Source organism: Triticum urartu, chromosome 6A, assembly GCF_056163025.1.
Source record: "Triticum urartu cultivar PI428250 chromosome 6A, HENAU_Tu73, whole genome shotgun sequence".
Lineage (NCBI taxonomy): Eukaryota > Viridiplantae > Streptophyta > Magnoliopsida > Poales > Poaceae > Triticum > Triticum urartu.
In genome coordinates, this window is record NC_141878.1 from 56,136,878 (window position 1) to 56,207,835 (window position 70,958).

General features: G+C 47.3%; 5 protein-coding genes and 1 pseudogene across 21 annotated transcripts; 3 read left to right on the top strand and 3 right to left on the bottom strand.

Annotated features, from left to right (window-relative positions):
- Positions 1–2,352: 2,352 nt before the first annotated feature.
- LOC147963890 (uncharacterized) lies at positions 2,353–3,922 on the bottom strand (annotated as a pseudogene).
- Positions 3,923–4,074: 152 nt separating this feature from the next.
- Positions 4,075–14,978, bottom strand: LOC147963891 (putative F-box/kelch-repeat protein At1g15680). 2 transcript variants are annotated; one of them, XM_087531304.1, is made up of 3 exons: positions 13,819–14,978; positions 12,641–12,759; positions 4,075–4,324 (listed from the first exon to the last, which is right to left on the bottom strand). In XM_087531304.1, the coding sequence occupies exons 1-2, from the start codon at positions 14,906–14,908 to the stop codon at positions 12,671–12,673; spliced, it is 1,179 nt and encodes a 392-aa protein (XP_087387430.1). In that variant the 5' UTR covers positions 14,909–14,978; the 3' UTR covers positions 4,075–4,324; positions 12,641–12,670. The 2 variants fall into 2 exon arrangements, with proteins under 2 accessions (XP_087387430.1, XP_087387431.1); XM_087531305.1 differs by lacking the exon at positions 4,075–4,324 and adding an exon at positions 4,331–5,451.
- On the top strand, positions 8,502–9,602 carry LOC147963892 (uncharacterized). The gene has a single exon (XM_087529746.1). It carries the CDS (start codon positions 8,502–8,504, stop codon positions 9,600–9,602), a length of 1,101 nt encoding a protein of 366 aa, XP_087385872.1.
- A 17,273-nt stretch (positions 14,979–32,251) lies between the features above and the next one.
- LOC125516529 (histone H4) lies at positions 32,252–32,809 on the top strand. Its single transcript, XM_048681945.2, has one exon. It carries the CDS (start codon positions 32,343–32,345, stop codon positions 32,652–32,654), a length of 312 nt encoding a protein of 103 aa, XP_048537902.2. The 5' UTR covers positions 32,252–32,342; the 3' UTR covers positions 32,655–32,809.
- Positions 32,810–35,727: 2,918 nt separating this feature from the next.
- On the bottom strand, positions 35,728–36,387 carry LOC125514023 (defensin-like protein CAL1). Its single transcript, XM_048679270.2, has 2 exons — positions 36,239–36,387; positions 35,728–36,153 (listed from the first exon to the last, which is right to left on the bottom strand). The coding sequence occupies exons 1-2, from the start codon at positions 36,300–36,302 to the stop codon at positions 35,969–35,971; spliced, it is 249 nt and encodes an 82-aa protein (XP_048535227.1). The 5' UTR covers positions 36,303–36,387; the 3' UTR covers positions 35,728–35,968.
- A 1,508-nt stretch (positions 36,388–37,895) lies between these two features.
- On the top strand, positions 37,896–42,755 carry LOC125516528 (uncharacterized). 16 transcript variants are annotated; one of them, XR_015609546.1, is made up of 8 exons: positions 37,897–38,368; positions 38,594–38,875; positions 39,501–39,609; positions 40,014–40,092; positions 40,167–40,228; positions 40,330–40,452; positions 40,551–40,963; positions 42,359–42,755. XR_015609546.1 is itself a non-coding variant. In XM_087531307.1 (8 exons), exons 4-8 carry the CDS (start codon positions 39,993–39,995, stop codon positions 42,377–42,379), a joined length of 495 nt encoding a protein of 164 aa, XP_087387433.1. In that variant the 5' UTR covers positions 37,898–38,368; positions 38,594–38,875; positions 39,501–39,609; positions 39,934–39,992; the 3' UTR covers positions 42,380–42,755. The 16 variants fall into 16 exon arrangements, 6 of the variants coding, with proteins under 6 accessions (XP_087387432.1, XP_087387433.1, XP_087387435.1 ...); XR_015609538.1 differs by having other exon boundaries at positions 37,898–38,368; positions 39,501–40,092; positions 40,551–40,601; positions 40,775–40,963; XR_015609539.1 differs by having other exon boundaries at positions 37,898–38,368; positions 39,501–40,092; positions 40,551–40,601; positions 40,822–40,963.
- The last annotated feature ends 28,203 nt before the right edge of the window (positions 42,756–70,958 follow it).

Sequence of the window (70,958 nt, forward strand, 5' to 3'; positions counted from 1 at the left end):
TGCGGTGGAGTTCTGCCCGGGCTGTGTCCCTGCCATGAAGACTCCGGCCCATTTCGGCGGCTCAAGGGGGTCCGGAATACTGCTGCCATCAAAACAGCCCCCGAGCATGCCGTCTTGCAGTTGGTACAACGAGTTCGTCTCACCTGTTGATGATGCAGTATCAGAGCAGATGGCCGTCTCCCCGCCTTCCATTGATCCTTCGGATTATTCACCGCCATGGATGCAGCCTACGAAGGCATGCTTCATGACAGATTGAACACGGGCGGACCCGGCGCGCTAAGCCGTTTCGATGAGGTCGGTGTGGACATCCGGCTCAGGGCCTGACTCGCCGATCCGGCCGATGAAAACGTGAATTCCACCGAAGGGGATCCGGTACCCGTACTTGATTGAGCCGGCCTCGGGGCCCCAGCCTTCGTCGTCGATGTAGATCTTTCCGCGACGACTCTTGGTCATCCGGCCCACAGCGTATCCCTTGAGCCCTTCGAAGTTGCCCTTCAAGAACTCAAATCCACCGTGCGCTGGCCCCACGGTGGGCGCCAACTGTCGTGGAGTTGACACGGCAGATGTCCTAGAGCAAGGACTTAGTCGTAGGGCCATCGCACTAGGAAGCTTAAAGGGGTTAATCGGGACAAAGGACACGAGAGAGTTTTATACTAGTTCGGTCCCTTACGGTGAAGGTAAAAGCCTACGTCTAGTTGTGATTGGTATTGCTGAGGTTTCGACTTCCAAGAGGCTCAACTCGCCGGCTTAGTTATCGACTTGGTCGTTTTCCTCTCTAAACCGCCACCGGGTCGTCCCCTTATACACGGGTTGACGCCTGGTGGCTTACAGAGTCCCGGCCGGCTCATAATCGTGTCCGGCTCGGTGACTTCCTTTACATGCCTTTCTTTACAAGTCTTTCCGCCCATATGGCGGTTTACAATGACGGGCCTTAAGCCGGCCCGAGGCCTTTGGGCTTTCTATATATACTAATAAACTATCATCTTGACTGTCTATTGGGCTTCTTATGTAACCCGCCATTAAGTCTGACCCGGCCCCTCCTGGGCGGGTCTCAACTGATAGTAATATCCCCAACACTACCGGATCCACGACCTTGTGCAGTCTCCTTACTAATGTCTATCCTCTTCTGTTTCACAATTCGAAATGTTGTATCACTTTAAATCTAGCAAAGGACCTATTTTCCTTAAGATTATCCAAGGCTTGCCACATGCAAAACTCTCTTTGTAATATTATATTTTCGCTATGATTTTAATCATGAACGGCCCTAACAGCCACATGACACCAACGTCTTTCAACGATATGCTAAACCAATGGCTTAAGTCCTACTTTTTTGGTGGCTTCGTAGCAATGCATGGGCATTGTGCTAGTTTACTGTTATTCCCATAACAGCATATACTCATTAATATCGTAAAAATGAAGAACATGGGCAATCATACTGTTAACTGGTCAGAATGGACAAGTTATCTAGAGGGACATAGCTTCGGTGCCTTAAAGGCACCTGCCTTTGGGTCACTGACATGTGGGCCAGCCACCTATTGGGCCCACACGTCATAGACACAAAGGTAGGCGCCTTAAGGCACCGAAGCATCGTCCTATCTAGAGCTATCCTAAAGCTCATTCTACGCTATATCGGAAAATAAATCTCATACTAATAAATCTTGGTAACATGTTGGATCATGATTTAAATCATCTTTAAGTAAATTTTAGCACGAAAAGATGAAAATGAACTCCACTTATTAGTGTTTCCTGGTACAAATAGACTTGCCACATGGAGGGAAATCCTACAAATGATAAATGAATAATTACTCATAATTTCAAATGAAGTGGTTATTTTTTATTTGAACTCTGTTAGAAATATCAGCGGAGGTCACATACAGAACAAAATAAATATAACTAAGCTTAAGCTTCAAAAGGGTTCAAGTCAGTTTTCATGTAATCAACTTCCAGCTGTTGTGTATCTCCTCTTCAGAAAAAAAAAATATGGCATGTGAGATATGGACTAACACTAACATTAGAGAATTATATCATCCTTCAATAGGCAGGAAACAATAAAATGGTTAAATTATTCTAGAAAGGATTTGCCAATCTTGTTAATCATTGTTTATTTTCTGGAACACATACACATGTAAGAATTGTTTTATTGTATGGATGTTCATATAGTAAACCGATGATGAAAGTTTGCTAGTTCTAACTTAAACCACAAAAAATAAATAGAAGAGGCTAACCAATTGCAGCCAGTGCCTGGCTACAGAACATAAAGAAAATGAAATACCACAAACATATTTTTGTTAGTCAATCATAATCATTACATAAAAGCCACCACATACACATCAGAACAGAACATGGCAGAACATCATCGATGTACATGAGGGCATGAAGCAGCAAAGAAACAAATGATATGATAGTAATTCAAATTATTGGCTAACACGGAATGACGTGAGCATAATTTCATCAACCAATTGTTGAATAATAATTTGCTTTTGGTATTGACAATGTAATCCATGCTATTACCTGCAGTGTAGACACTTTCGAATGGATGATAGTGAGGACGGGTTATGGTGTTTTCGGCAAGCTTCTTCAAATTCAATGAGTCAAGGTGGATCATGAGGATGCCATTAATTGTCCAAATGATCACGGCATTATTCTGCTCAGCAAACCCTAGTATCGATAGGGCTATGGGGTTTTTATCCTCCTAGTTCAGAGAAAGTAGCTTGTCCAGTTTAATAGTTCTTCCAAGCTCCCATGAAGCAACACCATTACAATCTGTCTTCCTCTTCCATAATTGGGCGGTGTAGTCTGACACTGACATCAAGAGGAAACCCAGCCCGCCGCCCTTGGCCCTCATAACCTGGAAGTAGTTGCCCTTGCCATACATATCCACTGGAACTCATATCATAGCTAAGCTCTGCTTCTCCAAATCAAACTCAACAATTCCGTCAACATTCCCAGAAAGCATCCAGTAAAGGGAATCTCCAACCAGCACATCATCAGGTTCATAAAGCAGGGTGGAATAACTGCTCCTATGAGCGTGGTATGGAAGCACTATTGAGATAAGATCTCCCCATAAGCCGGTCTTTGAGGAGTAAACACAGACAAGCGCTCGTGTGTGTTGCTCGTCGTCCTTATCCCAAACTGTCACCGCCAAGACCACCTGGAAGTTGGACCTCTCCGGCAATGCGAAGCACCGCCCCGTGTGTCCTCAGGAAATCCGAAGGGACGGCAATGCGATGAAGGTCGCCGGTGACGGGGTCCTACAGCAGGACCTGCAAAGGCTTCGTAGATCGAAAGAGTAGGAGACCATGACGGCATCCAAGGGAAAAGCAGTAATCGTTGACGCCGAACGGCAAGGAGAAGCGCCCAGGAGGGACACGATTGGGGGCCTCTAGAGTAGATAGGTCCAGAGTAGATAGGAAGTTGAGAAACTCGTCGAAGGAACCGAGGAGAGGAGGGTTGCGGCGGTGGCGGAGGAGGAAGCGGTGACGGAATCAGGGGTCAGATACGAGTTGGCGCCGGCGCTTGCAGACGATGGATGCGCGTGGGAGTGACGAGGGCTGCGGGGGGAGGCGGAGCGGGATCTCAGGGAGCAGGTCGTCATCGTCCAGCGGCACGGCTGCCGGCGAGAGGTCTTGGCGGCGGCGGCGCATCTCCTCTGGGCAGTGACCGTGGACTCGAAGCAGCACGCAAGATGTTGGTACAGTGACGAGACGGGTTGCAGCTCATTTTGTTCTGATTGTTCGAGAGCCCATGGCCCATGGCCCATGGCCTATGCCTACACAAACATTGAGGCCCACGATATGTGATATTTTTTTCTAGTATCTGGCAGCTTTATCTCAAACAAAAAAAATCTGGCAGCTGTCCCTCTTGAGGCCCTGAAGGAAGAGAAGGGAAGAAGGATCAAATCAAGACAAGCAGATTAACCAACATGGTGAGGTTAGTGGTTCTTGTTCCTGATACACCAGGCACGACAAGGTCAGCGTCCAGCCTGATGCCGACGGTGGACGAAGCAGCGGCGACCATCCTCCGAGCACGGCCTGGACCGGGCAGAGATTGAGAAAACACAAGGAGAGGTAGACAGACAACAACAGGTAAAGCAATCTTACTATTCACCATACATATTCCACAGATATTTGCATACACATTTACAATTCAACCAATCCTAATACACCTATCACTTTCATAGGTACAACAATACTAATATACTAACACTTGCAAAGTGGTAAGATATGATGTAAAAAAAAAAAGCAAAGTGGTAAGATACACATACAAATGAACTTTTAACAAGTACAAAGTGGTTATCGCACGCACCAAGCCTCATCCCGCTGACCTGAAAAGGAGGCGGCGAGTGGTAAGGTGAAAGGGTTGTTGACCGTAAAAATTATGAATTTCTCACTACTCCAAAGTTATTTCCCCTCACGGAATCATAAACATGTTGAAAACTGATTAGAAGTATATATAACCGAGCCATGATTACATATATGGGTGAAATCATCCACACACAGGGGTCCGCTTTGAACAAAGACAACACTGAGGTTTTCACTCTCCAACCCCAACGAACAAACTGACAGAAAGTAATTCAGAGAACAAGGAGGTAACCAAACATATGCTACTGGCATATACTTTCACCCAAACACAGAGAGAACAGGGGGAGCCAAAATACCTGTATACATCAAAACAGCTTCATGTGTATATACAGCTAGTAGTGTGTGGTGAAAATGGTACATCTTGAATCAACTAATAATCGTGCTAATCGGACTATACCAAAAAGAACGAGAGAGAAAACACTGACTTATTATATAATATATAACTTAATCAACACAAACATAGGCCATCAGAAGTTAGATACAGGAGGATATGGCATCCAAGGGCACAACCAAAATTTGATTCTCCACCGAAGACTACAGACAGTACAGACATTGTTCGTCCACAGATGTTCACTAATGCCAAGGAAAAAAAGGCTTACTGATCTATCAACTATTCAAGTTTCAGTGCATGTTGGTGATACAGCTTATTACGCATTTCTCTACTCAAGATTTGTTTAGCTAGACTCCGTCACCAAACAAATTTCAGGGGGGAAATGAATTTACAGTCACCAAACCAATTTCAGGGGGAAAATGAATTTACCATCACCAAACAAGTTTCGAGGGGTAGGGGAAATGAATAATAATGCTAGTAGGAGCAGGACATGAATTAGTATTTAGGCCCCATTCGGCAACACTCCAGCTCCCAACTCCGTGGAGCTGAAATGGTGGAGCGGAGCGGGGCATAGTTCATTTTTGAGGAGCAGCTATTCTGTCGCTCCTCGTTTCCAGCATCGAGCGGAGCGGAGCGGAGGGAGTGGTCCGTTTCCGAACGGGGCCTTAGTCATGCAGCATTTCCTTTGTTGTACTTCAAACAGTAATTATCAGTTTGCTGGCAGATATGGCAACTGACCTTTTTAGATCTTCAGTCAAGCTGCATTTATAGCTCATTAGGCATTTTTTTCAAGAACAATTGCTAAGCTAGATGTATTTATATCATATTAAAAACCTGAATGAAGTGTGAATCGATGAGAGAAGATGATAAGGAATGCAAATATATGGTCCATGGATTATTTTTTCCTTATGACAGTTGGAAACGATGCCCCGCTCCCGCTCCGCTCGCTCCCCCTCCCCCCTTGCCTAGCCCCACCAACCCTGCCGCCGACGAGCCCACGCCGGTAGCCCTCCTCCCTCAGCTCCCCCTACCCCCACCCCCCCAGCCCCTCCCCTCCGCCCATGGCGCCCCCGTCCGACTCCGCCGGCGACCTCGACCTCAGCCCCGCTAGCGCGCGCCGCTGGATGGAGTCCGAGGGCGAGTCCAGCCGGTCCTACAGCGACGTCGCCAGAAGCTCCCCTGCTCCACCAAGCCCGGCGCCCCCCGCGTCGCGCCTCCACCCTGCGGCTGCGCGTGAGTGCGCCGCAGCCCCCCGACGCGCCGCGGCCGCATCTCGCCTGGGCCCTCGCTCCGAGGTCCACCGCGTCCAGGGTGGTGCGGAGGTCGACGCTGACGGCTTCCAGCTCCCCCGGCGCAGGAACCGCCGCCGCCGCGCGCGCCCTGAGGCTGCCCCCCCCCCCACCCCCCGCGCGCCCAGCAACCGCCGCGCCGTCGCAGCCCGTCCCCGGAGGAAAGCGCCGGCCTCTGCTTCCGCTGCCTCGACCCCGGTCACCCTGTCCGGGACTGCACAAACGACGTTCGCTGTCGACGTTGCCTCTACTCCGGCCACAGCTCCCGGGACTGCCACAAGTTCTGCCGCGGCGTTCTCCATGCACCTCCCCGCGCCACCACCCCCCCCCCCCCCAGCCGCGGCGCCGCGCGCGCCACCGCTCCTGCATGCCCCGCCTGCTGCTGACCCCTCCGCCAGCGAGCCAACCCAGCCCTCCACTCCGGTGCGCGTGGTCATGTCCCGCTCCGTTGAGATGGAGGAGGCCGAGCTCGTTCTGCGGCGCGGGATGGTGGTTTCCATCACAGGAGCCAGGCCGGCGGTCACCCCGCGGGAGGTCGAGGACGTCCTGCACTCCTCCCTTTGCCTCCAGCCCGGCGACTTCTCCATCCACGTGCACGCACCGGAGGATTTCCTCATCATCTTCTCCACCAACGAGATCATGGCGCGGCTCGCGGGCGACCACTTCATCAACGGCCCCGGCTTCACTCTGTCGCTCCGCCCTTGGAACAAGCTAGCGCACGCCGACGTGAGCTCCTTCGAGCACACGGTCCAGGTGGAGCTCCGTGGCGTCCCTGCGCAGGCTTGGCACCTCTCCACCGCTGAACACCTTCTCGGTTCCAGCTGCTGGATCGAGCGACTGCACCCGAGCACGCGCTCGCGCGCCGACCTCGCCGTATTCTGGTTGACGGCGCGCACGCACGAGCCGGCCAGCATCCGCCGCGCGGCCGTCCTGGAGATCGTGGAATCCGTCCCCGCCGCCAGACGCGGCTCGCCGCCGACCATCCGCACACTGAGCTACCCCGTGTCTATCATGGTCACCGATGGCGCCGTTGCGCTTGCCGCCTCGACTGCTGTCGGCAACGGCGGCCCTAGTGATGATGCGTCGGGTGGCGAAGCCGGTGAGGAGACACGCCGAGATGGGTCTGGTCGTGGCCGAGGCCGAGGCCGCCACCGTAGCCGCAAGCGACGGCGCACGTCTGACGCCCGCGACGGCCGCGCGGACGGCATGGCGATCGACTCCATCGGTTGGCGCGCCGATGGGATCGCCGTCGGCACCCGATGGCCCGCCCCACGTCGTCGTACGGACACAGCCAGGCCGCTGCATGCCCGTACCCAAGGAAGGACGATGGAGCCCTGGCCCACAGCAGGCGGCCAGCTACGCTCTCGTCGGCTTTCCAAAAGAGGGAGACGCGGTGGAAAGAAAAAGCGTGCTGCTAATGCGGCAAGGATCGCCAAGGCTGCACCGCTGCCCGCTGGCCCGTCCTCTGATCCTGTGCTGCTGGGCCCGACGACGTCTGATGGCCAGCCACCATTGGCTGAGAGCCATGCACCGCTGCTGTCGCCCCACGAGCAGGACCGGTGCCTTGCAAAAGCTCTGCCGGCCCAGGCCAATCCTGACAGTCCCGCAGGCCAGGACTGCCCCACAGGCCACTTGTCGCTGGACAGCGAGGTGCCCGATTCGCCCATCCCCACCCCCGAGGATGATCCTTTGTCGGGGCAAAGTGGTGTTTCGCCCCCGTCAGCGCCCGCAGCGGTGCTGTCCCACGATGACCGGTCCACGGACCCTGCTCCACTAGCGCATACTGGCCACCGGCCCAAGCCACGGAGCAGGCCCCGCCATTCGACCACGAGGAAGGGCTTCTGGAGTCTCCCGCGGCCGCGCCATGCGCGCCAAGCATGGACCCCTCCCCTGCGGCCCCACGCGAGGGAGAGGCTGCGCTGACAACGCATCCACGCCGCAGCCACCCCTGGACAGCCCACCTGCCCACCCGGCCCAGACTGCATGCACCCACCCGGCCCAAGCTGCATGCCCCGCTATGGAGAGAACTCCAACGCGCTTCGCCTCGCCCCCGGTGACCTTGCGCCGTACACGTCCACGCGCTGGTGCAACTACAACGACAACCTGGACCCTTGGCGACTTCCTCGCTGCTGCCACCAAGCAGCTCGACGCCGCACTTCCAACTCCCGGGAAACGTCAGCGGCGATGCCCGCCCAACTTTGCCCCGCGACGTGGAAGATCTGCCTCGGCTTCGACATGCAAGGCGGCTGCTCCACCTACCGCCGAAAGACGTGCGCAAATCCACGTCATGCACACCCTTGGGATTGTTGGGCTGGACCAGAAGATCACGGCCACGGAGATGAAGACTTACGAGGGGCTCTTTGCGACGCCTCTCCCTATGGCTGTCCTCTCGGCCATGGCCGCGTTGATAGGCCGAGAGCTCCCCTCCAGCCCCGCCGTTGCGCCGATCACCACGGTGGTCGCTGGCAGCCCGATCGGGGCCTAGCTACGCCAGCGCGCCTGCTCGTCGATCTCTGCTCCATGGATCACGCCCCCAAGGTCCTGGCTTGGAACGTGCGCGGCCTCAACGCGCGCGCTCGCCGCACCGCCATTCGGTCGCTTGTTGTAACCACCAATGCATCGATCGCCTGCTTCCAAGAAACTAAGATGCAGTTAGTTTGCTCGTCGGTTGTCCTTGAGACTCTTGGCTCGGATTTTGACGACTATGTGTACTTGCCCACGGATGGGACCCGTGGCGGCATCCTGTTGGCATGGAAGAGTAGAGAGGTGGCCATCACCGATCCTCTTTTCACTACCAACGCCTTGTCTGCTAAGGTCTCCACCGCGTCTGGATTTGGCACTCCAGGGTGGCTCACCGTTGTCTACGGGCCCCAACTTGACGACGACAAAGTTGCGTTCATGCAAGAGCTCCACGACATTCACGACGAGTGCCCCGGACCGTGGATGTTGTGCGGGGACTTCAACCTCATATATCGCGACGAGGACAAAAACAACGGGAACGTCAACCGCCGCATGATGGGTCGCTTTCGACGCGTGCTCAACGACCTATCTCTCAAAGAAGTGTACCTCAACGGGAGACGCTACACTTGGTCGAATGAGCAGTCGCCTCCGACCCTTGTCCACCTCGACCGGGTGCTTTGCACCACGGACTGGGAGGAGCTTCATAGCGCGTGCTTCCTACGCTGCCTCGCCTCCGTCGTCTCCGACCACAGCCCCCTGCTCCTGGACTGCTCTCCGATAGCGCCTCCACACCGGCGCTTCCACTTCGAGGATTTCTGGATTCGCCTCGACGGATTCCACGATGTCGTCGCGGCTGCATGGCACTCCGTCCACGTGGCAGACCCATTCCGGCGATTCATGTTGCGCATGCAGGCCACCGCGCGCCAGCTCACTAGCTGGAGCTCGCGGACCGTGGGCAATGTGCGCCTCAGGCTGGCAATCTCCCGCGAGCTTCTTCTCAGGCTTGACACTGCCTTGGAGAGTAGAGCTTTGTCCCCGCACGAAGGCACAAAGACTGGCTGCATCGCTGGAGCGATCCATCGCTCGCCAACGTGCCCGCCTTGCGAACCTCAAAGACGGCGATGCCAACACATCCTTCTACCACCGGCAATGCTCATATAGGCGGCAAAAGAACACGGTGCACAGCCTGATGGTTGACGAGGAAATCATCACGGACCAGGGGGACATGGCCGCGGCAGCTTATGCGCACTTTGACGCTCTGCTTGGCACCGCCGCGCCCCGGGAGTGCACTCTGGACCTCCCCGCCCTCATCACGCCTGCCAACCTCGACGACCTTGATGCACCTTTTGACGCCGAGGAGATTTGGCAGGCCATCAAGCGCTTGCCCGCATGCAAAGCTCCCGGCCCCGACGGCTTCACTGCTGACTTCCTGCGCGCATGCTGGCCCATCGTCAAGCAGGACCTCATCGACATGTTCCAGCAGCTCTACGCGCTCCCGGGCCGTGGTTTCAGCTGCCTTAACCAGGCACTCCTCATGCTGCTGCCCAAGCGCGCGGACGCTCGCTGTCTCGGAGACTACAGGCCGATAAGCCTCATCCACCTCGTCGCCAAGATCTTCGCGAAGGTCCTCTCGCTGCGTCTCGCGCCCAAGCTCAATGCCCTCGTCAGCGCGAACCAGAACGCGTTCATCCCCGGACGCTCGTTGCATGACAACTTCGTCCTCGTCCGGCAGTCCGCGCGCCTCCTCCATCAGCTCAAGGCCCCCCGCTTGCTGCTGAAGCTCGACTTGGCACGGGCCTTCAACTCGATCAGCTGGCCGTTCCTCTTCGAGGTATTGCGCCAATACGGATTCGGCAACCGCTTCCTGGACTGGCTGGCCATTCTGCTTTCGTCGGCCAGCACCAAGGTGCTCCTGAATGGCAAGCCCGGCCCGACCATTTGGCATCGCTGCGGGTTTCGACAGGGCGATCCCCTCTCGCCCCAGCTATTTGTCCTCGCGGTCGACACGCTTAGCCGTCTCCTTCGCCGAGCCACCGAGACGGGCATCTTGCAGCAGCTTCACCCGCGGCGCCCGATCCCGGCCGTCTCACTATATGCGGACGATGTGATCCTATTTTGCCACCCCACCCAGGGCGACACCATGGCAGTGAAAGGAGTCCTGCAGCTCTTCGGACGCGCGTCGGGCCTCCAGGTGAACTTCTTGAAGAGCTCTGCCACACTCATCTACTGCGACGCCGACGATGTGGCGCCCATCATCGACGCACTTGGCTGCCCCATCGTGGACCTGCCTATCACATATCTTGGCATCCCGCTCGCGATCAAGCGCCCATCCGCTGCCCTGCTCCAACCCGTGGTTGACAAAACTGCTGGCATGCTGCCTACCTGGAAGGCGCGCCTCATGAACAAGGCTGGCCGCCTTGCTTTTGTCAAGGCCGTACTCAGCGCCATCCCCATCCACCAGCTGCTGGCGCTAGCACCACCGAAGCGGATCATCAAGGCGCTGGAGAAGATACAGAGGGGGGTTCCTTTGGGCCGGACGCGCCGAAGCCAACGGCGGCTCAACTGGCGGCGCGTCGCACGGCCGATCTCGCTTGGAGGACTTGGTGTCCACGACCTCGAGCGCACAGGCCTCGCCCTCCGCACACGTTGGCTGTGGCTAAGCCGCACCGACAGCGCCAGGGCTTGGAGCGGTCTTGACCTGCAGTTCTCCGCCGACGAGCGCGCCTTTTTCTTTGCCTCGACCACCATGCAGATAGGCAACGGCCAGCTCGCCTTGTTCTGGGAAGACCGCTGGATTGACGGACGCTCCGTCAGCGAGATCGCGCCGGCGTTATACTCTTGCATCCCCAAGAGACGCCACAAGCTGCGGACGGTGGCGGATGGCCTTCAGGCCAACAGTTGGGGGCGCGACATACAGGGCACCATTGGGATTCAAGAGATCGGCGAGTACCTGCAACTATGGCACATGATTGAGCACACAACGCTCTCCGCCGAGCCAGATCATCTACTCTGGAAGTGGAGCTCCAATGGCACCTACTCCCCGCAGTCCGCCTACCTTGCCACGTTCCACGGATCCACCGCATGTGATGCTTGGAAGCTAACTTGGAAATGCTGGGCGCCGCCACGGGTACGCTTCTTCCATTGGCTCGCCCACTTAGACCGGTGTTGGACCGCTGACCGCCTCGCCCGTCGCGGCTTGCAGCACCCCGCGTGCTGCCCACTCTGTGACCAGGCGCCGGAGACCCTCCAACATCTCCTCGCCTGCCCGTTCTCCCGGCAGGTATGGTATGAAATCCTGAGCTGGCTAAGGGTTCCTTGCAATCCACCTGATGGCGAGCCATCAACCAACACCTGGTGGCTCTCCGTGCGGCAGCACACGCCCAAGCCTATGCGCAAGGGCCTCGCCTCGGCGACCCTACTCATTCCTTTGATGTTGTGGAAGCATCGGAACGACTGCGTCTTCGACAGAGCCAGCCCTTCTATAGCTACGCTACTGGATAAAATCAAGGAGGAGGCGACCCTTTGGGCCAGAGCCGGCGCGCTGGGCCTGTGTGCCCTCATTCCCCAAACCTGGGATGTACATTAATTGCAGCACCCTCACTCTGTATAATTGCCTCCTAGGAGGATGTAACTGAACCCCCTTCCTTTTCAATGCAACGAAGCGCAAACCTTCTGCGTTTTCTCGAAAAAGACAATAGAAATTTCAATACAGAGGATACTATTTGGTCCATTTAGAAATTTGAACCAAGGGAACATGAAGATACTCATTAGACCCGGTGATTTCACTCCGGTAATCAGATCACGTTCACTCAGATCCTAATTGTCACTCGAAACAATCGCAACTGCACCATCTACCAGCACCCAATTACAAGAACCGCCAACGAGGAAAGAGTATTCAAGTTTCTCACTGAGCACAAGGAGGAAGTATTTCATTCTGCTACCCGCTTAACGTGACAGACTCCTCATCTATAAGAAGGCAAGGAAGCTGGGCCAGGAGAAAACATCAAGGAGGCCTCGATCCATGAAAGCATGATGGGAGGCTGTTAGGTGGGCAATAGTTGAGCAAAGGGTTGTAGAGAGACTCGTAGAGTATGCTCTTGCAGTTTGGTACTTGAGAAATAGTAATAATGAGAAAAGCAATACATATTCGTAAAAGAACAGCTCAGATAACTCAACTTGCATGTGCAAGATAAGCTTACCTGCTCGACCAGTACATCACAATATCATATCTAACTGAATAATCGCCGTATGTATTGTCTACACCGTGTCCACCACAAATGCCTCACAACTTCCGCTCCCTTGTGTCCACCACCAATGCCTGTTATAAGCATAATAAGTCAAACGGCACATTACAAAGAAACGGTCAAATAGGTATGAGGAGGCATAAACAAGATACTTAGATAAACTTGCAGCTGTAATTTGAAAAGATGAAATTAACTCAAGTAATTGATTTTTTTATGCTATAAACGAACACTTGCAATAGGGGTCTACTACAAGTGATAAATGAACAATTATTTTGTAAATTTCAAACCAAGTAAAGATTGTGGATTTAAGATGATTAGCAAACTCAGCGGAGATAACATACTGAAATAAAGAAATACAAATACTGAAATATAAGATGTTCTAACTTTTTATCAATCGGATGTATATAGACATGTTTTAGTGTGTTTGTTCACTCATTTCAGTCCGTATGTAGTCCATATTGAAATATCCAAAACATTTTATATTTGTGAACGGATGGACTAGCTTTTAAGCTTCCAAATGCAAGGCTACCTGTTCGACATTATAGTTTGTTCAAGCTAATTATTCTTATAGTTTTTCGCGACTTCAAACTGCTATGCACCTCATCTTGAAACACAAACTGCACTGCGGCTATGCGCTAACACTACCATTATACAACCCTTGCATATTTCAATAGGCAGGCCGCAGGCCACTGTGATTCAGGTTAATCGTTATACAAAGAACTAGCCAACCTCGATGTTGATTGTTTTAGTGCAGACTTTTTATATAACTTATATATCCTAGATAGCTGATCTGTGCTTGATCCATGTCATGGAAAAGGATTATCCGTTTGATTATTTGACAACTGCATAGCCACCAGACCAGATAGTTCCCTCTCAGGGTATGCCTATAATTAACTTCATATAGTAGTTTTTATGTTTCTTTCCATAGCTCTGACTTGAAGCAGATAGTGCAAAGTTTGGTAATAAAATAACAATATTAGGAGCAACATTGTGCAGGTTCAGAAGAGATGTGTTGAAAAGGTCACCAAGCAGCAAAAGAAACAAGTGATATTACACTACTTACTAAAGCGGCATTTAATCAGCCACTTAACGAAAAATAACTCTGTTTTGTTATATCCTCAGTGAAAAGGTACCTGGAGTGTAGACAATTTCGAATGGATAGTAACGATAAGCGATGCCGGTCACAGGAAGTTTCTTGAGCTGCAACGACTCAAGGTGGACCATGAAGACACCAACAACTGTCCAGAAGAACGCCACATTATTTTCCTCTGCATAACCTATCATATTCGGTGGCTCTTTCTCTGAATTTGGGGGAAGTAACTTGTCCAGTTCAATAGTTCTCCAACTGCTCCAAGAAACATCGCCATGACAGTCTGTCTCCCTCTTCCATAATTGGGCGATGAAGTCTGACACGACGATGAGACCCATCCCACCACCCTCTGTCCGCATAACCACGACATGGCGATTGCGGCTGGTAAGCACCTGCGCTGGCAACAATGTCACAGCTAGGGTCTGCCTATCCAAATCAAACTCGATGATATTGGATGCTGAAACCAACCAATAAATGCAATCCCCCGCCAGTACAGCGGGCTCGCCTATATGAACCATAGACACCAATGGAACCGGGCATGAGATGGTATCGCCCCATACGCCGGTCTCCGACGAGTAAACGCGGCCGAGCGCTCTTCTAGGCTGCTTCCCGTCGCTGCTTACCAAGACCACCTGGAAGTGGTCGATTTCTCCGGCGGCGCGGAGCACCGTCCCGTTGATGGGGTTCTCCAACGGGTGGAACCCGAACCCCGGGGGCACGGCCAGGCGGTGCTGGACGCCGGCGACGGGGTCCCACACGACGACCTGGAGCGGGATCGGGAGGAAGAAGAGCGCGAGGCCGTGGCGCCATCCGAGGGTCATGTAGCGGTCGTGGAGGTCGAGGGAGAAGTGGCCGCGGGGGAGGCGGTCGGGGGCGTCCAGGGCTGGCTGGAAGGTGATGCCCTGGTTCGCGTCGATGAAGCCGAGGAGCGGAGGGCTGCGGCGGTGGTGGATGCGGAAGCGGCGGCGGAAGGCGGGGTCGGAGAGGAGGCTGCGCCAGCGCCTGCAGACGAGGGAGGCGCGTGGGAGGGAGGACGGCTGCGGGGGGAGGCGGAGCAGGATCTCGGAGAGCAGGTCGTCGTCGTCCAGCGGCGGCGCCGCCGCGGAACGGGGGAGGAAGCTGGTCGTCGTCATCTCGCTCACAGGTCGTGCAGGGTGTGCGGTCAGTCAAGCCCAGGTCCAAAGTGACGCTGAAGAGACTAGACAGACCGACCGCTGCTGGCCAGAGCCCATGAGACCGTAGCTGGCTAGAGCCCATAAGGCCATGACTAGACAGACAAACGTCAAAGCCCATGATACTCTGCATATATTGTTCTAGAAAAATGAGACTTCGAGGTTGGCGCTCTGCATTGTCCAAACGGTGCTCTGTTTTTATTTTCCTTTTTTCAAGCATAGCTCGGGTAAAAATCAGCACCGTTGGTTAGGGGCAGGGATGTAAATGGTGCCCTAAACCGCGGCACAAAGCCCTTTTTTTGTTAGCTTGATAGTTTATTTTCTTAGAAAAGGAAAACTTTTTTGAACGGTTAGATTGATAAGTGGGCTTAAACGGTGCGCCGCTTGCATCCCTAGTTAGGGCATCTCCAACACGTTCTGCCGGTCTTTCGCCCGCCTTTCGGCCCCTCCCGCATGTAAAAAAACAATGAAAAAAATCACTCGGGAAAACCCACCGCACATTTCGCGATCTCCAACTAGACGACCTCCACCAATGACGCGACGGTCGTGGCCTCCCCACACGCCATAGCCTTCCCTCAAGATCCGGCCGCTATCAACGCCATATCCATCTGTCTGCCCACATGGGCTTTCATGCCATGCATGGATGGAGGCAGGGCGTCTATAGAAATCTAGGGGCCCAGGACAAGACGCAAAATAAACACTATATTTTAAAAGGAACCGTATGGGAAAAAAGAAGAAGACCATACCTTGAAGACCGTACCTTGAAATTCAAACAATTATCATCAAATCTTTGATGAGTTAGCAACTATGTGCGAAAATAGTTTAATCCTTGTAAAGTTTGAACCTCTGACAACAAAGCATAAAGCAATTTATTATCAATCTATCTGAAGTACAATGGTCAGTGATGCAACGTATTATTTCTTAGTGTTATCATTTTTTGCAGGAATAATTAGTAAACAAATAGCATATATATGATGGTGTTAAAAGGAGTGTCATGTTGGTTTTTTAGGATCAGAAGATGCACAACTAATTCTATTTGCTATCCATAAAAAAGTGGATATAGTAAACGTGTTTCCCTGCAACCCAAGATTTCAAGTTTATAGGAAAAACAAGTATTAGTCTATTTTTTTCTGTAAACACCATTAGCATACACTCGACCGTAATGTTTTTCTATGCCCCGCACGCTCCTGGCTCCCTAGCTTTTTACTGCTTGTGGGTGGATGTGACTGGCTTCATGGCCAACAGTAAGCACTTTCCCGAGCTCCGCTGCCTGCGTTGCTCCGTATGAAGCATGTACATGCAACACCGACATGCGACAACCAACTCTAGCAGCTGCGCTTTGGGCCAATGAAAGAAGGAAGGCGCAGGGACCTCAGCGTTGAGGGAGGTGGCTGCAGGCATACACGTGTGCAGAGTTGTGGTAGCTTGAGTGGAGGCGCGCAATGGCGTATATGAGCCGAGGATGGAGGAGGAGAGAGTAAACATGGGGAGAACAAAGCAAAGCAAATATATGAGATGGGGTGGAGGTGGAGGGAGGGCAATCCGCGGGAGAAGTGTTGGTGGCGGCAAGAGGTAGCGACAATAAGGAATCAAAGATTCAGAGTTGCAATAGGGAGCTTCATCCGACTAGATTTGGGAATGTCAGCCATGTTGGGAAGGTACAACCGTACAAAAGAGGGGAATATGAATATCGTATTTATATTTACATAAAGGAAAAAGGATGATTCAACGTCTAATCAGACAATGACAAGGCTGTTTTAGAAAAATTCTAACCCGAGCATTATTTTCCACAACTGGTTGCTCATGAAAAAAAAATACTAAGACTGATTTTGCTAAAAGTTGGCTCAAAACTAGTTTTGTATAAACTCGTCACCACAAACCATTAGTAGAAAAAGGGTCAAACGTGAAGCACATTAGTGCCGATTTGAATTTGAGTCGGCACTAATGTGTGCATTAGTGCCGGTTTCAATGGCTAGCCGGCCGCTCTCATTAGTACTGGTTCGTGGCGAACCTTTAGCACCGGTTCGTGCCACGAACCGGTACTAAAGTGAGTGGTGGCAGGATGTTGTCAGTCCGGGGCACCTCCAGCACCTTTAGTACCGGATCGTATCACGAACCGGTACAAAAGGTCGTCCTACATAGACCCTTCGTCCACCCGAACTCGCTCTGTTCTTCCCCTTTCCCCTCTCCTCTCTGTTCTTTTCCCTCTTCCTCTTAAGCTCATCACACATTTTGCCCAAAATTTGTCAAGATTTGAAGGCCCCCATCCATTCAAATGATCACAAAGGTTAGCAACTTTTTCCTTTCATCTCTCATTGCTAGATTAGCTCGTGCAATGCTTTATATAGTGATTGATTTTTGAGTTTAGTAATTTGGGAGAAATTATATATATGTGCTAGTATTTGATTTATATGCAATTTGAGGTCAAAAATAACACTTAGTTTGCATATGTAGGTGTGGTTTACTTAGTACCTTCTAAATCTCCGTCGTAACCACCGTCGATCGCTCGCAACGTCCCGTCGCCGGCACCACCTTGTGGTGAGCCTCTTGTTCATGAAGTTTTATATAAAAAATTGATGTTTGTGTGATTTGGATATATAGTTACTCGTATAATTATCTTACCCATATGTTGTTTGTTATACATAGTGACATGGTTTTGATATCCGTCCCCGTCGGCCCTCGTCCGGGTTATGATCAGACGTGGTATATTCTCTTTTAAAACTATTCATTGCATTTCGTATTTATGACAAATTATGCCCATCAAGTTGACATAGATATTTGTATGTAGGAGGTAGTTGAACCGGAAATTCCAACCGACCCTATTGTCGAGAGGTTAAATTTAGTTGAAAGAGAAAACAAGGATTTGAAGGAAAAATTGAAAAGAATTAAGGGAAAGAAGATGGAATTGGAGTTGCATGTTGCCGATGTCGTCGATGATCACAAGATTAAGATGAAGAAAATGCGCTTGAAGATTAGAAAGATTAGAAAATATGCCATTCATAGTGAGGCTTGGTATCATTATGTTGTTGGATCAATTGTTACCTTAGTTGCGATCTTGATCGCATTTGTTGTTGCATTTAAATTCTTTAGCTAGAGAGTTATTTGTTTGTTGCATTTAAGTGTTGTATGATCTTTATGTATGAACTTTATGTATTGTATTAATTTGATGTTTTCGGTGTTGTGTATTGAAGATGAGCCGGCAATGGATGTACAATGACCGATGCTCTCCCGAGTTCATTAATGGCGTGCGTACTTTTCTGCTTGCGGCTGAGGCAAAACAAGCGAGCGGATGGTTTTATGCCTTGTTCATGTGCTGGCTGTAAGAATTGTCACAATTACTCTACATCAAGAACCATTCACGTCCACCTGTTTGAGTCCGATTTCATGCCCCACTATAATGTTTGGACCAAGCATGGAGAAAGAGGGGTTATGATGGAAGACAATGAAGAAGAAGAGGATGACGACAGCTATCCTGGCCATGGGTTCTCTGAATACGATGATACAACAATGAGGGAAGAAGCTGAGCCGGTAATGCGGGAAGAAACTGAGCCGGCAATGCGGGAAGCAGCTGAAGAAGAGGCATCGGATGAGCCCGTTGATGATCTAGGTCGGGCCATTGCCGATGCAAAGAGAAACTGCGCAAGTGATTTGGAGAAAAAGAAGTTGCAGCGCATGTTAGAGGATCACAAAAAATTGTTGTACCCGAATTGCGTAGGTGACAAGAAAAAGCTGAGCACCACACTGGAATTGCTGCAATGGAAGACAGAGAATGGTGTATCTGACAAGGGATTTGGAAAGTTGCTAGTAATGATAAAGGATATGCTTCCAAAGAACAACGAATTGCCCGAGAGTACGTACGAAGCAAAGAAGGTTGTCTGCCCTCTAGGGTTAGAGGTGAAGAAGATAGATGCATGCCCTAACGATTGCATCCTCTACCGCGGTGAGTACGAGGATTTGAACGCTTGCCTGGTATGCGGTGCATTGCGCTATAAGATCAGCCGCGATGACCTTGGTGATGTCGAGGGCGAGCGCCCCAGGAAAAAGATTCCTGCCAAGGTGATGTGGTATGCTCCTATAATACCACGGTTGAAACGTTTGTTCCAAAACAAAGAGCATGCCAAGGCGATGCGATGGCACAAAGAAGACCGTAAGAAAGACGGAAAGTTGAGAGTACCCGCTGACGGGTCGTAGTGAAGAAAAATCGAAAGAAAGTACGGGAAGGAGTTTGCAGATGACACAAGGAACGTATGGTTTGGTCTAAGCGCAGATGGCATTAATACTTTTGGGGAGCAGAGCAGCAACCATAGCACCTGGCCTGTGACTCTATGTTTGTATAACCTTCCTCCTTGGTTGTGCATGAAGCGGAAGTTCATTATGATGCCAGTGCTCATCCAAGGCCCTAAGCAATCCGGCAACGACATCGATGTGTACCTAAGGCCTAACTGTGGAATGGAACAGGTGTACGTGCGTGGGATGAGCACATGGGGGAAGAATTTGACCTAAAGGCGTTGTTGTTCGTGACCATCAATGATTGGCCTGCTCTCAGTAACCTTTCAGGACAGACAAACAAGGGATACCGCGCATGCACGCACTGTTTGGACGATACCGACAATATATATTTGGCTAATTGTAAGAAGAATGTGTACCTGGGACATCGTCGATTTCTTCCGAGCAGGCATCCCATAAGAAAGAAAGGCAAGCATTTCAAAGGTGAGGCGGATCACCGGACGAAGCCTCGCCACCGTACTGGTGCTGATGTACATGATATGGTCAAGGATTTGAAGGTGGTCTTTGGAAAGGGTCCTGGTGGACAACCAGTTCCGAATGACGCTGACAGACGCGCACCCATGTGGAAGAAGAAATCTATATTTTGGGACCTGCCCTATTGGAAAGACCTAGAGGTCCGCTCCGCAATCGACGTGATGCACGTGACGAAAAATCTTTGTGTGACCCTGCTTGGCTTCTTAGGCGTGTATGGGAAGATAAAAGATACACCTGAGGCACGGGAGGACCAGCAACGTATGCACGGAAAAGACGGCATACATCAGGGTCATGCAAGCTACGCTCTTACCAAAGAAGAGAAGGAAATCTTCTTTGAATGCCTGCTCAGTATTAAGGTACCGTCTGGCTTCTCATCGAATATAAAGGGAATAATAAACATGGCAGAGAAAAATTTTCAGAATCTAAAGTCTCATGACGGCCACGTAATTATGACGCAACTGCTTTCGGTTGCATTGAGGGGGCTTCTACCGGAAAACGTTCGATTAGCCATTGTGAAGCTATGTGCATTTCTCAATGCAATCTCTCAGAAGGTAATCAATCCAGAAATCATACCAAGGTTAGAGAATGATTTGGTGCAATGTCTTGTCAGTTTCGAGTTGGTGTTCCCACCATCCTTCTTCAACATCATGACGCACGTCCTAGTTCACCTATGCGAAGAGATTAACGTTTTGGGTCCTGTATTTCTACACAATATGTTCCCCTTTGAGAGGTTTATAGGAGTCTTAAAGAAATATGTTCATAACCGTGCTAGGCCAGAAGGAAGCATCTCCAAGGGCCATGAAAATGAAGAGGTCATTGAGTTTTCTATTGACTTTATTCCTGACCTTAAGCCGATTGGTGTTCCTGAATCGTGGCATAAGGGCAGAATGGATGGAAAAGGCACGCTAGGAGGGGAACAAATAATATGTATGGACGGACATTCTCTCACTGAAGCACACTACACAGTTCTACAGAATTCCGCCTTGGTGGCTCCGTATATGGATGAACACAAGAATTTGCTACCCTCCAAACACCCGGAGCAGTCTGATGACTGGATTACACGTGAACAAACCAGGAGTTTCGCCAGCTGGTTGCAGACACGTACCATGCATGACACCTCTATTGAAGATGACTTGTACTTGCTATCCCAGTTATCATCTTCGAATATAATGACTTTCAAAGGGTACGAGATAAATGGTAATACATTTTACACGATCGCCCAAGATAAGAAGAGCACCAACCAAAACAGTGGTGTTCGCTTTAATGCAGAAACCAAGACGGGAAAGGAAACATATTTATGGTTATATACATGACATATGGGAACTTGACTATCGACGTGGTTTGAAGGTCCCTTTATTTCGGTGCAAATGGGTCAATATGACACGAGGCGGGGGTAATGGAAGACCCGCAGTACGGAATGACAACAGTGGATCTCAACAATCTTGCGTATGCAGACGAACCATTCGTCCTAGCCAATGATGTGGCACAGGTTTTCTATGTGAAGGACATGTCTACCAAGCCAAGAAAAAGAAAAGATAAGGAAGCGAATGCATCGTACGATGAGCCAAAGCGGCACATAGTTCTTTCTGGGAAGAGAAACATCGTGGGAGTGGATGACAAGACAGACATGTCAGAAAATTATGAAAAGTTTGATGAAATTGCTCCATTCACAGTGAATATTGACCCGAACATCCCGTTAAATGATGAAGATTTTCTATGGTTACGGCGCAAAGGGACACACGCGAAGAAAAGGTTTCACACGCAAAGATCTGGGTGTGATCGGCTTCACTATCATCACTTTCTTTTGTGTTTCACACCCAGGAGGGAATCTCTGTAATAGTTAGGGTAGTTATGTGTTTTGGCATTTGAAATGCGAAGAAATTTTATGTGCAAACAAATTCTTTCATGCCTTTACTGATTTTTAAAGTTAAGTTATTCACAAACTAGTGATTCACACTAATTTCAAATAATTCAAAATTTAAACTATTCAAATTTGAAAACTACGGGCACTAACAGAAAGTTTGTAATTTTTTGTACCTAAAGCAAAAATATTCATAAAGAAACTCTAAATACACAAAAAAACAACTCAAAAATAAATAAAGCAAAAAAAATAAAAAAGCCCGCCTACTGGGCCAGAGCGGCCTGCATACGACTAGAAACCCAACCTGTTGTTGGGCCAGGATGCAGGCCCGCAAAGGCCCAGTAGGCCCACAGGGCAGCACAGAACATGTAGGCCCAGTAGGCCTGCTTTGGAGAGGAGCTCGAGAGAGCTACCGCACGGGGGGTTATAAACCAGTGCGGACGCCCCTCGGCTAGCGAGGTGGGACTAAACTTGCCGCACCGCACCTGCGCCAGCGCACCCCCTTTAGTACTGGGTGGTGGCACCAACCGGTACTAAGGGGGGGCCTTTAGTACCGGTTGGAGCCACCAACCGGTACTAAAGGGGGTGCGCTTCCCGCCGCTTGGCCTGGCCAAAACAGGCCTTTAGTACCGGTTGGTGGCTCCAACCGGTACTAAAGGTCCATCGTATATAACTAAACACTTCAAAAATTTCAGTTTCTCATCTGCTTCTTTTCCTCTGCCCCGTCGCCCGTCGCCCCCGTCTCCATATCCCTCGTCGCCGCCCCGTCCCCGTCGTCGCCGCCCCGTCGTCCCCGTCCCCGTCGTCACCGCCGCCCCGTCCCGGCCCGTCCCGCGTCGTCCCCGTCCCCGTCATCGCCGCCCCGTCCCCGTCGTCGCCGCCCCGGCCCGTACGTCCCCGTCCCCGTCGTCGCCGCCCCGTCCCTATCCCCGTCGTCGCCATCCCCGTCGTCGCCGCGCCCGTCGCCGTCCCCGTCGCCGCCCCCCGTCGCCTCTCGCCTCGCCGGTGAGCACACACACACACATACATTTTTTTTAGTTTTTTAGTTATAGAAATAGTTATAAAAATGTTAGAATTTTTTTTAGTTATAGAAATAGTTAGTTATATGGCATTGTTAGAAATGTTAGAATTGTTAGAAATTTTTCTGTTTTTTAGTTATAGAAATAGTTATAAAAAAGTTAGAAATTTTTCTTTTTTTTAGTTATAGAAATATTAGAAATGTTATAATTTTTTTTTGTTTTTTAGTTATAGAAATATTAGAAATGTTAGTTATATAGCATTGTTAGAAATGTTATAGGAATGTTAGTTATATAGAAATGTTAGAAATTTTAGTTATCAAAATCCAATCATTAAAAAATGTTACTTTTTGCGGGCATATAGCTAGTATTTGTTCTCGACGATGCCCGGCCCGCATCCTCGCCGTCGACCCGTCCGCGACGACGTCCGGCTGACCCATGTCCGGGACTGGGCTCCGCCGGGCTGGCACTGGGAGGTGCTGCTTGGAGGGGCGCCCCACTTGATGAGGAACCCGGCCCCGGGTCCCATCGTCGACCCTGATCTCGTTTGGTGGCGTTCGCGTGGGCCAATTTCGGTGCGGAGGGAGCCGGCCCCGCCGGAGGTGGTACGTCGCCGTGTCAGGGAGGAGGACAAGCACGTCCATCGCTACATGGTTGCGTTAGAGGGCGGCAGGTTCTCCAATACCTGGCAGTTTCTTCAGGGATCTCACTTCAGCTATGATCCTGTGAGGGTTCCTTCTCTTTGGGTGTCCACCGCCCGCGCCGCAGGAACCGCGAGTGTCCTAGATTCTTCTGTAGTATTCGATCTTTATTAGCTACCTAGCCAGTGATGTATTCGATATATAATATTCGAGACGATGTATTCGAGATTATATATTATTCGAGACGATGTATTCGAGATTATATCTATTATTCGAGACGATGTATTTGAGATTATATCTATTATTCGAGACGATGTATTCGAGATTATATCTATTATTCGAGACGATGTATTCGAGATTATATCTATTATTCGAGATGATGCAATTTGAATACTAAATTGTTTTATATTTCTTTTGGATTAGTTAAACAAAACCTATGGCGGACAATACCGGCAGAGAGGGAGAAGAGGCCCTGTTCAATATCATATGCAATCCTCACGGGCCAGATGATGATCAGAATGAAGAAGATTATGACGGCTCCGAATATCTAAACAACACCGGGGAGGATGATATGATATTCGATCGCGACGGCCGAATTGATGAAGTCATGAACTATGAACATGACGAAGAAAATGTTGATCTTGAAACAACAAAGACCGGCGAGGTATATATATTTATATAAGCAGGCATCTGGTGATCATCACATGTTTTAAATGACTTGAAGATATATTAACAAATCGATCTTTCTTCTTTCAGCCATCCGGATCGAGCAAATCTTCAGACAACAGGAAACGTGGCCCGAACAAAAAGTTGAAGGAGGGTGTAAAGTACAATATCGAGGCCATCAGACCTAATGGCGAACCATTAGCGCCTAAGAAGATTGCGGACAAGTTCATTCGTCAGTGCGGAGTTCTTGTGAAGGACCAACTCCCGGTCTCCCTTCAAGAATGGAGAGAGCTAGCAAAGCCACGTCCAGGAGTTACTTTTGTCGACGACAGACAAAAACTTCTGCTTTGGGAAACGCTCATGAAACATTTCACCCTACCAGATCATTTCACAGATGCAGATGTGGAGAAAGTCAAGGACGCTGCTCTTAGGAAGATGGCGGTTGTATTCAAGAACCACAAGATTCGTGAATGGGCCAAGTACGTCAATGGAGGAAGGAAGACTCCAGTATTCGAGGGAACACTAAAGAAGCAAAGTGCTCATTGGGAAGATTTCGTGAAATTGAAGGATTCGGAATTATCTAAGGAACGATCGAGAATAAACAAGGCCAATGCTGCAAAAAAGGATAAGTTCCATAAGCTGGGGCCAGGTGGCTATGCGGTGGGAATGCCTAAGTGGGATAAGTTTGAGAAAGAGATGCTGGATGCAGGTGTCACTCCAGAAACATTGAGCTGCCCCCCCAGGTGCAGGACTTGGTTCTATGCGCATGGGGGGGAGTTGGACCCGAAGACAGGCAAAGTTTCGAAGAAGGCATGTCTGGACGGAGCCGAAGATAAGCTACTTGTTGCAATAGAAGAGGCTCGCTCGGGGTTGTTCGAGCCCAACAGAGAGAACGACGAGCTTACGCGTGCCCTGGGAAATCCTGAACACCCGGGAAGAACACGAGGCATGGGCGCTATTCCGTGGTATGAGGGGTTTTCGGACTGGAACACCGACTACAGAACCCGTGCGAGAAAGAAGATTGCGGAGGAGAAGAAGAGGAAGATGGAGGAGGAGCAGAGGAAGCTAGACTATGAATGCCTTCAAGGCCTAGAATCAGCGCACGCGGACTTGGCAGTCAAATTCCAGCGGCAGCAGGAGCAGATCGACTCACTTAGCCAGCAAAGGGGGTCTCAGCAGCTAGCGGATGATCCACCATTGGATAGCACCGTCCCATCCATGCCGAGAAGCAGCGTGGGTTCCGCCCCAGGCGACACATTGCTGGATAGCTACCCAGTGGATGACATCATGGAGAACACTAACTGCGAGCTACACTTCAAAATGAAGAACATATCCATGAAGGTGGCGGACGCCCTTGCTTTTACAAATCCCCCCGAGGCAACCTTCCATTGCAACCCGATTCCAGCGGGCTATGCTCGTGTCTTGGTTGATGAGGTGGTGGACCAATATTCGGGGCTAGAACTTGACATTCTTGGAGGTGACAATGAGCACACACTAGGAGAGGCCAACCATCGTATCATCCTATGGAGAAAGGATTGCATCATCTTTCGAAGGCCACCGACGCCGCGTCATCTGACTCCTCGTCGCAGTCCGCCACCGAGTCAGCAGACTCCCGCTCCTCCAAGTCCACCAACGCGTCAGGCCACTCCTCCTCCAAGTCCGGCACAGCTTCAGGCCACTCCTCCTCCTCCAAGTCTGGCAAAGCATCAGGCCACTCCTCCTCCAAGTCTGGCACAGCTTCAGGCCACTCCTCCTCCAAGTCCGGCACAGCTTCAGGCCACTCCTCCTCCAAGTCCAGCACAGCTTCAGGCCACTCCTCCTCCTCCAACTCAGCCACGTCAGACGTCTTCGCCGCCTCAGCAATCACGGAAGAGAGCCGCCTCAGCTATGGTGCGTGGCGGTACAAGTCGAGGTAGTACTGAAGGTACAGGCGGAGGCAAGCGATTTCAATATGGTCCAAGCCTCGCGCCTCTTCCGCAGAGGCCTTATGACAAGCCCGAGGAGGAAAACGTAGCCATATCGAAGGTCGAGGTGGAAGCCCATTTTGCACCGAAACCGCCACCGCCGCCAAGGGAGAAAGTGCCTGTGGAAAAGATTGACCACTTCATTCGTATGGCTACATCACCAGCTCCCAAGCCTGTTGACACAGACTATGAGCGCCACATCAAGAAGTTAAATCGAGCACGTCTACAGAAAGAGGCGAGCTCGAGCTCGAGCAAATCAGCTGGCAAAAGGAGCGGTAAAACCGTTCTCCAGCTGGGAGAACAGGCGGCGCAATCAATCCCCCCGCTTGTTGTGCCAACAACACATGAGAGTAGGCACGCCCAATATTATTGTGGGCAAACTGTTAACGTTCCCGGGGTGGGCGATGTGGTAATAACCGAGGAGCATATTGCGCAGGCTGAATCGATCGGGATCACTGTTGGACAACTCCTCGATATCGAGCCCATGTCTCCGACTAGAGAGGAGGAAATAAAATGGAAATATGCCCGGGGCCAACCTTTGGTCGAGCCAGAGGAGGTCCATAAGCTCCCAACGAGAATGTATGAATTGCATCAATGGTACATGGACATTACCAAGATTTCCAATCGAGAGTCCCTCATGGTGAATGTCAACAAGGATCATTATTACCATGAGAAAGCTGTGACCGTTGAGTATTCAGAACTATTTCAGCTATACAATCAAGATGCACTCGACAAATCTATCGTCAGTTGCTATTGTCTGTAAGTGATTTCTTTCTGTAATTTAAGTCTCAAGATAGCTGTAGTGATCATTTTGATCAATCATTACCTGTAATTATCCTCACTATATTCTTTTCTGTGGTATTATGCAGGATGAAGATTTATGAAATGAAAAAAGGTGGACGCTATGGCATTGGGTTCGTTGACCCAAATACCATTAATGAATACACATGGAAAATAGATCCATATCACGAAAAAAGTGTAGAGGAAAGCATGCTACAGTTCTTCAAGGAACTCAAATACAATGAAGATATACTACTTCCTTACAACTTCTAGTGAGTCACACTGTCTTGTACTACAAATTCTGTTTTTCCCTACTAGCTAGCTACATGTTTTTCTTACATATGCCCGCTTAATTAAGACATGCAAACGTGTGTGCATGCAGATTTCACTGGATCTTGTTAATCATTAAAGTTGATGAATGAACAGTTGAAGTACTAGACTCACTACTTAAGAAAGCAAGTGACTACACCATCGTGAAGGGGATAGTTAACAGGTAATTTCAATCATTATTAACTATATCTCGGCCTATTTAATTAGTTCGTCATTTCCTGATAACAACTATTTAATAACCCATTTATTCATTTTCTTTGTCAGCGGGCAGGGCTTGGGCAAAGTTCATCAGGGCCACTCTAGGCCCATGGAAACAAAATCTGAAATGGTATCGACCCAAGGTAAGTAATTAAGTAGTACTAGCTAGCTGCCATCTCTTTAATTATCATGCTTGATTAATTATTATCTGATCAAATTCCATTCTTGTAAAGGCCCTAAAGCAGGTGCCGGGGAATGATCTATGTGCATACTACGTTTGCGAGAACATTCGCATGATTGCGTCCGAAAGGAGCAAATCTCAAAGACAGGAGTGGGTATGATATCGATTGTCAGAACACTATTCACAATTTTTACACCATTATCGATATCTAGTCACACAACTAATACATATGCATATTGATCTCCTTCTTAACAGTTCAACGAGGTGCGGGACAAGCTCCTAGCACATGACCGCATAGAAGCAATTCAAGAGGAAATAGCGAGATTTTTGCTCGACCAGGTCATAGATCTCAAAGGAGAATACTATTACCCGCTACCACCCCCATGAACCACTTCCAATTATTATCGTGCTCCGAAGGCACCAATTAGCTAGGCTAATGCCACTGGCTCCGAAGGCACCAATTAGGAGTCTATTATGATAACACCCTTAAGAGTCTTATTCTGATAACACTTTCGCTTATTCTGCTAACACCCCACGCTGCATCCACCTACGAACCGAACCGCCCCAACAAAAACAAAATCCACCCCACCCCCATGTCCAGACCTTATCCGTTTGCACCTCCCCCACCCCATCCCGACTACCTTCTTCCTCACCCACGACCCACTCCCCCGACGCCGCCAACTACTACGGAGCTCCGACCACCACGACGCCCCGACCACCCCATCCTCCCAGGCGACGCGGCTCCAATCCACGCCACCTTCTCCTCCGACGGCGCTCTGGTGAAGGATCCAGGCGGCCCTGGTCAAACCGTGCCGCCATGCCCCCGCAGGCGCCATCCCGGGCACCCGCACCCCCCCTCCTGCGCGCCTGTACCTCACGACGAGGTAGGCCACCCCGACCTCGCCATGGGCGGCAAAGCGCCCCTGATGCCCACCTTTCTCTTCCCTATGGTACCTCGCCCCGCTCCACCTTCATCGCGCAGCAAGAGCACCCCAGCTCCAACTTCCTCCTCCCTCCGCCGCCCAGGACCCACCCTGCCCCAGCAGTCACTTCCTGCCCGACGCCTCAGCACCCCATCCTCTCATCCCCACCCCCATCGAGCCGCTACGATCCACGCCAAAGAGACCGGATGCACATCGCCTGCCTCCGGATCCAAATCAGGTGCTCCCACCCACTCCGCCATCGCCTCCCCCCAGCAGGGCCAGTCACCCCCGCGGCTCACTCCTCCCCTACCTGTAGTTCATGGCAGTCACCCCCACAGCTAACTCCTCCCCTACCTGCAGTTCACCGAATACCGCGCCAGTTGGCAGCCTCATCCCCACGCCACTAGATCACATCAAGGGGTGCTCCACTGGGCTTCTGCCGGTGAGGTGGTGGTAGGAGGTCCATCCACATCTGACGACCCTCCGACGACGGATCCAGGCGTCCTGAGGGATCTCGAACGGCCACACCCTCCCCCACGCGGCTCCATCTCGCCACAAGATCGCTGGCTAGGCATCAACGACCTCTAGAAAGAGACGACGAGGCCCCCGCTACGTGTCTACCTACAGTTCCTCTCACCCTCTCCATGCAGTGCACCCCGGGCGACCGCGCAGTTCATCAACATGGTACGTGCAGCTCCCTGACACCGATGAGAGCAAACCCCACCCCTATACATAACGGTCATGCACTACGCTCGTCGTGGCCGTGCAGTTCACCGGTGACTCCCGATGGAAGAGCAGCGACACCACCCCTCCACAGCGGCGGCATCATGGCCACATGCCTGAGCTCGGATTCAGAGCTTGGATCTATGGCCGTGCACTTTGGAGTTTTTACCCATTCCAGATATGTAGTGCAGTTTGGAGTTTTCTGTGTGTTAAGAAACTTCAGAAATTAAACTCTGACTAAGTTTCTCGAGTGCAAGTAATGTTATTACATTCAGCTTTGGTTATGCATTGGCAGTGCAGTTTATAGCTCATGGTGCTTCAGTGCTGAATTGGGCGTAGTGGACGGCAATGTATGTGTGTGTGTGAGTGTGTACCTATATGCCTGTATGGTGTCATTTTTTATAGATTTTTCTCCGTCACAGACATGTATGCCTGTATGTAATGCGCAGAGTACCAGGTCAACGGCAGATGTAGCCCATGCAGTTCGTATGGTTGTGTGCTGCGGTGAAAATATTTTTCTACTGCCTGATTTTTTTGTATGATTTTTTATCGAAGAGGTTCACTTTTGTCCCACGAAGAGGTTTTCTTTTATCAGTGCAGTGCACTACTCCCATGGTTCAGAGCAGACGACAATGATGTAAAAAAACATGCAACTCACTTCATTCAACATCGACGTTCACTTTGGATATATGTCGTGGTTCCCTTCCATCATTTCTGCGGTCCTTCTCAATCACAAAAACGTTAGAAAAAAAAGACAACAAAAACTCGAAGAAAATTTACGTCCAACAAAAGGAATTATGCAGCTCGCTTGCCCATCCGATGCAGTGCAGTTTTCATTCTGAAGCAGTGCGGTAGGCCGTGTGAAGTTGTTCATCCAATAAGTGCAAAAAACTTGTTATGGAAAGCGAAAAAATAATGTGGTTCACTTCTTGATAGTGTTGTGGTTCATTTACACCCGACGTGAAGTGCACTCTACTTTCTCGTCCTTGAAAAAATTACGTTTGAATAAAAGAAACCATGCAGTTCTGCTGCCCGTTTGATGTAGTGCGGTTTTTCGTCTGCGGTTTTCAGTCGGATGAAGTACCAACGTCGATTTGGGTGTCGCGAAAAACAGAGTGTCCGCATTTCAGTAAATTTAAAACTGCTCTTAAACCGTAAGGAATTAGAGAGAGTGTTCTACATGAAAAAAGTTGCGCCTCGTCGATATCTTTCCAACGGCATATCATTTGAATCATTTCAACGACCGGTTTGTAAAAATTTCGCGAAAAACGGCTGCTGCCACTTGTCGTCTGCCACATGATTTTCAAAATTAACTTAAAACTGTAAGGAATCTCAAAACTATTTTTACATGTGAAAGTTGCGCCTTGTCCATAACTTTCCAACGACATATTACACGCCTCGTTTCGACAAACAGTTAAAAAACTAGAGCGAAAACAGTACCGAAATTTGAAAAAATTTCAAAAAAACAGAATTCCGCGATTTAGTAAATTTGAAACTGCTCTTAAACCGTAATGAATTAGAGAAAGAAATAGATATGAAAAAGATGCGCCTCGACGATATCTATCCAACGGTGTATCATTTGCTTCATTCCGACAAGCGGTTTAGAAAAAAATGCGAAAAAACCCTCGCTGCCACTCGTTGTGGGCTGCCCCATTTTCAAAACTGCTCTTAAACCGTGAGAAATCTCGGAAAGTGTTCAACATGGAGAAGTTGTGCCTAATCCATAGCTTTTCAATGATATATTTCACGCCTCGTTCCGACAAACGGTTAAAAAACTAGAGAGAAAACAGTACCAGAAAAAACACTGCGTGCAGTTTTTTGCCACGGGAAGTTCACTCGCCTCAGTACTGCAGCACACTTAGTTCAAACAATGACGTGCACTTGCGTTGAGCGTGCAGTGCGGAAGTGTTATCAGAATAGTTATTCTGATAATATTATCAGAATAGACCGCCCGTATATATATATACACGTGTGAATTAATTAATGGTGGTTATGAGACATTCGATGATATATATATATATATATATATATATATATATATATATATTTATATATATATATTATGATCGATTCTACTAAAAATTCTATTTATATATATGCATAACGTGTACAATATGTAGTATCGTAAAATACCAGCAAACGAAAAATAATTAAATTGAAAACACAAAATTAAATGAAAAAGAAATCATAAATCCAAAACCCCCCAACCTTTTAATACCGGTTGGTGACACCAAACGGTACTAAAGGGCTCCCTGCCCCCGAAGCTGGCTCGTGCCCGTGGTTGCCCTTCAGCACCGGTTCGTGCTGAACCGGTACTAAAGGAGGAGGGCCTTTAGTGACTACACTTTAGCACCGGTTACCAAACCGGCACTAAAGGGCTTTACGAACCGGTGCTATTGCCCGGTTCTGCACTAGTGAACAAACACTCATGTTGGACTAGGACTTTAGCCCTCCTAGCCCCGGGCCTAGACCCACCCCTGGATCGAGATGTGGGGTTTGTGTCATGTCAGTCTAGGGTTCCACATGGTTTGATGTGACCAACTACGGTAGGACGTTTCCTAATTGTATTCGGACCTATGAATTTATGACGTGGATCCTAATTTTTGGGAGCGCAATTACAAATCCTCCCCGTTCCAAGTTTGAGGCGATGCTCGGCCAATGTTCAAAGAAGATTTTCTTCTAATTTTGCCTCATGTGGTGAACTGGTCGTGCCGAATTTCAGTGTACATTGCATGAGTTTCAGTACACTAAGGACAAGTGATTTTATGTCACCGCTTCGTGTTTTATGTGTTTGTTGTGAGCTTTTATGTAGAAATTACTTTGTTTGTATTTTAGATATCACAATTTCCAGCTCTCTTTTTTTTGAGGATATTTGCAGCTCTCTTAGTTTGTTTGGACTTTGGAGTAACTGTTTTTCATGGTTTACCGGTTTAATGAAATCTACATGATTCTCGTATGAAAAGTTATTTTTTCGTGGGAAGAAAATGTTAGTTAATCTACTCCATTTTGTTTTCTCCGCTTCTATTTAAAATACTTCTCACACGTGATGAACAAGTGGACGCAGTCGTCGCAAGAAACCAGCATGAACCGGCAAATCCAAAATTTTGGAGCTCCTTCCTGCCTCACTGGACGATGAAATTTGAGGGCCACGCCAGCGATCCGCGCCATCTCACCCGGGATCGAGATCTTGACCGTCCATTCCTATACGGATCCAACGGCGGCTGTACGCTCATCCATTGTTAAATTCCCCTTCCCCGACCCCGTCTCCCACCTACAGCAGCCGCCGCCACCGCCACCGCCACCGCCACTCCTCCGTTCCCAAATCGCACCAGCTCCTCCAAGCAACCAATCATGTCCGGCCGCGGCAAGGGCGGGAAGGGTCTGGGGAAGGGCGGGGCCAAGCGCCACCGGAAGGTGCTGCGGGACAACATCCAGGGCATCACCAAGCCGGCGATCCGGCGGCTGGCGCGGCGGGGCGGCGTGAAGCGCATCTCGGGGCTCATCTACGAGGAGACCCGCGGCGTGCTCAAGATCTTCCTCGAGAACGTCATCCGCGACGCCGTCACCTACACCGAGCACGCCCGCCGCAAGACCGTCACCGCCATGGACGTCGTCTACGCGCTCAAGCGACAGGGACGCACCCTCTACGGATTCGGCGGCTGATCTCTGTTCAGTCTCTGCAAAAAAGTGATGCCTGTGTCCCTGTGCTATATGGGTTTCTTCTGAGTGCGTGCGTTGTTGTTCCATCGGTGTGTAGTTACTGTAAGGCGATTGAATATGAATGGAATGGAATCAATGGAATCGGTGTTCTCGTGGCATTCTGCATCTCTATATGTTCTTCTCAGCAAGGAAACCGGTGCCCTGATTTTGGGAAAGAAAACTGATCTTGTAATTTGAGTATGGATGGAATGAAATCAGTGTTATATTCGGTTATGCAGAAACGCTCTCTGAAGTTAAGTTGCGTGGCTTTTTCATAAGTCATACTGATTTGTGTTCTAAAACTCTCGAGATGACAGAATTTTAGTTCAATCGAATGGTTAAAGAATTGCCAGTTGGTCAAGATCAAATTTGACAAACTTGTACTAATGTTTTTTTTAAATCTCCAGTGGGGAGGGCGGCGGTGCTCGCGGCCGGCTGGCGCTGCGCCCCCGTGGCCTGCGTCTGTGGTGCGCGCGTCGGCGCGTCGCCTCTTAGATCCGGCGGGGGTGGCCCTGCCCGCGGTGCCTCCATCGGCGCGTGTGGCGTGGGGTGAGTCCCTCCGGCCGCGAGGGCGGCGTCTTGTTGCGGCGGGGTCATCTACCTCGGCTGTGGACGGCGGTGGCGGGCCTGGGTGTGCGTTGCCATCGGCGGCGGATCTGGCGGTCCTTGCTCTCTCCCGCGAGCTGGGACTCGGAATGGGGGCGGGTGAGCGCGTCGGGGTTCTACGCATGTGGTGTGCGGAGGGCTCGGCGTGCAGCATGTGCGGTTCTCTCTCCTGATCTGGAAGCTTCGCATGGCGCGACAGTCTCTGCTCGTGGGCTGGCAGCGAGTGCTTCATCTGCTTGTGTGGATTTGGCTTGGGGGGGACTAGCAGGCTACAGGTTTTGGGGTTGCGCACATTGCCGGCTAATGCCGGGCTCCGATTTCGGTCGTGGCCAATGACGGCGGTGCCTGTGGACACCGTATCCTTGTTGAAGGCGTCGTGATGCGGTGCTCGTCTCCCCTCCTGTCTGCTCCAGACGAAACTTTGGATCCCGGTCTCCCGGATCAGGCGATGGTGGCGCTCAAACGTCACATCCCTTCATGGGCTTCGTCTTTGAGCTGGCCTTGCTAGGGTGACCAGTGGCTTGAGGTGGTTCCGTTGGTGGTTCGTGGGGGAGATGGTGGCGGAGAAATGGTGCTCTGTCTTCGTGATCTTGGCTCGGCCATGCCCTGAAGTGGGGTTGATTCTTTCGTCGGAAGCCGGGTTAGCGAGGTGTGGTCCTATATTGGATTTCCTCGTTCTTACCTCTCCCCTTTCGGGGGGTTGTTGGGTGGCGACCAGACGGCCAATGCTCAAGGCGCTTCGCCTTGTTTGGTCAGATGAAGATGAAAGTTGGCGCCCCCCTTCAGGCTAGCTATGCTGATAAGTTTGAGGTGGTGGTGGTGGTGCGGCCGGTTTGGGGTCGACGGTGGCTGGAGCCCCTCTTTGGCGGTGTTCTTCTTGTGTTCTTGCTCCTGCGCTCTTTGGTGAGTCTCTGCTTGGCGATGTCAAGCGACTTTGTTGGTGGCACACAGGTGTCGTGGCGTCGTCTCGGCTTCGCGTGACCGTTCGAATGCACCCCCGACGCAGGTGGTGTCGTGGCGCTGTGCAGTCTTGGTTGCGTGATGCCTTCGATTGTGTCGATGGTACAGTGTCATGGGTTTGTCTGCTTGGTGATGCCGACTTTGCCTGCGGTACACAGGCGCCGTGGCGTCGTCTCGGCCTCGCGTGACCGTTCGAATGCACCCCCGACGCAGGTGGTGTCGTGGCGTTGTGCGTTCTTGGTTGAGTGATGCCTGCGATTGCGTCGATGGTGCAGTGCCATGGCTTGTTCCCGGCTGGCCAATGCCGTTCGATCTCGCTGGGGGTGCTTTGTGTTGTGTCGGGGCGTGTTTTCCCTCTTTGTTCTCCCTTGTTTATTTGTTGTGTTCTTTGCTTTACCTCTTCTCTCTTGTGCCCCCCGTAATTCTGGTTCACTTGAACCCATCCTACAAAAGGCTGTGAAGTCTTATAGGCAATTTGAATACAATTCAAGTGGGGGAGTTTTCTCCCTCCCCGGTGACCTTCAAAAAAAAAATCTCACAATCATCTTGTGCTACTGCCAGCTGCTATTTTTTGCTACCGGTACATGTTTAATGTTTACCTCCTCTTTTTTTTCGAGTTGGTGTTTTCCTCTTCTCCGACGAGGTGTAGCCAAGGCTTCCATGGGTTGGCTAAAATTTGAGTTTCAATCCTCTTAAGATTGATCTTAAATGGATTTTTTCACTTCCTCACAAAATAGACAATTAGATTTTGATTCAGGCAAGGATAGTCCAAATTAAAGTTATTATTTTGGATACGGCTCTACTTCATCCGTTGGGGTTTATTAGACCCCCTCTTATTTTTTGTCAAGCTCTACTTCATCCGTTGGGGTTTATTAGACCCCCTCTTATTTTTTGTCAATTTTTGACCATTTACTAGACTAACAAAATCCAAAATACATTCTACAAAAGGTATTTTATTGGATTTGTATTGGAATAAAGAGATTTCTAATGACATAATTTTTGCCAGATAATTTTATTAATTAAATATATGGTCAAACTTTAGCAAAATAAAGAGGAGGCCTAATAAACCCGGGCGAGGTAGTACCTCTTAAGACATAAAGTACCTGGATTAATCCGGGTCGATGCAGAGAGGGCCTTTTTCCCTTTTCAAATAAAAATATCGACGGAAAAAAAGACAATGCTTTTTGTCTATTATGAACTGAACACGTAAATCATACGGGAAACAAAATGGTATTATTGGTTTAATAAAATCTGAATACCTATAATAAAATTTACCTTAAACAGAAAAGTTTTGTACAGAAAAGTTTATGCTCAGAGTCTATGGATCATGTTAATGCTCAACTTAGTTCATGTATGCAGAAGATATGTTCACGCGGCTTCGGAAATTCGTCTCCTGAAATTAAAATGTACCAGCAGTCACAACAATAGCATTTCTCTTCGAATTTAGTAGCAGCAAACGAACGATCAGAGAGACAGAAAGATGCGTTGCACATGTCCGTCCATGCTGAAACAACGACCTTGTGTTGTCACATAACAAACACACACAAAGCAGCAAAAGAAAAGCACGACTTACGGCCAACTAGACCATCGAGACCCCGATTGATTCTCTACTCTATTATTACGGGACACACAGGAACAAGCACTGACGAACAGATCTAGGCTACCGGCACGGGATGATCTAGCAACCGTAGGTAGCATCGAGCAGGGCAAAGCTAGCAGACCCTCTTGCAGAAGCACTTGCGCGCGAAGGAGTCGAGCTTGCACTCGCCGCCGGGGAAGTTCTCGGTGCGGCAGATGCTGGCGCAGTTGCTGCTGCTGAGGCACGCGCCCTTGAACTTGTGGCTCTTGGACAGGCAGTCCCGCGCCTCCGCCACCTTCCTCGTCGGCGCCCCCATCTCTGCATGCAGTGCACATGAATGAATAAAACCACGGTGACAAATTAAGCATCGTTGATGGGAAGAGTGGGGTTGGGCGGGACGTGCCTGTGGCGACGAGGAGGACCAGAAGGAGGAGGGCGGATGCGGCCATGCGACCAGAGAGCGCCATCGATCTGCTTCTGCTAGCCTAGCCTGCTGCGGGGGACTCTGTGTAAAGAGCTAGCGAAGCGAATGGAGGAGAATGGACACAAGTAAGATGCAGAGAATGGGCTGGGCTGGCGTGGTTTATATAGTAGGCGGAGCAGAGCGACGTGGGTTAGATTAGTGTGGGTGTTTAAGTCGTGGGCTTAGCAGCATTCACAGGAGCAGAGAGTGGCCTCACGGGCTGGATTAACTTAGGGCCTATTTGATTCCAATAAGTCACTTAACTTATAAGTCAGGTGACTTAAAACCAGTGACTTATAAGTCATGCCTGTTTAATTGTCGCCTGACTTATAAGTCACCTGAGCACATTTTTTTTTTAATGTAAAGATGATGGACCCATGCAAAAGAGGGTGACTTATAAGTTTTAAGTTGGGATAGAGCAACTTATGACTTATAAGTTGGGGTGACTTATAGGTTAGGTCTGTTTAGCAAAATAAGTCATTTTTTGCACTTTTCGATTTAAAAGTTGATGACTTATTTAGAACCAAACAGGACCTTACTGATGCTCACACTCCACATCGGTATCTCACGGGCTACTCAGGCAGGCCAGAGCATGCAGTGCCCTGCTGAAGGAATTTCCCGTCTAAACTGGTGGCTGTGGAGTGGCCATCAAGGTCGGACGCAAAACTCATGATCACGAGCCTGTCATATGCTGGAATGATTGCTTTCTCCCAACTTTTTCCCTGACTGCCTAGTCATTTCAGTACCTACACATGCCGATCGGCGAGACGACGAGGACACGTGGATCTCGTGGATCACGAGGTCGATCAGCGAGACGTGGGGTTGTTTGGTTCTATGACTAGCATTGCCATACCTTATCATATATTTTTGTCAAGCTTGCCTAAAGTTAGTTCATCAAAATGAGAGCCACAAGTTAGCAAGCCTAAAGGAATCTTATCACATTTTTATGTGTATACCATGTGAAATCCAAAAATAGCTTGCGTAAAGTGTGGCATAAACCAAACACTCACCTAAGTTAGTCAAACTTGCCTAACCTTAATTATGGCAATCTTTGGTTAAGTTAGTCACAAACCAAACAGCCCCGTGATGTTCCTAGTGTCAGCTCTTCAACCTTCTGGCCAAATCCGGACAATCAAGTTTCGCCATCAGTTAAGCCAACCAAGCACACGTTCATTTCGAGTCTTATCATGAGATGCAATATACTCCCTTAACTAAAATCACGATAAATAATTTGGAACGGAGGGAGTAGTCGAGACTGTACGTAAACACATTAAAAACATTAACGTGCGCAGATGGGGCACCCTCTCGCGGTGTACACATCGACAGGGCGTGTACTGTTAGCATTGGCCAATGAGAGCAGCGGGTTGTGTCCAGATGAGCACCTGTCTTCGGCCAATGGGAGTGGCGGATTAGGAAGCGATGGGCATCCATTGAAAGGGCGAGAGCGACACGTTTTGCTTGTGGCTGAGTGTCTGCAGGTGGTCCCAGGTTTATTCGCGGGTCTACTGTCAGTGGTGTGAGCTGTTTTGTGTGGTGAAAAAATGAGGTGGGGATCTTACCGTCCTGAGATAACACCTCCACCGGGTAAAAATATCGCCTCCGCTGCTTTTCCTCTACGACCACCGCACGCAATCTCCCCTCCTCCTACTCGCTCTCGCCGCGCCGCTCCACCTATCCGCTCTCCTTCGTTTATGTGCGACGGCGGCGGCTGATTGATGTGGGACGTGGCGGTAGCGACGACGGCCTCAAGCAGGGATATGAGGATGAAGGAATATTGTCCAAGATCCCTGAGGAGCACGAGGTGGGGAGCCAGAATAGATCGGCGCCAGGGCTTGAGGACCATGCCGTCATCACGGCGAGCCCAAGCCAGCATCCTATTGGGCTTTCTGACGCGGTTCAGCATCATGGTGGCGCGGAGTAAGGCCTTCTTTGACTCCAGGTCGGCCGCAAACACGACATCCAGATGAAGCCCGGCTGTTCAGGCATCTGGATCGGCCGCTGCTCCCTCGCTGACTACGACGACGGGCTCATCAACATCACACACCAGAGCACCGTCATCATCGTATCTAGGTTGTTCCCTTTTCTTTTTTTGTCTAACTAATAAAAGCCTCACATATTTGGTTCCTCTCAACAAACCTCGCTGGTTACATTGAAAAACTGATGTGCTGATGATAAACCGTTGTCCGTGTGTATTTGGTCTATTTCCTTTCCATACCCATGGTTTTCATGCTGATTTGTGTTTTCCGCCTTCTATTCAAGTTATGGCTCATGTTGTTGTGTAGTATTTGGCTGCAGATCATCGATACTACCTCGTCGAAGTCACACGGGACCCAGTGCTTCACACTACCTCCAAAGCATTCGAAGCAGGTGTCCGCGTACATGGTATAATTGTCACCTGCACATATATCACCATACATTCAAATGAAGAACGAAAGCGTCTAAAAGATTCTGAAGCTTCATTCTGGAATTACATGAATCTGGGGCTGACTGAGGGAGATCAAAATGGTACTAGATGGTAACATTAGGTTGTATGCCTGCAGTGATGGTTAATCAAGATCGATCAAAGGCTATGTTCAGGTAGATAAATTGATCTTTACCATGCCGTATCAGTTCATCTATTAAGTTGTTGTAGTACTCCAAGCCCTACACTGTCAGCGTGACATTGAGTACCATGAATTTTCAGAGATGCACTACTGTACTGGACAATGTGCTTTCTCATCAATTTATAATAATTAAGAGGCCTGTGACATGTGTTTTAGTTTCTAATAGAAACACAAAATATGTCTATTTCACTTTTTAGACAAATTTTTTTATTGTGTGAAATGCACAAAGCAAATGCATTATGACCCGATGTTTTAATTTATAGGAACATGTATAAATTGTGAGTTGCTTTTGGTATTCTTACATGGTTACCGATTTAGTTATCAGGCAAGATTTCTTGCGTTTTGTGCCTTTGTGTTTTCTCGTTCAAACTTTAATGATGGCTTGGAAATTCCTGGTAACTTTGGTTAACAATGAGGGTACAATCGACTACAATTAATTTGCTTTTCTATTGCCGGGTAACCTTATGTCATCATTTTCTGACTATTTTTTTGCTGATAGTATCTGGTCCAGAGCCGATGGAGACAAGCAACATCATGATGCTGCTATATCTTAGTGGTCTTTATTTCACAAATAGTGATCTACTTCTTATCTGTTCTAGGTGTCGTTGTCGTGACTTGCTTGGCATTACTCTGATATCCGTTAGGCAGTGGTAACCTTCTTTTGATGGTTGTAGACACACATCTTCAGTCACACGTACACCATATGAGGTATTGAATAACCTATCCTCTCATTTTTATCGTCATTGCCATAACTTTTACCGGCTTCTCATCAAAGTTCTTGCCTCTGAGCCCACTCTCTGCCATGGTGTGCTGATCTGCTCGTTTTACATTATGTGTTTGTTTGTCTGTTTGTGTGAACTTTCAGTTTTCCAGAAGTTTTTGTTAAAGCATGCCACTTCTATCTTTGTATATACTATAAGCTAAACTCAAGTAGAAGTAGTATTATCCAGTTATCTATTTGCAATTCAATTATTTAGTTATTTTAGGAGCATTATTTCATTGATTTAATGAATTTTTTAGCACTCAAAACAGCAGGAGAGGCTCCCGCTGCTATGTTTTAAATTTTTGAGAAATAATTACATAATGCCTGTATGCCCACCAATTGGTGGCAGAAATGGTCTTTTTTGTTGCGAAAGGGCAGAAAGGGATTTACAAATAAAACAAGGCCAAGTATACAAAAAATATACAAGGGTAAGCAAGACTACAAATAGGAATGTAAGCTTGAAGTGATGTGATCAGGTCTTGAAGGTGTTCTTGATTTTCAGTTCTGGCCTTGAACTTCAGAATCCCTAGGTCTGATGTTAGTGCTCTCTTCCAACTGAGCAATGTAAGCGCCACCCCCTCGAAGTGACATCTGTTTCTTTGCTTCCATATGTTCATTGATTTTTGTTGATTTAATGACTTTGTACCTTGTTGGCACATTTGCAGATGCAGAGCCTCTGGTACGCGGCTCTGTCGCCGCCACCTGCTACTTTAAGTCGGCCAACGGCCTCGCTGGAAACTGGGGCTTATCCATATCCCGACTCAATCTCCGCGTCGCCCTCCTCGCTGGTATGCATGCATCTCATTCAGTCTGTTCGTTGTACAACTTGTAGTCTCCTCAATCCAGAAGTAGGAATTCACAGAAAAAAATGCTTATCTGAATTCAGGTGTACAGCCATATATTGTTGTGGATTTTAGGTTGGATGCTCACATAAGAGGTGATCTGATTTTGCTATCGCTCGTCTCTCCTTGTAGATTTTTGCTCATGCTCGGATGTGTCCAAGTGTTGATTTTTGTTCATGTGTGGAAGCTGGACTATGTCTATATGTACATTTTTGTTCATGCAAGAATTTTTTATTTGCTCATTGCATCATGTTATTATCATGTGTAGCTCGTCATTTACCCAAAATATTGTTCTTCCATTTGGGCAAGCTTTAGTTGCGGATGCATCTTTGCGTGCTTGTTCTGCTTGAGCCCGCCGCCTCGCCGTGAAGCCCTCTGCTGCAGCCTCTCACTTCACTGTCGACGACACTCTGCTTCAACCCGTCTCTGTCCAGTACCGGACAAACCTGTTGTAAAGGTCATTATTTTGTGCATCTTTTGCTTCATCAACTAGGGTTGAAAGGACTAAAATTATTCAATTTTGTTACTATATATCTGGTCATAGATATTATAACTACTAAATAGTATGACATCCTTTTAAGAAACAATTTTTTATTTCTGTTTGACATTGATGTTCTTGTGATTTGCTTTCCAGGTTATTTTTCTTAAGAACTTATTGGTTTACCTATTCGAGATTTGTTTCATCATGTTTTTATACCCTGTCATCAGGATTTTCATTTGTTCTTCTGCCATACCATCTATGTTTGCTCTTTTTTTAACCTCATGTCAGTTTCTTTTCTCATAAGAGATCATATTGCAGTTCTATTTTCATATTAGTGAAAAGTTTTGCTGCTAACAAGTTATTTGGGTGCCGAACTTTTTACTAATGAAAAGCTTGGTAAGAATAGATTATTGATTTTTTATCCCTTAAATTTGACCATTCTCAGGAATAGATTGGTGTACCAACTTATTAACATTGCCTTCCTCCTTGAACTTGCTACAACTCAGAATGGTTATGTGAATGTGTTTCATACCACAGTTTCTGAGCTTTCTTCTTTCTTACAATGTCAAGTACATCTTCACGAGACCACTCCCTGAATTTATTTGTTTTTCTGTTATTGTTCTTTCTATTATTTCAAATCTTGGTAACAGAAAGAAACAGATGATTTCACTCTGCAATAGACACCTGCTTAATAAGTAACAATGCACACAACACCAACCTCGATGAGTGCCCAATCTGCTTCTCGGTCGGCCCCCATTCCCTGAGTTGTACCCCCCCCCCCGCGCGCGCGCCTTGATTGCAGTCTAGTGTTGCGCCAATTGTAAGTCTCATTGTTGGTCAAGGATACATGGTTGTTCTAATTGCACATGCATCTTCAACGTTACCCTGGTTATCGTTGTTTTTAGAAGCGGGAATTGGTTTAACAATTTACTCTCTTTTGAGAAAATCGCTAGTTGCAGAACATTTTATTTCTGTATCATGTACTGTTTGGCATTTTCCATTTAAAATGGAAGGATTACCTCCTACACTGCAGGTTATCTTATTTGTTCTTAGTTATTTGTTTCCAGTAAGCATGAATTGAATGATCACGTAAGCGATACCACTTGATATTGTTCAAAAAATGAAAGTATGCCCTGACTGAAGATTTTAGCTTTCTTTTTCTTCAGAAGATAGAAGGTTTCTGGCTTGTTAACAACAATATAAGTTCTATGATCTGCTACCCTTGTATATTTTGTCTTTGGTTAGACCAGAAGTTATTGACCTTGGTCAGTAGATCACTCTTAAGTTTCAGTTGTGGATGAAATGCTTCTTTCTAGATGTTTAGTCCATCAAGTACTATGAATCATTTGGTTTCCATTCATGTTTTTTCAGACACTTGAGATGGAGGCCTGATTGTTGCAGTTTCAATAGCTCAGGGAGCACCTCCTCGCTGGCAACCCCTTCGTCACCAAGCTTGTCGTGGAGTGCGTCGTGGGGTCATCGCCAATGTCTTCTTTATTTTGAGAAGCATCATTCACCGCCTCTAGACAGGATCGTCGGCGACCGCCACTGCCGCGCGTGGGAGCCATGAACTCTGCCTTACCATACAAGGAATTGTGCCTCCACTTTTGGACAATGTGCGATATGTATACCATTACCAAAACTGCTTACCCTTCCTTTTGAACCAGCTAGCATATATGTAATGCATAGTTTAACCAACTATGCAGCTGATTGCTACTTCTCCAAATGAAACCTGCTTTCAACTCTAATGATCTGGATTACCACTCAAGGGATTTGGCATGCTTTATGGTCATTGGTTAACAAGGTTCTCAGTTGTACATGCATGTGTGGCAGTAGAAAAAGAAAGAAGCAGCCGAAGGGGTGCCTCCTACCTAGCACCGCCCAGCTTTCTCCTAAGCGGTGCCACCGGGTGGCGCCCCAACTACTAGTATAATAACTACTGCTCCATGACCTTTCATCAAGAGGACGTGCCACTCTAAGGGCCTCTCAGGTCATAGGATTGGAGAACTACATGACTAGATAATATCTCACATGCCGCTGTGGAAATTGGTTGCAATATATTACTTCATAAGATTTGATTGTGTGAAATTTGAGGATGAGAATGAAGACAAAATACATTTGATGTATTGTATTTGATTATTATATAGCTGTAAAATATCTATTGAATATAGAAGCTGTGTTTTTCATGCATGTTGAGAGGAAAAAAAATAGTGGGGCTGACGAAGTGCGATGTGTCATGTTGAGAGAAATAGTATAAGTAACATTTTCCATTGATGTTTTGAGAGAAATAAAAATAGTGGTATGGATGAGGCGGCATGTGTGCATGTTGAGATAAATAGAAGTAGTGGGATCATCTACTTAAGCATTTAAAATTTGGATGACGGAGTGGTCAATAACATATGAAAGATAAATGAATTCTAACAAGAGGTTTGAGTGGAGGGAATTGTTCCTCCAGAATAGAGTGCAGATGAATCATAAGGAAAACTTCGCAAGGAGATGCAAGCACTGACGGGTGTACTACAACCGTCGGTGTTGCAAGCAGTGATGACGGAGCTGCAACCGTCAATGATCGTGTTGCACACAAGTTTGCAAGACGAGCAAGGTCATTGATGCCATGAGCGATGCTACGAGGTTGTTTGACAACCAACCATCCATGTTGCGAGGTGCTGGGGCGACGAGTTGGCAATGTTATGACCAACTTAGGGAATGAGATAGTAGGAGGAGGCGCAGGAGAGATGAGAGAGAAAGGGGCGTTCTCTCTCTCTCTCTCATGCATGTTGGCGAAGGGGGACCAACAGTTGTCAATGTGTATATGGAGCTGCGTGGGAGGTGATCAATTGGGGCCTTCCATCGGTGGGCCGACGCCTAGCATCCTCCTACATATATTGTCGGAGTAAATGACCACGGGTAGCCTCATCAGCTCCCCATGGTATTTCAAGACATTGGGGCCGACTGCATCCCTCACATCTCCCGAATGAACGACTGTTCCCTTGAGACAGCTGGTCCAAGCGGCCGGCTGCTAGAAGGCGGCAGGATACCAGAAGGCGGCTACGAGGCGGCCGGCTTCCAGCAGGCGGCCCCTCGTGCCCTCAAAGTTCGCACCTACATCACTATGACAGGACGGGGCGTGGCTACAATGCGGCCTGCCACCCCCGAATCCTGGACTAAGCGCGGCTATAGTAAGGGCGTACCTGGTGGATGCCCCACCCAGCGGGGTACTGTAGCCACGCTGCTCGTGACATCACCTATTGCCTAGGGAGCTATGCTCCACGATGGCCTGTCGGTACTGAAGGAAATATGCCCTAGAGGCAATAATAAAGTTGTTATTTATATTTTCTTATATCATGATAAATGTTCATTATTCATGCTAGAATTGTATTAATCGAAAACTTAGTACATGTGTGAATACATAAACAAACAGAGTGTCACTAGTATATGCCTCTACTTGACTAGCTCGTTAATCAAAGATGGTTAAGTTTCCTAGCCATGGACAAAGAGTTGTCATTTGATGAATGGGATCACATCATTAGATTGTTGGGGAACGTAGTAATTTCAAAAAAAAAATCCTACGCACACGCAGGATCATGGTGATGCATAGCAATGAGAGGGGAGAGTGTGTCCACGTACCCTCGTACACCGAATGCGGAAGGGTTAGCACAATGCGGTTGATGTAGTCGTACGTCTTCATGATCCGACCGATCCAAGTACCGAACGCACGACACCTCCGAGTTCCGCACACGTTCAACTCGATGACGTCCCGCGAGCTCCGATCCAGCAAAGCTTCACAGGAGAGTTTCGTCAGCACGACGGCGTGATGACGGTGATGATGTTGCTACCGACGCAGGGCTTCGCCTAAGCACCGTTACGATATAACCGAGGTGGAATATGGTGGAGGGGGACACCGCACACGGCTGGAATAGATCAACTGATCAACTTCTGTCTTCTAGGGTGCCCCCTGCCCCCATATATAAAGGAGCAAGGGGGGAGGCGGCCGGCCAGGAGGGGAGTCCTACTCCCATCGGGAGTAAGACTCCTCCCTTTCCTTGTTGGAGCAGGAGAAGGAAGGATGGGAGAGAGGAGAAGGAAAAAAGGGGGGCGCCGCCCCCCTCCTTGTCCAATTTGGACTAGAGGGGGAGGGGGCGCGCGGCTCCCCTGGCCGCCCCTCCTCTTCTCCCACTAAGGTCCATGAGGCCCAATTAACTCCACGGGGGGTTCCGGTAACCCCCCGGTACTTCGGTTTTTATCTGAAACCACTCGGAACACTTCCGGTGTCCGAATATAGTCGTCCAATATATCGATCTTTACGTCTCGACCATTTCGAGACTCCTCGTCATGGCCATGATCATATCCGGGACTCCGAACTACCTTCGGTACATCAAAACACAAAAACTCATAATACCGATCGTCATCAAACTTTAAGCGTGTGGACCCTACGGGTTCGAGAACTATGTAGACATGACCGAGACACGTCTCCAGTCAATAACCAATAGCGGAACCTGGATGCTCATATTGGCTCCTACATATTCTATGAAGATCTTTATCGGTCAAACCGCATAACAACATATGTTGTTCCCTTTGTCATCGGTATGTTACTTGCCCGAGATTCGATCGTCGGTATCTCAATACCTAGTTCAATCTCGTTACCGGCAAGTCTCTTTACTCGTTCAGTAATGCACCATCCCGCAACTAACTCATTAGTCACATTGCTTGCAAGGCTTATAGTGATGTGCATTACCGAGAGGGCCTAGAGATACCTCTCCGACAATCGGAGTGACAAATCCTAATCTCGAAATATGCTGATACGTCTCCAACGTATCTATAATTTTTGATTGTTCCATGTTATTATATTATCAACTTTGGATGTTTATGGGCTTTATTATACACTTTTATATTATTTTTGGGACTAACCTATTAACCTAGAGCCTAGTGCCAGTTTCTGTTTTTTCCTTGTTTTAGAGTATCGCAGAAAAGGAAAATCAAACGGAGTCCAATTGACCTGAAACTTCACGGAACTTATTTTTGGAAGGAAAGCAACCCGGGAGACTTGGAGTCCACGTCAAGGAAGCTTCGAGGAAGCCACGAGGTAGGGGGCGCGCCCACCCCTCTGGGCGCGCCCTCCACCCTCGTGGGCCCCTCGTGCCCCCCTGACGTACTTCTTCCGCCTATATATCTCCATATACCCTAAAACGACCGGGGAGCACAATAGATCGGGAGTTCCGCCGCCAGAAGCCACCGTAGCCACCAAAAACCAATCCATACCCGTTCCGGCACCCTGCCGGAGGGGGCAATCCCTCTCCGGTGGCCATCTTTATCATCCCGGTGCTCTCCATGACGAGGAGGGAGTAGTTCTCCCTCGGGGCTGAGGGTATGTACCAGTAGCTATGTGTTTGATCTCTCTCTCTCTCTCTCTCTCGTGTTCTTGAGGTGGTACGATCTTGATGTATCGCGAGCTTTGCTATTATAGTTGGATCTTATGATGTTTTCTCCCCCTCTTGTGACGCCCGGGTAATTAGGCTACAGTAATCCCACGCTAATCGTGCCATGACACTTCGGTTACTGTTGCTGTCCTCGCAATAATTTGAAACCGTTCAAAATTCAAATTCAAATAATAAGTGAAATTCTAAACTTCTCAAACATGAAAACTAAAATGATCATCATGTGGCAAATAATCCCTAACTTATTTTGGGTGTTGGAACCAACCTTTTTCAAAATGTTTAAGTGCCTAAACTAAATAAAAACAGGGGCTAAAACAATTATTAAATACTTTTGAATAATAAACAAATGTAAAACTAATTTATTTAGTGCCAAACTAATTATGACAGTAGCCTAACTAATAATGCCAATTTAGGGACTGAGTTGATATATTATAAAACTGCATATAAATAAAACTAAAAGAAACTAGAAATAAGACAGAAAAGAAAATAAATAAAAAGAAAAGGTCTAAACAAAAACAAAACAACAAAGAAAGAAAAGGAAGAAAGACCCCCCTGCTGGGCCAAGTGGCCCAACTGGCCTCCACCGGCCCAGCCGGCCGGCCCACTCCCTCCCCTTAACCCCCGAAACCCTAGCCGTAACCACCCGTCGCCCCACTCGCTCCCCCCACTCCCCTCGACCCCCACTCCGCTCGATCCCCTTCCCCCATCTGGATCGAGGGAGCAGTCCCGAGCCCCTTCGACGCCAACCCCGTCGTCCCCCATCGCCAAGCGCTCGCCGGACCCCGTCGGCGCCGTCCCGTCGTCTCCCCCTCGCCTTTCCCCTCGCTCAAGATCGCGCCCAATCCCGACGCAGGAGCCATCCCCGACTGCGCCGCCGCCGCCCAAGAACCTCGCGCGCCTGATGCCGCCGCCAACGCTCGTCACAGGGCCTCCTCCCCGCCGCCCGTCTCCGGCTCGCCTCCCATCTCGCTCCTCCTCCCCGACCCGATCTGGATCGGGAAGGGGCAACGAGCCCGACGCCGCCCCACCTCTGAAGCCGCTGGACCTCGCCGCCACCTCGCCCCGAAGTCACCCCGCCTCCCTGACGCTGCGTCGCCGGACCACCCGTCTTCGTCCTCCTCCACGACCGGCCTCTTCACGCCTCGTCGCCCCCTCTCCCCATCAACGCTGGTGAGGCCCCGGGCCTCTCCCCTTCTCTGCCTCGCCCCTCGCTCGCGGTCACCGCACGTCAGACCGCCCACGCGTGCGCCTGCGGTGAGCACGCGCCCTCTGCGCCGTCCTCGCCGTGCACCGCCTCCCCGTGCCCGCCCACTCCGGCCGCTCGTTGCGCTCGCGTGCCCGTCTCCCCCTCGAACCGCCCCCGCCTTTGCTGGTCGTCGCGTCGCACGCCGCAGCGGCGCGCCCCGCTGCTGCCCTCCCGGCCATGCGCACACGCGCTGGCCTCGCCGGCCTCGCCCACCACGCGCAGCCCTGGCCGACAGCACCTCGCCGCGGCAATCCCTCTGCCGCCTCCTCTGGCCCTGGCCGCCGGCGCCGGCGTGCGCCGTGCGTACCCAGCGCCCCTCGGGCGTGCGCCCGATCGAGCAGCGTCCGTTCGCCCGCGCCCGTTTGGCCCTATGGGCCACTGCCTAGTGGGGCCCCCACCCACGCCCCTATTAAAAAAGAAGAAAAAATAAATAAAAAAATAATAAATATAATTAAAATAATTAATTAATTAATTAATTACTTAATTAGTTAACTTAATTAGGTCTGTTAAATTAACCTAATCACTGTTTAAACTAATTAATCTGTTTTAGATAAACTCAGTCAATGACAGTGGGACCCACGTGTCAGCTTGACCAGTCAACGGTCAGAGTTGACTGCTGATGACATGCTGATGTCATAAATGCAATTTCGAATTAAAATAATATGTTAATCCTAGAAAATGATTTAAAACTTTAAAAATTAATATAAAATAATCCGTAGCTCGGATGGAAAAACTTTGTACATGAAAGTTGCTCAGAACGACGAGACGAACCCGGATACGCAACCCGTTCGTCCTCCACGCATCCCTAGCATAGCGAACACGCAACTTTCCCCTCCGGTTCATCTGTCCGAAAACGCGAAACACCGGGGATATTTACCCGGATGTTTTCCCCCTTCACCGGTATCCCCTCATACCGCTTTAGGGCACCTCTAGCACCGATACGTGTCATGTCATACATCGCTATGCATCTGTTTGCTTAAATATTTATTGTTTCTTCCCCCTCTTCTCTCGCTAGACACCGAGACCGACGCCGTTGCTACCCAGTACGACTACGGAGTTGACGACCCCTCTCTCTTGCCAGAGCAACCAGGCAAGCCCCCCCTTTGATCACCAGATATCGCCTATTCTTATCTCTACTGCTTGCATTAGAGTAGTGTAGCATGTTACTGCTTTCCGTTAATCCTATTCTGATGCATAGCCTGTCTTTACTACTACTGTTGTTACCCTTACCTGCTATCCTACTGCTTAGTATAGGATGCTAGTGTTCCATCAGTGGCCCTACACTCTTGTCCGTCTGCCATGCTATACTACTGGGCCGTGATCACTTCGGGAGGTGATCACGGGCATATACAATATACTTTACACAGTTACCTTACCTGTGATACTGTTCGGAGATGGGGGCTGAAGGGGCAGGTGGCTCCATCCCGGTAGAGGTGGGCCTGGGTTCCCGACGGCCCCCGACTGTTACTTTGAGGCGGAGCGACAGGGCAGGTTGAGACCACCTAGGAGAGAGGTGGGCCTGGCCCTGGTCGGCGTTCGCAGATACTTAACACATTTAACGAGATCTTGGTATTTGATCTGAGTCTGGCTACTGGCCTATACGCACTAACCATCTATGCGGGGACAGTTATGGGCACTCGACGTCGTGGTATCAACCGAAGCCTTCGTGATGTCAGCAACGGAGCGGCGCGCGCTGGATTGGACTGGATTGCCTACTAGGCTAGGTCTGCTTCCGGCCGCCCACGCAACGTGCATGTGTGCTAAGGGCGATGGGCCTAGACCTCTGGGCGCTTAGGTTTAGACCGGCGTGCTGACCTCTCTGTTGGTCTAGGTGGGGCTGCGACGTGTTGATCTTCCGAGGCCGGGCATGACCCAGGAAAGTGTGTCCGGCCAAATGAGATCGAGCGTGTTGGGTTATGTGGTGCACCCCTGCAGGGAAGTTAATCTATTCGAATAGCCGTGATCTTCGGTAACAGGACGACTTGGAGTTGTACCTTGACCTTATGACAACTAGAACCGGATACTTAATAAAACACACCCTTCCAAGTGCCAGATACAACCGGTGATCGCTCTCTCACAGGGCGACGAGGGGAGGATCATCGGTTAGGATTATGCTATGCGATGCTACTTGGAGGACTTCAGTCTACTCTCTTCTACATGCTGCAAGACGGAGGCTGCCAGAAGCGTAGTCTTCGAAAGGACTATTTATCCCCCCTTATCCCGGCTTTCTGCAGTTCAGTCCACATATAATAGCCTTATTCCAGTTGATACCAATGCATACATATGTAGTATAGCTCCTTGCTTGCGAGTACTTTGGATGAGTACTCACGGTTGCTTTCTCCCTCTTTTCCCCCTATCCCTTCTACCTGGTTGTCGCAACCAGATGTTGGAGCCCAGGAGCCAGACGCCACCTTCGACGACGACTCCTACTACACCGGAGGTGCCTACTACTACGTGCTGCCCGCTGACGACGACCAGGAGTAGTTAGGAGGATCCCAGGCAGGAGGCCTGCGCCTCCTTCGATCTGTATCCCATTTTGTGCTAGCCTTCTTAAGGCAAACTTGTTTAACTTATGTCTGTACTCAGATATTGTTTGCTTCCGCTGACTCATCTATGATCGAGCTCTTGTATTCGAGCCCTCAAGGCCCCTGGCTTGTAATATGATGATTGTATGACTTATTTTATTTGTAGAGTTGTGTTGTGATATCTTCCCGTGAGTCCCTGATCTTGATCGTACACGTTTGCGTGTATGATTAGTGTATGATCAAATTGGGGGCGTCACACCTCTACTCCCTTGTAATGGATTGAGTTTCCCCTTTGAGGTTATCTTATCGGATTGAGTCTTTAAAGATTTGAGAACACTTGATGTATGTCTTTCCGTGCATATCTATGGTGACAATGGGATACCACGTGATTCACTTGATGTATGTTTTGGTGATCAACTTGCGGGTTCCGCCCATGAACCTATGCATAGGGGTTGGCACACGTTTTCGTCGTGATTCTCCGGTAGAAGCTTTGGGGAACTCTTTGTGGTCCTATGTGTTGGTTGAATAGATGAATCCGAGATTGTGTGATGCATATCGTATAATCATACCCACGGATACTTGAGGTGACATTGGAGTATCTAGATGACATTAGGGTTTTGGTTGATTTGTGTCTTAAGGTGTTATTCTAGTACGAACTCTAGGGCTGTTTGTGACACTTATAGGAATAGCCCAACGGATTGATTGGAAAGAATAACTTTGAGGTTCGTACCCTACCATAATCTCTTCGTTCGTTCTCCGCTATTAGTGACTTTGGAGTGACTCTTTGTTGCTTGTTGAGGGATAGTTATGTGATCCAATTATGCTATTGTTGTTGAGGGAACTTGCACTAGTGAAAGTATGAACCCTAGGCCTTGTTTCAATGCATTGCAATACCGTTTATGCTCACTTTTATCTTTAGTTACCTTGCTGTTTTTATATTTTCAGATTACAAAAACCTATATCTACTATCCATATACCACTTGTATCACCATCTCTTCGCCGGACCAGTGCACCTATACAATTTACCATTGTATTGGGTGTGTTGGGGACACACGAGACTCTTTGTTATTTGGTTGCAGGGTTGCTTGAGAGAGACCATCTTCATCCTACGCCTCCTACGGATTGATAAACCTTAGGTCATCCACTTGAGGGAAATTTGCTACTGTCCTACAAACCTCTGCACTTGGAGGCCCAACAACGTCTACAAGAAGAAGTTTGTGTAGTAGACATCAAGTTCTTTTTTGGCGCCGTTGCCGGGGAGGTGAGTGCTTGAAGGTATATCTTTAGATCTTGCAATCAAATCTTTTTGTTTCTTGTTTTATCATTAGCTTAGTTTATAAAAGAAAACTACAAAAAATATGGAATTGAGTTTGCCTCATACGCTTCATCTTTTTAATATCTTTCGTGAGTATGATGGAAAGGAAAATTGTGCCAAAGTGTTAGAAGAAGAATGCATTAAAATGTTTGCCACTAAATATTTGAATGATGAGCATGATTGCAATGTTGTTAGTATGAATTCCTTGAATATCCATGATGCTAATGATATGCAAAGCCACAAGCTTGGGGAAGCTATGTTTGATGAAGATGATATTTTTTGTCCCCCAAGTTTTGATGAGAAAATTTATTATGGTGAAAGCATGCCTCCTATTTATGATGATTATATTGATGAAAGTGGATTTGGAGAGGTCATGACTTTATTTTGTGATGAATCCGCTATTCCGGAAGAGGTTCCAATTGATTATGAGAACAAAGTTGCTATCTATGATGATTATTGTGATGACTTGTATGCTATAAAGAATAATGATATCCATGAAACTTGTCATCATGATTTTAGTTTTCAATTGGATTATGCCTCACATGATAATTAGTTTGTTGAGTTTGCTCCCACTATTATTCATGAGAAGAATTTTGCTTGTGTGGAGAGTAATAAAATTTCTATGCTTGTAGATCATGAAAATAATGCTTTAGGTGCTGGTTATATTGTTGAATTCATTCATGATGCTACTGAAAATTATTATGAGGGAGGAATATGTGCTTGTAGGAATTGCAATAATATCAAGTTTCCTCTCTATGTGCTTAAAGTTTTGAAGTTATGCTTGTTTTACCTTCCTATGCAAGTTGATTCTTGTTCCCACAAGTTGTTTGCTCACAAAATCCCTATGCATAGGAAGTAGGTTAGGCTTAAATGTGCTAGTAATATTCTTCATGATGCTCTCTTTATGTTACAATTCTTATCTTTTAATTGAGCATCATTGAAATCATCATGCCTAGCTAGGGGCGTTAAACGATAGCGCTTATTGGGAGGCAACCCAACTTTATTTTTTATTCCTTGCTTTTTGTTCATGTTTAGTAATAAATAATTCATCTAGCCTCTGTTTAGATGTGGTTTTATGCTTTTAATTAGTGTTTGTGCCAAGTAGAACCTTTGGGAAGACTTGGGGAAAGTCTTTTTAATCTTGCTGTAAAAAACAGAAACTTTAGCGCTCACGAGAATTGCTGCCATTTTTATTTGGAAAGTGATATTTAGTTAATTCTTTTTGAAGATGATTAACAGATAAATTCCTAGGGTCAAGAAATTTATTTGATAATTTTATGAGTTCTAGAAGTATACGTTTGATTCAGATTACTACAGACTGTTCTGTTTTTGACAGATTCTGTTTTTCATGTGTTGTTTACTTATTTTGATGAATCTATGGCTAGTAAAAGAGTTTATAAACCATATAGAAGTTGGAATACAGTAGGTCTAACACCAATATAAATAAAGAATGAGTTCATTACAGTACCTTGAAGTGGTGTTTTGTTTTCTTTCGCTAACGGAGCTTACGAGTTTTCTGTTAAGTTTTGTGTTGTGAAGTTTTCAAGTTTTGGGTAAAGATTCGATTGACTATGGAATAAGGAGTGGTAAGAGCCTAAGCTTGGGATGCCCAAGTCACACCAAGGTAATATTAAAGGACAAACAAAAGCCTAAGCTTGGGGATGCCCCGGAAGGCATCCCCTCTTTCGTCTTCGTTCATCGGTAACTTTACTTGGAGCTATATTTTTATTCACCACATGATATGTGTATTGCTTGGAGCGTCATTCTATTTCCTTTTGTTTTGCTTGCTGTTTGAATAAAATACCAAGATATGAAATTATTAAATGTTAGAGAGTCTTCACATAGTTACATAATTATTCAACTACTCATTGATCTTCACTTATATCTTTCGGAGTAGTTTGTCGTTGCTCTAGTGCTTCACTTATATCTTTTTAGAGCATGGTAGTAGTTTTATTTTGAAGAAATAGATGAACTCTCGTGCTTCACTTATATTATTTTGAGAGTCTTTATAACATCATGGTAGTTTGCTTTGGTTATTAATTTAGTCCTAATATGATGGGCATCCAAGAGGGATATAATAAAAACTTTCATATAAAGTGCATTGAATACTATGAGAAGTTTGATATTTGATGATTGTTTTGAGATATGAAGATGGTGATATTAGAGTCATGCTAGTTGAGCAGTTGTGAATTTGAGAAATACTTGTGTTGAAGTTTGTGATTCCCGTAGCATGCACGTATGGTGAACCGTTATGTGACGAAGTCGGAGCATGATTTATTTATTGATTGTATTCCTTATGAGTGGTGGTCGGGGACGAGCGATGGTATTTTCCTACCAATCTATCCCCCTAGGAGCATGCGCGTAGTACTTTGTTTCAATAACTAATAGATTTTTGCAATAAGTATGTGAGTTCTTTATGACTAATGTTGAGTCCATGGATTATACACACTCTCACCCTTCCACCATTGCTAGCCTCTCCAATACCGCACACCTTTCGCCGGTATCATACACCCACCATTTACCTTCCTCAAAATAGCCACCATACCTACCTATTATGGCATTTCCATAGCCATTCCGAGATATATTGCCATGCAACTCTCCACCATTCCGTTTATTATGACACGCTCCATCATTGTCATATTGCTTTGCATGATCATGTAGTTGACATTGTATTTGTGGAAAAGCCACCATTCATAATTCTTTCATACATGTCACTCATGAGTCATTGCACATCCCGGTACACCGCCGGAGGCATTCATATAGAGTCATATCTTGTTCTAAGAATCGAGTTGTAATTCTTGAGTTGTAAGTAAACAAAAGTGTGATGATCATCATTATTAGAGCATTGTCCCAGTGAGAAAAGGATGATGGAGACTATGATTCCCCCACAAGTCGGGATGAGACTCCGGACGAAAATAAATACATAATAGAGGCCAAAGAAGCCCAAATAAAAAAGAGAAAAGAGGCCATAAAAAAAGAGAAGGCCCAAATAAAAAAATAAAAAAATAAAAAAAATGAGAGAAAAAGAGAGAAGGGGCCATGCTACTATCCTTTTACCACACTTGTGCTTCAAAGTAGCACCATGATCTTCATGATAGAGAGTCTCCTATGTTGTCACTTTCATATACTAGTGGGAATCTTTCATTATAGAACTTGGCTTGTATATTCCAATGATGGGCTTCCTCAAAATGCCCTAGGTCTTCGTGAGCAAGCAAGTTGGATGCACACCCACTAGTTTCTTTTGTTGAGCTTTCATACACTTATAGCTCTAGTGCATTCGTTGCATGGCAATCCCTACTCACTCACATTGATATCTATTGACGGGCATCTCCAAAGCCAGTTGATACGCCTAGTTGATGTGAGACTATCTTCTCCTTTTTGTCTTCTCCACAACCACCATTGTATTCCACCTATAGTGCTATGTCCATGGCTCATGCTCATGTATTGCGTGAAGATTGAAAAAGTTTGAGAACATCAAAAGTATGAAACAATTTCTTGGCTTGTCATCGGGGTTGTGCATGATTTAAATATTTTGTGTGATGAAGATAGAGCATAGCCAGACTATATGATTTTGTAGGGATAGCTTTCTTTGGCCATGTTATTTTGAGAAGACATGATTACTTGATTAGTATGCTTGAAGTATTATTATTTTTATGTCAATATTAAACTTTCGTCTTGAATCTTATGGATCTGAATATTCTTGCCACAATAAAGAGAACTACATGGATAAATATGTTAGGTAGCATTCCACATCAAAAATTCTGTTTTTATCATTTACCTACTCGAGGACGAGCAGGAATTAAGCTTGGGGATGCTGATACGTCTCCAACGTATCTATAATTTTTGATTGTTCCATGCTATTATATTGTCAACTTTGGATGTTTATGGGCTTTATTATACACTTTTATATTATTTTTGGGACTAACCTATTAACCCAGAGCCCAGTGCCAGTTTTTGTTTTTTTCCTTGTTTTAGAGTATCGCAGAAAAGGAAAATCAAACGGAGTCCAATTGACCTGAAACTTCACGGGACTTATTTTTGGTAGGAAATCAACCCGGGAGACTTGGAGTCCACGTCAAGGAAGCTTCGAGGAAGCCACGAGGTAGGGGGGGAGCGCCCTCCACCCTCGTGGGCCCCTCGTGGCCCCCCTGACGTACTTCTTCCGCCTATATATCTCCATATACCCTAAATCGATCGAGGAGCACAATAGATCGGGAGTTCCATCGCCAGAAGCCTTCGTAGCCACCAAAAACCAATCCAGAGACCCGTTCTGGCACCCTGCCGGAGGGGGCAATCCCTCTCCGGTGGCCATCTTCATCATCCCGGTGCTCTGCATGACGAGGAGGGAGTAGTTCTCCCTCAGGGCTGAGGGTATGTACCAGTAAGTATGTGTTTGATCTCTCTCTCTCTCTCTCGTGTTCTTTTGCTATTATAGTTGGATCTTATGATGTTTTCTCCCCCCTCTACTCTCTTGTAATGGATTGAGTTTCCCCTTTGAGGTTATCTTATCGGATTGAGTCTTTAAAGATTTGAGAATACTTGATGTATGTCTTGCCGTGCGTATCTGTGGTGACAATGGGATACCACGTGATTCACTTGATGTATGTTTTGGTGATCAACTTGCGGGTTCCGCCCATGAACCTATGCATAGGGGTTGGCACACGTTTTCGTCGTGATTCTCCGGTAGAAGCTTTGGGGCACTCTTTGAGGTCCTATGTGTTGGTTGAATAGATGAATCTGAGATTGTGTGATTCATATCGTATAATCATACCCACGGATACTTGAGGTGACATTGGAGTATCTAGGTGACATTAGGGTTTTGGTTGATTTGTGTCTTAAGGTGTTATTCTAGTACGAACTCTAGGGCTTTTTGTGACACTTATAGGAATAGCCCAACAGATTGATTGGAAAGAATAACTTTGAGGTGGTTTCATACCCGACCATAATCTCTTCGTTCGTTCTCCGCTATTAGTGACTTTGGAGTGACTCTTTGTTGCATGTTGAGGGATAGTTATGTGATCCAATTATGTTATTATTGTTGAGGGAACTTGCACTAGTGAAAGTATGAACACTAGGCCTTGTTTCAACACATTGCAATACCATTTACGCTCACTTTTATCATTAGTTACCTTGCTGTTTTTATATTTTCAGATTACAAAAACCTATATCTACTATCCATATAGCACTTGTATCACCATCTCTTCGCCGAACTAGTGCACCTATACAATTTACCATTGTATTGGGTGTGTTGGGGACACAAGAGACTTTTTGTTATTTGGTTGCAGGGTTGCTTGAGAGAGACCATCTTCATCCTACGCCTCCTACGGATTGATAAACCTTAGGTCATCCACTTGAGGGAAATTTGCTACTGTCCTACAAACCTCTGCACTTGGAGGCCCAAAAACGTCTACAAGAAGAAGGTTGTGTAGTAGACATCATATGCCAACTCAAAAAGTACCTTTGGAGAAACCTGTAGAGCACCTTTATAATCACCCAGTTACGTTGTGACGTTTGGTAGCACACAAAGTGTTCCTCCGGTTAACGGGAGTTGCATAATCTCATAGTCATAGGAACATGTATAAGTCATGAAGAAAGCTATAGCAACAAACTAAGCGATCAAGTGCTAAGCTAACGGAATGGGTCAAGTCAATCACATCATTCTCCTAATGATGTGATCCCGTTAATCAAATGACAACTCATATCTATGGTTAGGAAACATAACCATCTTTGATCAAAGAGCTAGTCAAGTAGAGGCATACTAGTGACACTTTGTTTGTCTATGTATTCACACATGTATTATGTTTCCGGTTAATACAATTCTAGAATGAATAATAAACATTTATCCTGATATAAGGAAATAAATAATAACTTTATTATTGCCTCTAGGGCATATTTCCTTCAGTCTCCCACTTGCACTAGAGTCAATAATCTAGATTACATAGTAATGATTCTAACACCCATGGAGCCTTGGTGCTGATCATGTTTTGCTCGTGTAAGAGGCTTAGTCAATGGGCCTGCAACATTCAGATCTGTATGTATTTTGCAAATCTCTATGTCTCCCACCTGGAATTGATCCCGGATGGAGTTGAAGCGTCTCTTGATGTGTTTGGTTCTTTTGTGAAATCTGGATTCCTTTGCCAAGGCAATTGCACCAGTATTGTCACAAAAGATTTTCATTGGACCCGATGCACTAGGTATGACACCTAGATCAGATATGAACTCCTTCATCCAGAATCCATCATTCCCTGCTTCCGAAGTAGCAATGTACTCCGCTTCACATGTAGATCCCGCCACGACGCCCTGTTTAGAACTGCTCCAACTAACAGTTCCACCATTCAATATAAACACGTATCCGGTTTGCGATTTAGAATCGTTCGGATCAGTGTCAAAGCTTGCATCAACGTAACCATTTACGATGAGCTCTTTGTCACCTCCATAAACGAGAAACATATCCTTAGTCCTTTTCAGGTATTTCAGGATGTTCTTGACCAATGTCCAGTGATCCACTCCTGGATTACTTTGGTACCTCCCTGCTAAACTAATAGCAAGGCACACATCAGGTCTGGTACACATCATTTCATACATGATAGAGCCTATGGCTGAAGCATAGGGAACATCTTTCATTTTCTCTCTATCTTCTGCAGTGGTCGGGCATTGAGTCTTACTCAACTTCACACCTTGTAATACAGGAAAGAACCCTTTTTCTTTGCCTGATCCATTTTGAACTTCTTCAAAACTTTGTCAAGGTATGTGCTTTGTGAAAGTCCAATTAAGCATCTTGATCTATCTCTATAGATCTTGATGCCCAATATGTAAGTAGCTTCACCGAGGTCCTTCATTGAAAAACTCTTATTTAAGTATCCTTTTATGCTATCCAGAAATTCTATATCATTTCCAATCAACAATATGTCATCCACATATAATATTAGAAATGCTACAGAGCTCCCACTCACTTTCTTGTAAATACATGCTTCTCCAAAAGTCTGTATAAAACCATATGCTTTGATCACAATATCAAAGCATTTATTCCAACTCCGAGAGGCTTGCACCAGTCCATAAATGGATCGCTGGAGCTTGCATACTTTGTTAGCACATTTTGGATCGATAAAACCTTCAGGTTGCATCATATACAACTCTTCTTCCAGAAATCCATTCAGGAAGGCAGTCTTTACATCCATTTGCCAAATTTCATAATCATAAAATGCGGCAATAGCTAACATGATTCGGACGGACTTAAGCATCGCTACTGGTGAGAAGGTATCATCGTAGTCAACTCCTTGAACTTGTCAAAAACCTCTCGCAACAAGTCGAGCTTTGTAGACAGTAACATTACCATCAGCGTCTGTCTTCTTCTTGAAGATCCATTTATTCTCGATGGCTTGCCGATCATCAGGAACTTCAACCAAAGTCCACACTTTGTTCTCATACATGGATCCCATCTCACATTTCATGGCCTCAAGCCATTTTGTGGAATCTGGGCTCATTTTCGCTTCCTCATAGTTCGTAGGTTCGTCATGGTCTAGCAACATGACCTCCAGAACAGGATTACCGTACCACTCTGGTGCAGATCTTACTCTGGTTGACCTACGAGGTTCGGTAGTAACCTGATCTGAAGTTTCATGATCATGATCATTAGCTTCCTCACTAATTGGTGTAGGAGTCACAGGAACCGGTTTATGTGATGAACTATTTTCCAATAAGGGAGCAGGTACTGTTACCTCATCAAGTTCTACTTTCCTCCCACTCACTTCTTTCGAGAGAAACTCCTTCTCTAGAAAGGATCCGTTCTTAGCAACGAATGTCTTGCCTTCGGATCTGTGATAGAAGGTGTACCCAACAGTTTCCTTTGGGTATCCTATGAAGACACATTTCTCCGATTTGGGTTCGAGCTTATCAGGTTGAAGCTTTTTCACATAAGCATCGCAGCCCCAAACTTTAAGAAACAACAACTTTGGTTTCTTGCCAAACCATAGTTTATAAGGCGTCGTCTCAACGGATTTTGATGGTGCCCTATTTAACGTGAATGCAGCCGTCTCTAAATCATAACCCCAAAACGATAGCGGTAAATCAGTAAGAGACATCATAGATCGCACCATATCTAGTAAAGTACGATTACGACGTTCGGACACACCATTACGCTGTGGTGTTCCGGGTGGCGTGAGTTGTGAAACCATTCTGCATTGTTTCAAATGTAGACCAAACTCGTAACTCAAATATTCTCCTCCACGATCAGATCATAGAAACTTTATTTTCTTGTTACGATGATTTTCCACTTCACTATGAAATTCTTTAAACTTTTCAAATGTTTCAGACTTATGTTTCATTAAGTAGATATACCCATATCTGCCTAAATCATCTGTGAAGGTGAGAAAATAACGATACCCGCCACGAGCCTCAATATTCATCGGACCACATACATCAGTATGTATGATTTTCAACAAATCTGTTGCTCGCTCCATAGTTCCGGAGAATGGCGTTTTAGTCATCTTGCCCATGAGGCATGGTTCGCAAGTACCAAGTGATTGATAATCAAGTGATTCCAAAAGTCCATCAGTATGGAGTTTCTTCATGCGCTTTACACCAATATGACCCAAACGGCAGTGCCATAAATAAGTTGCACTATCATTATCAACTCTGCATCTTTTGGTTTCAACATTATGAATATGTGTATCACTACTATCGAGATTCAACAAAAATAGACCACTCTTCAAGGGTGCATGTGAAGGAAATATGTAACACCCTCGATGCGACTATATCTCCCACGTGTCGAGGCACGACTTAGAGGCATAATCGCATTTAAGGCATATGTCGCAAGTTAGGCAATCTTCACAACATCCCATGTAATATATAGATAATAAAAGGGGAGATAACACAGTTGGCTTACACTCGCCACATCAATCAAGGTACATAAATAACATTACATCATTCAAACACTCATGGCCCGACTACGGCGCCAAAATAAAAGATAACCCAACATGCGACACGGTCCCGATCACCCCAACTGGGCACCACTACTGATCATCAGGGAAAGACACGTAGTATCGTTGAGAGTCCTCGTCGAACTCCCACTTGAGCTCGAGCACGTCATCTGGAGCGGAATCGTCAGGCCCTGCATCTGGTGTAATAGTAATCTGTGAGCCACAAGGACTTAGCAATCTCGCACCCTCGCGATCAAGACTATTTAATCTTAGGTAAGGCAACGTAAAATATGTGGAGCTGCAGCACGCGACTAGCATATATAGTGGCTATCCTGTTCGCAAAAGAGAGCGAGAAGAGGAGGCAAAGCGCGAACGCATAACTGAAGAGGGCAAACCTGCGGCAAGCATTACTCCAACACCGTGTCCACTTCGCGGACTCCGCCGAGAAGAGGCCATCATGGTAACTCACACTGTTGATTCATTTTAATTAAGTTAAGGTTCAAGTTATCTACAACCGGACATTAACAAATTCCCATCTGCCCATAACCGCGGGCACGGTTTTCGAAAGATCAAATCCCTGCAGGGGAGTCCCAATTTAGCCCATGACAAGCTCTCACGGTCAACGAAGGAATAGACCTCCTCCCGAGACATTCCGATCAGACTCGGTATCCTGGTTCTTCAAGACAACTCCGACAATGGTAAAACAAGTCCAGCAACACCACCCGCTGTGCCGACAAATCCCGATAGGAGCTGCACATATCTCGTTCTCAGGGCACACCAGATAAGCTAAGCATACGGGAGCCAATGTAACCCAAGTTGCCAAGGGGACGACCCCGCACGATGCTCTAGGTTGGACCAACGCTCAGAGGAGCACTGGCCCGGGGGGTTTAAAACAAGATGACCCTTGAGTCCGCGAAACCCAAGGGAAAAGGCTAGGTGGCAAATGGTAAAACCAAGGTTGGGCATTTCTCGAGGACTTTTATTCAAGGCGGATTGTCAAGGGGTTCCCATTATAACCCAACCGCGTAAGGAACGCAAAATCCGGGAACATAACACCGATATGACGAAAACTAGGGCGGCAAGAGTGGAACAAAACACTAGGCGAGAGGCCGAGCCTTCCACCCTTTACCAAGTATATAGATGCATTAAGATAACATGGCAATATAATGATATCCCAACAAGTAAATAATGTTCCAACAAGGAACGGTCTCCAATCTTCACCTGCAACTAGCAACGCTATAAGAGGGGCTGAGCAAAGCGGTAACATAGCCAATCAACAGTTTGCTAGGACATGGTGGGTTAGAGGTTTGACATGGCAATTTGGGAGGCTTGAAAGCAAGTGGTAGGCATCGTAGCATTGGCATAGCAAAAGAGCGAGCATCTAGCAAAGCAAAGATAGTAGTGATTTCGAGGGTATGATCATCTTGCCTGCAAAGTTGTCAGAGTTGACTGGATCCTCGAAAGCAAACTCAACGGGCTCCTCGTTAGCGAACTCGTCTCCCGGCTCTACCCAAACAAGACAAACAAGCAACAAGGACACAATCAACCGAGTGCAAGGATCAAACAATATGAAGCAAACATGGTATGCTATGCGGGATGCGATGCGGGATGCATATGCAAGATGTGACAAGGAATGAATGAACCTAGCCTCAACTTGGAAATCCAAGTGTTCCACTGGAAAGATGAGATGAAATAGCTTGAAAACGATATAAAGAACGCCGGAATCGGAGCTACGGTTTGGAAATGGCAAGCGATTCAAATATGACACCGGTCTGCGATTTACAGCAAGTAGCCATCTAAATGCAACAAGATGAACATGCTACAGCACCCAAACATGGCAAAAAAATACATGGCAGGGATGCATTCATGATGCTTAACAAAAGTCTAGCACTGAGCTACGGCCAATTCATCCATTAACATGTTCAAACAAGCATGGCAAAAATGCATATGGTAAACAGATCTCAGACTTGGTGAAATTAACACTTGTCTGGAATTTCAGATCAGATAGCACTCTTCGGAGCATGAAAACTATATGCTATAGGACCTGAACATGGCAAAGTAAAGCATGGCATGGAGCTACTTAAAGAGCTTAACAAAAGTCCCTTAGTGACCTTGAGCCAAAAGGGATCAGAAAATACAATTGCAAGCATGTGAACATGGCAAAAACATAATCAGTTCTCAGACTTAGTGAAAACTGGAGCATGCTGAAAACAGATATCAAGTAGGCATGTTTACGAGCTCGATGCACTCACTACGGAGCAAGTCATGATAATCTAAGCATACACCCATCAAGAATACATAAAATGCAAGCTATACATGACAAGAACAATAGCATAGCATGCACGGATCAACTACAACATCATCGGCAAAATCGCTAACAAGTAGACAATCTGCCCAGATTCACGAAATAGCAAAAGTAGAGCTCGATTGACTCAAGCTAGGGTGCTCCATAATTGCAAACAAAGACATGTATGGATAGAGCACTACAAGATTAACAAAACATCCTTACTGATCATCCTCAAAAGAGGCACAAATCACTAGGAAACAACATGAACATATGGCATCATGAGAAAAACAGATCAAAGACTTAGTGGAAATGCTAAGTCCTTGAAATCAGCATTACCAAGTGCCTCACTTTGCAAGCTTGTGCTAGTCACCACACACATCAAAAAAATACATGGGTTGCACCTCTGGAAAGATGGCAAAACCCTTAACAAAACATACGTAGAGCTCAGGGGCATATCATGCACACATTAATCATGGCAAAAATGACAAATATCTAAATGGAGCAGCAGATCTGACAATTAACTCAAGTAGCACTTTTCTAACAGCATTTCGGGCATCAACATGAACTCAAATGAAAATGATGCAATGAGATGAAATGATGTGCTCTCTGAGACGAACATTTTGATATGCTATATGCCAAAAACGGAGCTACGGATGCGGAGTTATAGCATGATGAACAGGGCAATATGAACTAGGGTTTCGGGCAAAAAGTCAACCAAGATTTCGGATCTCAGATCTGCACGGACTTCGAGGCGCTCGCCGGAATCACTGTTCGTTGGAGTCGTCTGCGGGCTTGCCGGAGCGGTGGATGGCGGCGGGCGGCGCTCGCCGGAGCCGGCGTGGTCGGTGGAGAGGTGGCGGGGCGCGGACGGTCGCCGGACTGACGAGGTGGCGCAACGGCTTGCTCCGGTGGGGCCGGCAATGGCCCGTGGCGGCGCGGCGGAGTGAAGGCGGTGACGCGGCGAGGGGCTGCCGGCTCGGGCGGAGAAGAGCCAGGCGGCGGCGCGCGGGCAACTGGGCCGCGGGGGCCGGCTCCGGGCCTGGCGGGCCCTCGCGGTCAGCGGCGAAGTGGGGCTCTCCCGGGGACACATGGCGAGCCGAGGTTGGTCGGTGGCGGCGGCGGACAACGTCCGGCTCCGTCCGGACGTGTCCGGCGGCGGAGGAGGAGATATTTTTAGGGTTTCGGACGAGGGAGATCTGGATTTCGGGGAAGGGGTCTATATATAGGCATAGAGGGAGCTAGGAGAGTCCAAATGAGGTGCGGTTTTCGGCCACGCGATCGTGATCGAACACTCTAGATGATGGAGAGGGTTTTGGTGGGTTTTGGGCCAACTTGGAGGGGTGTTGGGCTGCAACACACATGAGGCCTTTTCGGTCCCTCGGTTAACCGTTGGAGCATCAAACGAAGTCCAAATGGTACGAAACTTGACAGGCGGTCTACCGGTAGTAAACCAAGGCCTCTTGGCAAGTCTCGGTCCAATCCGGAAATGTTTAATCCCCACACACGAAAGAAAAGTAGAAATGACCACCGGAGGAGAACGAAGCGCCGGAATGCAAAACGGACAACGGGGAAAATGCTCGAATGCATGAGATGAACACGTATGCAAATGCAATGCACATGATGACATGATATGAGATGCATGACAACGATAACAACACACGGAGACAAAACCTGAACCCGAGAAAAATAAAATAACTTAACGCCAGAAACGGCAAGAGTTGGAGTACATATTGGGAAAGCCATATCCTGGGTGTTACAAAATATGCCCTGGAGGCAATAATAAAGTTATTATTTATTTCCTTATATCATGATAAATGTTTACTATTCATGCTAGAATTGTATTAACCGGAAACAAAATACATGTGTGAATACATAGACAAACAGTGTGTCACTACTATGCCTCTACTTGACTAGCTCGTTGATCAAAGATGGTTATGTTTCCTAACCATAGTCATGAGTTTTCATTTGGTTAACGGGATCACATCATTAGGAGAATGATGTGATTGACATGACCCATTCCGTTAGCTTAGCACTTGATCGTTTAGTTTGATGCTATAGCTTTCTTCATGACTTATACATGTTCCTATAACTATGAGATTATGCAACTCCCATTTACCGGAGGAACACTTTGTGTGCTACGAAACATCACAACGTAACTGGGTGATTATAAAGGTGCTCTATAGGTGTCTCCGAAGGTACTTGTTGAGTTGGCGTATTTTGAGATTAGGATTTGTCACTCCGATTGTCGGAGAGGTATCTCTGGGCCCACTCGGTAATACACATCACTATAAGCCTTGCAAGCATTGTAACTAATGAGTTAGTTGCAGGATGATGTATTATGGAGTGAGTAAAGAGACTTGCCGGTAACGAGATTGAACTAGGTATTGAGATACCGAGGATGGAATCTCGGGCAAGTAACATACCGATGACAAAGGGAACAACATATTTTGTTATGCGGTTTGACCGATAAAGATCTTCGTAGAATATGTAGGAGCCAATATGAGCATCCATGTTTCGCTATTGGTTATTGACCGGAGACGTGTCTCGGTCATGTCTACATTGTTCTCGAACCCGTAGGGTCCGCACGCTTAAAGTTCGGTGACGATCGGTATTATGAGTTTTAGTGTTTTGATGTACCGAAGGTAGTTCGGAGTCCCGGATGTGATCACGGACATGACGAGGAGTCTCGAAATGGTCGAGACATAAAGATTGATATATTGGACGTCTATATTCGGACATCGGAACTGTTCCAGATGGTTTCAGAGAAAACCGGAGTGCCGGAGGGGTTACCGGACCCCCCCGAGGAAGTATTGGGCCTTAGTGGACCTGAGGGGAGAGAGAGGGTGATACGTCTCCAACATATCTATAATTTTTGATTGTTCCATGCTATTGTATTATAAACCTTGGATGTTGTATATGCATTTATATGCTATTTTATATGATTTTTGGGACTAACCTATTAACCTAGAGCCGAGTGCCAGTTTCTATTTTTTCCTTGTTTTAGAGTGTCACAGAAAAGGAAAATCAAACGGAGTCCAATTGACCTGAAACTTCACGGAACTTATTTTTGGACTAGAAGAAGCCCATGGAGTATCGGAGATGGACCAGGAGAGTCCCGGGCTGCCCACGAGGGTGGGGGGCGCCCACCCCCCTAGGCACGCCCCCTGCCTCGTGGACAGCCCGGAGATCCACCGACGTACTCCTTCCTCCTATATATACCCATATACCCTAAAAATTTTGAGGAGCAGAATAGATCGGGAGTTCCGCCGCCAAAGGCCTCCGTAGCCACCGAAAACCAATCTAGACCCATTCCGGCACCTTGCCGGAGGGGGAATCCCTCTCCGGTGGCCATCTTCATCATCCTGGCGCTCTCCATGACGAGGAGGGAGTAGTTCAACCTCGGGGCTGAGGGTATGTACCAGTAGCTATGTGTTTGATCTCTCTCTCTCTCTCTCGTGTTCTTGAGGTGATACATCTTGATGTATCGTGAGCTTTGCTATTATAGTTGGATCTTATGATGTTTCTCCCCCTCTACTCTCTTGTAATGGATTGAGTTTTCCCTTTGAAGTTATCTTATCATATTGAGTCTTTAAGGATTTGAGAACACTTGATGTATGTCTTGTCGTGCTTATCTGTGGTGACAATGGGATATCACGCACTATAAAAAAAATACACTTCCGTGATGATACGTGTTTGTCACAGTAGGTCGCTTTTTTTGTCATGCATGTACATCCATGACAAATTTATGACAGAATCAAGATAGTCATACCTGTGCTGTCGTAGAAGTGTTCCATGACATTACCAAAATTATCATCATGGAAGTGTCCACTTCCATGACGATAAATCGCGCGTCACAGAAGTGCTTTCGTCAAGGGTGACCAACACGTGGCATCCACCGTAATGGAACACCGTTAAGCTATCGGGTCGGGTTTTGAATCCGATAACCCGTTAACAGCCCCGACAAATGGGGATTTTCCACGTGTAAAATCATCATTGGCTAGAGGAAACACGTGTCGACTCATCGTCGGGACAGATGTCATCCACTCACTGGACAGAAGGCGCCTATGATACGTCGACACATGGCACGGCCCAACAAGTTTAAATGAGCTGGCCCAACTAGAGGCCCACAAGATTTTGCGGACCATAATGGGCCGGCCTAGCTAAAGGCCCATGAGATTTTGCGGACCATAATGAGCTGGCCCAGCTAAAGGCCCACAAGATTTTGCGGGCCATAATGGGCCGGCCCAGGTAAAGGCCCACAAGATTTTTGTGTGCCATAATGGGCCGACCCAGGTAAAGGCCCACAAGATTCTTGCGGGTCATAATGAGCCGGCCCAGCTAAAGGCCCACGAGATTTCGCCGACATTAATGGGCCGGCCCAGCTGTAGGCCCACAAGATTTTGAGGACCCTAGTAGGCCGGCCCATTAACTGGCTGCCATGTTTTGGGCCAAATGCCGGCCCATATTTGATCCGGTCCATTAATGGCCTGCCACGCTCCGGGCCTAATAGTGGCCCATATGAGATCCGACCCGTTAAAAGCCTACCACGTTCTGGGCCAAATTACGGCCCAGATCAGGTCCGGCCCTTTAAGAGGCTTTGGGCTCAATTATAGCCCATATCAGATTCAGCCCATCAACTGGACACTATGCTTTTGGGCCCACTTGCTAAACGCCCACTTAGTAATTTGGCCTGATATTAGTTTTGGCCTGTTAAGGGCCCCGTTTAACATTTCGGCCCTATATTAATTTCGGCCTGTTAAAAGCCCGTCATATAGTTGGGCCTAACTACGGCCCGGTTTGCATCCGGCCTGCTCGCAGCCGATATCTAATTGGGCCAAACAAGGACCCAGACAATTTTGGCCTGTTAAAAGCCCATGATTTGATTCGCACAATCATGGGCCGGGGTTCATTTCGGGCTGCTGCGTAACTAGTAGGAATTAAGAACAAACCTACTCTATACAATAATGAAATTACGGCATAATAACTAAGAATAAACCTACACTACACAATAAAGGATTTAAGGTATATTACATCCACTGGGCATCAAAGTTCGCCACCAGTGATCATAAAGCGCAACGAAGAAGCAGATTACAAAAACTGGGCACCATTGCAGCGTAACAAAATAATACTGAACCGAGACCACTTCCAAGACAGTTCAAGAAAGGTTAGCCTTGCGAGGGAACTGCTGCGCAAGCTGCTGAGCAAGGCTGTGAGACCGGCCTAGCATGTCGGTCATAGCTTCTAGGTGTAGCTATTTAGCGATGAGGTTCTCATTGGTGTTCTGCGCAATCTTTCTTAGAGATAGGACTTCAAGTCGAAATTGAGTTGCAGAATGCCTTTCTGCTAGAACTTGGGACTGAAGAAGTCGAACTGATTCAGACATCGAATTTTGTGAGCTTGTCTGACTGTTAGTCTCAAGTAACCTGAACACTGCATCAAGACAAGACTTTGGGGTTGTCTCGCTATCTTCAAGATGTTTTGCCTTCTTTGCTGCAATATTTGTTGGGTTTGTCTCACAACCTTCAGCAGACTTGTGCATGCCATCAGGCATATCACCCTGAAACAAAGCAGAGAGATGTCAGGTTTTGCGCGTGTATAAATAAAGATGATAACTGTTCTGTCAATTCTATCCAATTTCAAATCAGAAAATAAAGAGTATGTTCAAAATATCAATAGCATAATTTGGCATTGTTCATAATGCGGGGAGCTTCACCACACTACTGGATTACCATGTCAACATAACAAGCATAGATGAAGGGCAAAGAAAATCATTGTATCTATTTTGGATAACGTGCATGGCATGTTGTTCATATCATTAGCCACATCAGTAAGATAAAACAGGAGATGACAAGGTGCAAACGTGGGCTGCTTCACCACACACTGGATTATAGATCCACAAAACAAGCATACATATAGGGAGTATTAAGTAATGTGCATGATATGAATAAGGAATTTGGTTTTACAAGTAAAACTTAGAACTTACGGTTCTTACGAACATGCATTTTGGTAGAAACAACAAACTAAACAGCAGTAAACAATAGGGAGTATGAGAAAATTAAACAGCAGTTGAGGATAAAGGCTTTAGAAGGACTGACTTACATTAACAGTTAACACCGGCTTTATAATGCCCTTCTCCATGGCAAGGGAAGGATAACTCAAGAATTTCAGCACATAATCTTCTTCATAAGCATTGCCTGTACTCTACATTTTGTAGAGAGTAATTATCGATATGATAATACTGGAAGGGATAGAGGATAATGAGGATAAGATGCAGATTGATGCTACATAATCAACTACCAATCCCTGGAAGTACAAGCGTTACAGGACGAAATGTACTGACAAGAGCAATGGGCTACACTTCTGCACTGGCATTGTCTGTGTATTCTACTTGTTGGTAAGATTAAATATAGATCTAATCTTTTTTAGTAAATGGTGGGCGAGGGAGATAAGATGCAGAATGCTACAAAATGAACCAATCCCTCTTCCCATAATACAAGAGTGTTTTGAACACCGGTGTATTGTACAAAACGTTCTTATATTATGGGACGGAGGGAGTAGCTGTTAGTGTAAGTACAATGATAGACCACGTTCAGTCCTTACAAGAGGACTGCAGAGCTAAACCTCTTCAAAAGCATTGGGTTGATTCTAAATTTATGTAAGAGTCCATACGGATCTTATAATGTCCACCAAATGGACGATTACGAGGCTAACATGTGCAGTGATGCTACATAATCAAACAGCTATGAAAGTACGTATGGTCATACAGGGCAAGAGGTACTCACAAGAGCAATGCAGTGTGCAGTATAGTTGCGAGATTCTGTGGTCCCTTGAGAACGAATGTTCTTCTGCTAACAGTTTTCGTACAAGTGAGACATTAAGGCAAATGCAGAAATGTAGTTCAAATTGTGATGTGATATCATAGACAGTACCTTACGCTGCAGCCGAGACCAATGTGTAACAAGATTATTCCAGTCACCGTCGGATAAATGTAGCACCGGAGACTTTACAGAAATTTCGTTCAGAGGCTTGCCATCGAAGTGCGCTTGCCTCAGGTAGGAACGATACTTCATCAACGAGTGCTTGAAAAGCGCAACCAACCCTTGCTCGTCATCACAATCCAGTTTGTGCCTCGCCTATTTAAAAGAATGAAATCTTGTGTCTTCTGCAGCAGAAACATATGCAGTAAATTACTTACGCGTAAGTTGTGGAGGAAGACTGGAAATTGTTCTGTGTCTGCGGTATAATCTTTCCATGAAGGAAAGATGCGCACAAAGTTCCTGACAACAACATAAGCTTCGTCTTCTAAACTGTGAAGAAATGGAACAGGGGTCCTATTTGCTGCAATTGGGGCTCTCTCTGGTTCGAAAAGGGATTTGGCAACTAGATTTGGTGTACTCTTTGCTGGAATGGGGGTTTTGTGTCGTACAACTGGTGCTATGTCAACTGGCATAATCATACTGTTTGCTGCAGTTGGGGTCTGCTGAGTTGGGGCATCAGAAATGACCAGTGTAGTAGGGCTAGAGTCTGCTAGAGTTGGGGTATTTTTTGGGTCAGGTGATATTGCAACTAAACCTAATGGGATATTTGATTTATCAGGTGCCACTACCTTTTCCAAATACTTTGCTTGTGCTCCTCCATGATCAGCAATCGCCCTCTTCCTTTTGAACGTCTGATACACAAGAACATCATTTGAATGGATAAATGGTTGGGGAACGTAGCAGAAAACAAAAATTTTCCTATGGTTTCACCAAGATCCATCTAGGAGTTCATCTAGCAACGAGTGATTAGATGCATCTATGTACCTTGTAGATCGCAAGCGGAAGCGTTCAAAGAACGGGGATGAGGTAGTCATACTCGACGTGATTCGAACCACCGAAGATCCTAGCACCGAACGGACGGTACCTCCGTGTTTAACACACGTACGGTTAGTGTAACGTCTCCTTCTTCTTGATCCAGCAAGAGGGAAGGAGAACTTGAGGAAGATGGCTCCAGCAGTAGCACGACGGCGTGGTGGTGATGGAGCTGCAGTACTCCGTCAGGGCTTCGCCAAGCACTATGGAGGAGGAGGAGGTGTTGGAGAGGGAGAAGGAGGCAACCAAAGGCGTGTCTTGAAAGCCCTCCTTCCCCCACTATATATAGGAGGGCCTAGGGGGGGGGGGGCGCCGGCCCCTAGGAGATCCAATCTCCTAGGGTGGGGCGGCGGCCAGGGGAGGTTTCCCTCCCCCCCAAGGCACCTAGGAGGTGC

Coding starts and splice junctions, on each gene's coding strand:
- LOC147963891 (XM_087531304.1), bottom strand. CDS start 14,908: ATGACGACGACCAGCTTCCTCCCCCGTTCCGCGGCGGCGCCGCCGCTG. Junction 12,760..13,818: donor CGAAATTGTCTACACTCCAG/GTACCTTTTCAC, acceptor TGCTTATAACAG/GCATTGGTGGTGGACACAAG.
- LOC125514023 (XM_048679270.2), bottom strand. CDS start 36,302: ATGGCGCTCTCTGGTCGCATGGCCGCATCCGCCCTCCTCCTTCTGGTC. Junction 36,154..36,238: donor GGTCCTCCTCGTCGCCACAG/GCACGTCCCGCC, acceptor CACTGCATGCAG/AGATGGGGGCGCCGACGAGG.
- LOC125516528 (XM_087531306.1), top strand. CDS start 39,993: ATGCCCACCAATTGGTGGCAGAAATGGTCTTTTTTGTTGCGAAAGGGC. Junction 40,229..40,329: donor CTCTCTTCCAACTGAGCAAT/GTAAGCGCCACC, acceptor GCACATTTGCAG/ATGCAGAGCCTCTGGTACGC. Junction 40,453..40,774: donor CCGCGTCGCCCTCCTCGCTG/GTATGCATGCAT, acceptor TATCATGTGTAG/CTCGTCATTTACCCAAAATA.
- LOC125516529 (XM_048681945.2), top strand. CDS start 32,343: ATGTCCGGCCGCGGCAAGGGCGGGAAGGGTCTGGGGAAGGGCGGGGCC.
- LOC147963892 (XM_087529746.1), top strand. CDS start 8,502: ATGGATCACGCCCCCAAGGTCCTGGCTTGGAACGTGCGCGGCCTCAAC.